General features: G+C 42.7%; 1 protein-coding gene across 1 annotated transcript; it reads right to left on the bottom strand.

The window, feature by feature from the left end:
• Positions 1-7,381: 7,381 nt before the first annotated feature.
• LOC147603319 (Phospholipid/glycerol acyltransferase family protein) lies at positions 7,382-52,127 on the bottom strand. Its single transcript, XM_086796851.1, has 5 exons — positions 51,808-52,127; positions 31,526-31,650; positions 31,189-31,274; positions 30,757-30,894; positions 7,382-7,868 (listed from the first exon to the last, which is right to left on the bottom strand). Exons 1-5 carry the CDS (start codon positions 52,125-52,127, stop codon positions 7,533-7,535), a joined length of 1,005 nt encoding a protein of 334 aa, XP_086652977.1. The 3' UTR covers positions 7,382-7,532.
• Between the last annotated feature and the right edge of the window lie 19,962 nt (positions 52,128-72,089).

A 72,089-nucleotide genomic window follows, 5' to 3' on the forward strand; every position in this document is an offset into this window, starting at 1 on the left:
CATGAGAGCACACTAGAGATGAGGATAACTGGCTATAAACCTTGTATTGGGCACTTGAAATTTTTTGGTTGTGTTGTCTTATGTATATGTGCCTGATGAGAAGAGAAGGAAATTGGATCCAAAGGCAAAAAAGTGTATATTCATTGGATATGCACAAGATAAGAAAGCATACAAGTGTTATAATCTAGTGGCAAAACAAGTCCTCATTATTCGTGATGTGATATTTGATGAAACGGCTAGTTGGTACAAGGAAAGTAAGAGTGTCACGGTAATGTGGATGTGCACTTACCACCATTGGAAGAGTCTACTAGTATGTCTAGGCCACATGAGACATGTAATAGTGATAATGTGAGTCCATGCTCAGGGAGATTAAGACATGATGTCAGCATTAAGAGTAATGTATTATGCAAAGGCAAGAAGAAGGTTGAAGACATTGGCATTAGAAATGCAGGTTATGAATCATCTAGTTTGGAGAGTCTTGATGATGAGTTAGGAATTCCAATGATTAGGACTCTAGGTGTAAAGCATGACAGGTATGTATCATCACATGCTAGAGCTCATGAGGCTCGTGTGACCCATAGCCATTGAGAAGATCACAAAGGGTGAGATATCCAATGCAAAGGTTGACATATAGAGGATATGCTATGCATTATGCATGGCATCTATGGTGAAGTATGTGGAGCTACTTGTTTTGATGAGGCTATTGGCAAAGAATCTTGGGAGAAAGCCATGGATGAAGAGATGGATGCATTGGTACATAATGACACATGGGATTTGGTTGAGTTACTAAATGGCAAGAATGGTATTGGCTACAAATGGGTTTATAAGGTCAAATGTAAGTCAAATGGATCCGTGGAAAGATATAAGGCAAGGTTGGTCGTCAAGGGTTATGCACAAACTCATGGACTTGATTATGATGAGACATTTAGCCTAGTGGCTAAGATGTCTCTACCATAAGATCCATGATTTCATTGGCAACATCTAAAGGTTAGGAATTGCATCAAATGGATGTCAAGAATGCTTTCTCTCTTGAATGAAGAGTTACAAGAAGAGGTGTTTATGGAACAACCACATAGGGTTATGTACACCTAGATTTTGCCACACATATATATAGATTGAAGAAAGCATTATATGAACTGAAGTAAGCACCACATGTATGGAGTGACAAGATTACCAAGTATCTCGTTAGCGTTGAATTTCATGTGGGATATTTAGATTCTTCACTATATGTGAAGATGACATAGAATGGTATGGTGGTGATTGTCATTCATGTGGATGACTTGATAATCACAAGAGTGATTATGGGAATGATATAGCTAATGTAAAGGTATCATTAAGCAACCAATTTGACATGAAAGACTTGGGATAATTGACGCTCTTTCTTAGCTTGAGATCATCATGACATCGCATGTTATATGGTCGATGCAAAGGCAATATGCCTTGGATTGGCAAAGTATGGCATGACTAGATGCAAGCCTATGGCGATACCATTGCAGAAAAACATAAAGCTAAGGGCTGATCTTGGTGATGAGTTGGATGATGCTACTATGTACAGGAAGACGGTCGCAGCTGGATTTATTTGACTATCGCTAGACCGAATCTATGCTATGCAATGGGACTAGTTAGTCAGCATATGATATAGCTAATGTAAAGGTATCATTAAGAAACCAATTTGACATGAAAGACTTGGGAGAATTGAAATTCTTTTTTGGCGTTGAGATTATCAGGATGTCACATGGTATATGGTTGCTGCAAAGCAATATGCCTTGGATTGGCAAAGTATGGCATGACTAGATGCAAGCCTATGGCGACACACCATTGGATCAAAACATAAAGTTAAGGGCTGATCTTGGTGATGAGTTGGATGATGTCACTATGTACAGGATAAGGTCGTAGAGTAGCTGGATTTATTTGACTATTACTAGACCGAATTTATGTTATGCAATGGGACTAGTTAGTTAGCATATGCAGAGTCCCAGGAAGCCACATTTGGGTGTTGTTAAGAGGATCATGAGACATGTGAAGACCACTGCCCATTATGGTTTATTTTATGAGCATGGAAAGGATGTGATGGTGGATGGTTGCACAGATGCAAATTGGGTAGGAAGTGCTAATGAACAGGAGATCTACTAGTGCTAATGAACAGGAGATCTAGTAGTGTGTATGTATTTAGCATGGAAAGTGTTGTAGTGGGTATGTATTTAGCATGGAAAGTGTTGTAGTGAGTTGGAGCAACAAGAAGAACCCCACAGTTGTTTTATCTAGCATAGAGGAATTGGAGTATAGAGGAGAAACTATGGCTACATGTGAAGTGGTATAGCTAAAAAAGTTACTTAGTGATTTGGAACAGCGTCCATGATAGACAAGTTGTCATACATGGTGACAACATGAGCAGCATTCAATTGGCTAGTAATCCGGTCTATCATGCCAGACTAAACACATAGAAATCTATTATCATTTCATCGGGATGGATAGGTTGACTTGACATATGCAAAGATAGAAGAACAAGTTGTAGATATCATTACCAAATTGCTTGGTAAAGAGAAGTATGAGTACTTCAGAGACATACATGGAGTACATGAGATGGACATGGTGAGCTTGAGGGGGAGTGTTGAGAATTCAAGCTCATCAATAGTTAGTGGATAACATTAAATTTGTGACAATAGTCTAGCAATGTGTGGACAATAATATATGTGCCTAACTGGCCAAGTGTGTGCGGAAATCAGTACTAGGTTATGTTATGTGTGAACTTATCACTTATAGAATGTGTTGATTTTGGTGAGAATGAAGCTACCTATGGAACTTCTCTACATTATGTGGAATGGATTAATGAGAGCAATTAGAGTTTGTGTGTGTCTCCTCAGGTCTCATCTATTCTCAAATCCACAAAGGCTATGGAGTTTGTTAAAGAGCTACCAGTTGCCTATGATGGATATAATACTTTTGAGTTGCCACCTCAAATAAAGGTTCTCCAATGTCTAGAATGGAACACAAACATGGTAACGGCCACGTTTGGGTGGATTATGCTACTTGTTCTATGGATTGTTTTGATGGCAAGAATGAGTAGATGGGGTGGTCATCTGACATGTTATAATTTGGAATGCTTATTCCTTGAGCGCTTTGGAAGGGTCAATGAAAGACAGTGGTGGGAAAGGAAAATTAAAGAAGGTATGCTCTCCAAGGCTAGTAACTATGGAGTATGGAAATTTGATGTACCGCCACTATAATGATTTTCCCATGAATATGTTGCCTATTTCCCATCCTTGATTTATTATTGTCTCCCTAGGGATAGAGATACCACAACCAGATGTGCAACTCATCTTAGGTTCCATAATCATCCTTATAAGGCAGGTGTTTCAAGAAGGAAGACAAAGATGATAGAAGACACTATCTCAACACATAGCCATCATTTTACTACTAAGATAATAAAAGTTTCTACTATTCAAGACATAGTTATGGAAATGATTATCCAAAACCAAGAAATTCAAGTTGCGGAATTTGGTGATGGGGAATTGAAAAATCTCCTTGAAAACATTACTCCATTTTCTAATAGAAGAAGGTGAGAGGCTATGATATAACTTCATGCCTTGAATTTGAGTTTATGTGTGATTTTATGTGCCTTGACATTTCTAATTCTTATTTTATCTAGGGTTCAAAAATGTTTCCAAGAGGATAGAAGAGATATATATGGGGGCAAGAAGGGTTTGTATGTTGTCTTGGAGTTAAAGAATAAATGCCGATACCCCTTTTTCCATAGTGTACTCTTCCCTCGACAAATGGATGCCTCCTTGCATCCACATGTATTCAAAATATCTATAATTGGTCTAGTACTTGGGCCATTCAATTGAAACTCTGAATGACTCACCTGCATACACTTCATTGTCTATCTACTTGTAAGATTACTTAAACGCACTTAAAAAATAAAAAAGGACATGGGATGAAGAATGCAGGGACATGTCCTCCTCAAGTTCATTTGACACAACAATCCTCTACAACAGGGAAAGCATCAAATCAAATGAGCTAGTATCTTACATTGCTTCAATTTATCAAATATTCACACTCTAATTTTGATGCTTGTGTCTACGTTCCTCTGACCCTCCATCTCTTCTCATCAATTGCTAACCATCTATAGAACCCCGCTAACCTCAATAATAAAATATTATAACCCTCCTTGTGATTGCCGAGAAAGAAAGTGAGCAAAAATACAAAAGGAAGAGCTCACCAAATGAAAAAGAAATGTAATCACTCGCAAAGGCCTCGACCTCGATTAGGTACTCCCAACAATCACTTACTTCTTCATTTACTAAGCCTTCCTTGTTCCTTTTCAAGGAACAACAACCATTGAGCATTCTCTCAATATCAAGAACAATAGCAAAAAGCTTGTCAATTCTCCTCACCACAACAAAGTCTTCTACTCAATCACAAGAACGTGATCGACATTAGGAAGGGGGAAATATTAACCTATTTTAGAATGAATATCTACCACCACTAAAATTTTGCAACAAACAACACACCAATACGATCAAGCTATGAAGCAATGATGTCCAAATCTACAACTTGGATAGGAGCCCGTAATGCTCCAACGGAATACTTATGGTGGTAACTCCCAGTCCAAGATCATGTGATAGCAAGCTCGGGTGAATCCCCTATTAATGTACTTTATGCATGTATTGTGAGATTAAGCATTGTATAAGAAATAGAGCACTTATGAGCCTTGGACACCTGATAGACCACAATTTAAAGTGTGTATGAGCACTTATCGCCTTGTATATAAGTCAATTTTCTCTCATAATGCAAGGCACTCTCTCATTATGCAATTGAATCTTGCTTTTGCTTCTCTACTCTATCATAATGCTTATGTAGCTACCATAGAGAGAGGAGTGTGGCTATCCATTTTGAACGATAACCGAGCCGTGACAACGCGATCGAGAGCAGTACGATGACGTAGAGCTCTCTGAAACAAGAAAGGCTTGCATCCATTGTGATACATTGGTAAGTTCCCCACTACATGTTGAGTTTTATTCTTGTTTTCTCTAATGAGAAAGAAGATAGTTCTGGAGAGAGTCGTAAATGAGCCATAACAAAGTGAAGGCTACATAGAAACTACATAGCTCATCAATTAAAAAGAACAAGGAGAGGATACAGATGAGTGTAGGAGGGATTCTACAAAGCTACACAATTATAGTTGTAGGGAGGATTAGATACAGAGGAGGGAAGCAAGGATTCTACAGAGCACGACAATTACAAAAAAGCACAAGGGAAGAAAAATGACACAAGAAAAAACCTTAGAATAGTGATGTAGGAGATGCAAACAAGGGAAGGAGAGGCATAGGAGGCAATTGGTGAGAAAGTAGATGTAGAGATAGGGGAGGGACAGTTAGCATAGGAGGGGAGGAGAAGGGCAAGAGGAGGATACAAGAGGGGAGGAGGAGGAGAGTTGTAAAAAAAGATATTGTGATGACTTTTTGGTCATCCTCTTTTGGGCTTTATTTTAACACACATGTTTAAACTTTTATTTTAGAAATTGGATTATTTAATGTGCCAATCCTTTTGTTTAGCATACCTCACCATAGGAATTGAATGGTGTCTAACTTCACTCTACCGTGGCAACCTTCAAGTTTTTGTAACTCTTGTCTTCTCAAAAACTAGAGGCATTCTCTCCCCTTCGATCCATCTCTCTCTCTCTCTTGCTCAAGACTTTTTATTTGTTCCATGCTTGAGAAGTGTAAAAGATTTCATTCATACTTGAATGTCACATGGGAATAAATCTTGAGGATTCAACAACTAATCATCCACATATTCTTAAACTCCAATGAATGAAAAGTAAAAAACTTGGAAGAGTCAAGCTTAACTAAGAATTTTCTTCTTCCAACTTAGGCTCACTACATGCACAAAACTTGAAAATCTCCAAGGAATCTAGCATGCATGTTTACAAAACTACTTACAAAAAGGCTTTTGTAGGAAACTACTTACTGAAGGATTTTGTACAAGACTACAAACACAAGTTTTTCCCCCTCAAGACAGGAAGCATCTAAAGCTCACTCAAAGGGACGGGTCTACCCAAATTATGATTTGCCTTGCAAAAGGTAAACAAGGTGATAAACTATCCTTAATCAATGCATTGATCTCTTCAAAAGCAAGAATCAAGTTTGATCCATGACTGCGTGTCCAATTTGGATCAACCAAAAGCAAAAGGTCAATAAAAATTCATCAAAAAGGCACTTCTTGCTTCTCAAGTATATGATGATATACTCTTCTGTTGACTAGAATCTCATACAAGGTTACAATTCCATTTCTATGCTTGAATCAGCACAATGTCCTGCTAGTGGAGATACGATGTTATGGTGGAGCTGGACAAAGCACAAGGTGATCATCGGGTCTACCTGCCCTTCCCTCTCCTTGCTATCAGCAAGATCCAATTTATGGCTTTATCACTAAAACTTGTGCATTTTGCAAGTTTTGTTGGGTTTTCCTATTTTTGGGTTTATTACACCTCTTTTGAATTGTCTTTAACTGGTGAATATACATCTTTAAGCCTACTGCATGTGTCTTCCTCCTGATGCACCACTCTTTCCATCGGTTGTTCACCATTGACCTTTATATACCAGTGGAAATTCAGGCCATTTCCCCCACTCACCCCATGAAAGTCTACTCACAAAGCTTCAAATCATGGACTCCATCATGCATAAACTACTTGATATGAAATCCACACACAACATCAGCGCCCAAGAGTAGATGCAGATTCATGCATAAAAATGCATCACCTTACTAGATAAATTTGCATAGTTTAACCTTTGGACTGAATTTCTTCTTTAAAGGTAAAGGGCAGACTCAGCCATGACGAAGGCTAACAATAAAGACAGCACGAGTGCACACACACACACACACACACATCAATCTAAAACTTCCAACAAGTCATCACCAAACTCCTTCACGACCTTTCCAATAAGAGATGGTCTCACTACTCAACAAAACTCACAAGCAGACTCCTAAGTCTCAGCTTGAGCTGTAGTACTGAAACCAGAAAGCACTGGACTAGAAGTATGCGAAGGTACTAAAGAAGGCAGGGTCAAGTAAGTTCATCAATAGTAGAAGGCCTGTACTTAGGTGATGAAAGCTTGATGAATCAGGATGGAGAACCACCCATGCACTGAGCCATCCACACACCCCATTTCCATTGGCACAATGTTTCATGAACTTCTATTAACTGCTCAAAAGGGGGGACCAACTGGTGACAGAAACCAGCGTTCAAGTGCCGACCCAAAAATGTGCAGCTAGATAAACAGCAAGTCCCCCTTCAGCACAAAAGCTCATCTTTGTTGGATTTTCAACCCATCACAAATAAACACAAACCCACAGGAATGGTTGATAAGAATCATGGTTAAAGTAAGAGTGTCATAGCACTTTAAGGTGGAGTGTATCAATTTTCCCAAGCGATGTATTAGTGTTGGAAAATTGATTCGATTAATGCATGTAACCAGTTGATTTTTTGTATACCTAGGCCGCAGTATACCTGTCAAAATCTTCCCTTGTCAATTTTTTAACTTCATCTTACTATTAAGGCTTTTGGCCTTGAAAAATATGTCTTGCATAGCTGTCCGAATCTGATCGGACACGTGTGAATAAAGCCACTGTAAGACTTTTTCCTCTGGTAAAGGGTGTTTTGCCACAGGAGCAACACTGTTTGAGAACTCCAAGAGAGGAGAGTCTTCATGCTGGCGATAATAGACCTTCCTGACGGCTTCCTCCGCAGTTTGTCTCAAACTCGTGATGTCGAACAGCATGGGCTCACCAACCACAATGCTTATGTTTTTGAAACACAATGGTAGCAATGGTCTCCTCCCAAACCAGTAGTTCTCTGGCATGACCTTCAAATTTGAATCAACATAAGAATCAGTAAAAGCAGATTATTCAGAACTGACTTGATCTAAAGCCCAATTATGACCAGATAAGACCACACACATGCATAAAAAATTAGATAATTGAACAAGAGATCACGAATAATACACGAACTGTGGCATGTGACACATGATATATAATGCATGCCATGATCAGTTGTCATAAGGATGGCCACAGAACATTTAGAGTGACCCTGGCTTCGGGGTGACCAGCCCCAGAATAGGGGTACTAGAGGGAGGACCTGCAACACTCGGCTCTTCATCGTTCTGTTCTTCAACCACACCATATTAGAGAGTCTCGCAGAAGCTGATCAGACTGTTGTGATGTTGAACAGAGTTGACCAGTCTGATCACACTTAACCAGAGTTGGCCAGTCCAACTAGAAATCACCACAATGTTTTAACTGTCAACAAGTCTCATTTGCAGTAATCCGTGGTGATGAAATATTGTATATGCTCTTCCATAATGGAAGAAGTTTGAGAGAGATCCTACTTAAATGATTTCGGGCACGGCAATAGAAAACCTGCACGAAGGCTCAAGAATGCATTGCTTCTTTAAAAAGATGGGGGTGGGAGATCTTACTACTACACGCACCTATGACCATCTTAGAAGATGAAATGGGCATGTGATGTCTTCCCAAAATCTTCCCTAACATAGCTGCCAAATCATGAGGCAACACACTAGCTCACCTCCCAACCACGACCAACAACCACTGATCTCCCCCGAGCCAAGGCTAGGGCTCCTCCACAATCCCATGGGCCCATGTCTAACTCCGGCATCTCATGCCACCGAAGTCTGCCCACCGAAATCCTTTGACATGCCAACCTTCGTACTCACCATGTGCACGGCATGAGCATGTCTGCTCTCCTGGTCCATGCTAGACCTTCAGTAGTGAATCTGCATAACTTTGTCTCATAATAACCCAAGCTCTCACTTAAATAGTGATAACTATGCCATAAATAGCTAACTTGCTATAAACAGCCATTAAGCCCCTCTTATCAATCCACGAACCCTAGCCAAGTATCTACCTACTAATCCCTAATCCCGAGGCCCCCTAAACCCATTGGAGTAGATCACTAATCCATAGATTAGTGTCAAGGTACATAACATACTTCCCCTCTTCAAGCATTTACAATTAAATGAAATTAGGAAAACCCTTACTCAAACTAGCTGCTGACTCCCAAATTGGGAAAACACTTACTCAAACTAGCTGCTGACTCCCAAATTGAGTCCTCCTCCGCCCTATCTACATAACATACTTCCCCTCTTCAAACATTTACTTCTAAATGAAATTAGGAAAACACTTAGTCAATTGTTGACTCCCAAGTTGAGTCTTCCTCCGCCCTATCTTTCCACTTAATCTTATCTGCAGGGATCAACTTGTTCCTAAGTTGTGCCTTTCCTTGAAATCTATAACCCTCTCGGGTTCATGTGGAACATAGGACAAGTCCTCAACCTCGACAAGTTCCTAAGGGGTAACAAGGTTATCCTTAGCTCCCGTATCTCTTTCAGTTGAACGACGTGAAGGAATTGATAAACTTACACATTCGGAGGCAACTCTACTCTATAAGCAACCTCACCAATCTTTTCCGAGATCTTGTAAGATCCATAGAACCTAGGAGATAACTTCCCAACCTTCCCTATACGTAATGTCTCAAATTTTAAGGCACTCTCAAATAAACTAGCATTCCCTAGGTAAACTCCCTTGGTGAACGTTGTCTATTAGTATAAAGCCGTGCACAATCTTATGCACTGTTGATAGCCTCCCGTGCACTGACTAGCATTTCTTGCTTATCTGCTAAGAAATCTCTAGCCACATCTATATGAATACCATTAGGTCCAACTGTTACTAGAGATCTAGATTGGTATCCGTACATTGGCATAAACAGACTGTAACCAATAGACGCATGCTTAGCACAATAATAGACAAACTCGACCATCAAGATGTAGTTCTCCCAACGTATGCACAAAGCATATCCTTCAAAACCTGATTCACCTTCTCTGTTTGCCCATTAGACCGAGGATGGTCAAAAGGAACTCATATTCAGCATAGTCTCCAATCTCAGAAAAACTAGCTGCCAGAAAACTTGGAGTCCCTATCACTGACTATATCAAAAGGTACTCCATACAACCTGAAAAGTTGCTCAACAAACTACTGCACCAATTCAGCTACCATCACTGTCACATTTTGTAGGTAAAAATCGTGCCATCTTCATTAATTTGTCTACCACCACCAAGATAGCATCATGCCCTCTGCTAGTCCGAGCAAACCTACAATGAAGTCCATGGAAGTACTCTCCCATTTACCTCCTGGTATCTCTAAAGAATGTAACATACCTCCAGCCCTAAGGCGTTCAACCTTATTCACTCAACATTGACGACACTTTACCACATAGTCCTGACATACTCCATCTTAGGCCACTAAAATGTCCATTTTACCAAATCTAAGATTCGCTCTACCCCAGGATGACTTGCTGTAGGAGCATCATGACATTCATACAAGATCCTTTTCCTATTTCAGCGTTATCCGGTACACAAACCTTCTCATTCTGGAAAAGCAATCCATTGCACATAAGGCTTGCCACACTCCCAAATGGCATGACTCCTGAGTCTTGGTGTAAATCTATGGAGCTCCCTGCTTGAGCCTGCTGCCAATGCAGACCAAAATGATTGTCAATCCCTCTCGAAGAGTCATAAAGGTCAGCCCTAATCTCAGTGAAGCTCAAAGAGTTCACCTCCCCAATTTCTACTCAAGGCATCCACCACTCGGTTCAGGCTACCCTTCCTATGACACACCTACAAGTATGCAGGATAGAGCCAAATATCAGATACCAACCGACGAGCAAAGGACACGTGGCACTGCCACCTGGCGATGATGATGTGGCACTGATGATCATGTGGCAGTCAAGTACAGCTGGCCGATAGCTACTACTGGCCGACTAGGAGCATTGGTGCATATGTATATGTGGGTCACCAAATTGTCATAATCATCTGCTTTCCTCGGCACTGTACTTCATAGAGTGTTTCTCTGTAGGCGAAGTGCTAGCTAGGAGTGAACAGCAAGTCACAAGGCTGCGATTTGACATCTTCATTCTCAGCCATCTTATACTTGAATTTTAGTTGTAATATGTATTGCTTCCTTCTTGTACATAATACAAAGCAATAGCATAGGAATCGTGTGTGTTGTATGTGTGATTCAGCTGCACTCTTCTTTCTATATCTAGAAAACCCTAGCACATAGGCGCAAGTGTTCTACAATTGGTATCAGAGCCTATGAAACCTGCAAATTTCTTTTCTTTTCTAGCACTCATGTGCGTTCAGGTTTGCGAAAAGTGAATATTTGGGTACCCTTCATTGTTCCTGGGTTTTTTGGGGTATTTTGTGCTTCCTTGCCCCACCAAACCCTTATTTAAGTTGTATTACTTCCTTCTTGTACATAATACAAAGCAATAGTTTAAGACTCGTAATATGTGTGGTTCCGTCACATTCTGAAAGAAAATGAAGCAAATAGAAAACACAAATGTAGGCCCAAGTACAAGACCTGTAAATGCTGGAAACTGATGTTTATTGCTGAAAACTGAGCACGAGGGAAGCCCGTAGGTGCTGTACAATGATAAGAAGTAGAAGCAGCTGCTAGTGACCTCAAGAGGATGCTGAAAATGAGATGAAATGAGGGGAAAGAGGAGCCACCCATATATACTCCTCGTGAGAGCTTGTAGCACGTTGACAGCTCCATAATAGCATAAAAATGCTAAAAAAGGCATAAAAAATGGAAAAAATGCCTAAATAAATATGCATATGCAGGGCCTCATAAATGGCCAGTACAAGCATGAAAAAATGATGTAGTAGACCCTCTAGTGATGATATATAATTCAACACCTCCTCTTCAGCGCCAGAGGGACAGTCCAATACCAGCACGCTGAAGTAACACCTCCAAAGTAGCTCTCGGAAGTGGTTTGGTGAAGAGATCAGCCACATTGTCCTTGGTAGAACAATAGGCCAACCGAAGAAGTCCCAACTCGATCCACTCGCCTACAAAATGATAATGCACTTCAATATGCTTGGATCATCCCTGTATCACAAGATTATAAGCTATAGCAATAGCACTCTAAGAATCCGAGAAGATAGTAACTGGGAAAGTGTCAGCATAGCACAAATGCTCCAGAATCTACTGAATCCAAAGTGCCTCAGTGGAGGAGAGAAGGTAGGATTTATACTCAGCCTCAGTGGAAGAAGCAGAAACAGTCCTCTGCTTTTGAGACTTCCAAGAAACCAATCCAGTACCAAGCATGAAGCAGTATCCAGATGTAGACCTCCAAGTATCAATGCAGCTTGCCCAATCAGAATCTATGAAGCCAACTAAATCAGCACCATTGGAGTAGGTGATACCATAATCTGAAGTACCTCGAAGATAACGAAGAACTCTCAAAGCTACTTGCCAATGAGACCTTCGGGCAGCCGAGGACACTCATAGCATAGGAGATGTCTGGACGGGTGTTGGCAAGGTAAAGCAATGAGCCAACAATCTACCGGTACTCTGTGGAATCCACCAAGGGTGTATCATCCTCCTTGGATAACTTGGCATTGGGATCCATGGGACAAGAGAGAGGTGTACAATCCAACAACCCATAAAGTAAGAGCAGCTTCTTCACATACTTCTGCTGAGAAATGAAGATACAGTTATCTTTCTGCCAAACCTCCAGCCCAAGAAAATAAAGTAGAAGGTCAAGATCAATCACCTCAAATGTTTCAGAAAGCTTGCATTGAACCTATGTGACCAACCCAGTATCTAAGCCAGAAAGAATGAGGTCATCAACATACAAAACAATGACACAAATATCTCCATCAAAAAGAAGCACATGGAGATTGTTGTCAGCATACGCCCTCTCAAAGCCAAGAGATAACAAGAAGACATCAATCTTTTGATGCCAGACACGGGGTGCCTGTTTGAGACTATAAAGAGCCTTCTACAAAAGATACACATGGGTGTCCTGTCCCTAAATCACAAAACTAGAAGGCTACTCAACATAAACTTCCTCCTCTAAATCTCCATTCAGAAGGGACCATTGGCGGCAGGCCCAGCACGTAGTTTTGGAGACTGGCAGGCCTTCTGCAGTCTCCCAGAGGAGATCCAGGTGGAGAGGCTGAGTCACTTCAGAGGGGGGTTGATTATGAGGGATGACATTCAGGAGGCACTCACAGAGGACTGGTTCACGCCTCTCGAGCCCGTGGCCCCACGGTGGATGGGAGCCTTTACTCAGTTGGAGATCCTGATTGCTGTCAGAGCTTGCACTGAGGATGGCAGATGCCTCTACTATGAGATCCAGGATGAGGGCAGGCTTCAGAGAGTGGAGGTGGAGTCGCCTTTGGTTGCAAAGTGCTTCTTTCAGAGGATACGGGTGGTGGCCGCCGCTTCTCGGAAGTGGCATATTGACCCAGACCCTGCAGATGTGGACTCTCATTGGCGCATATGGGCATATGTAGCGCGCCCCTTGGCCCGGCTCTAGTGGGACTGGGCGAGTACGAGTGGCATGATCCTTATGCATCCCTTGAGGCCATAGAGATCACCTTTTTCCAGTATACTATTCAGTTGGGGCGACATATTTTGACAACGAGGAGGATGGTCTCTCCAGCTGCATCGGGGCACTGGCGGCTACAGGGACTCTCTCAGGAGTTCCTGGAGGATTTTTGGACCAGGATCTGGGCTAGTCGACAGGCACGCAGGATCTCGACTTTCCAGTGGCTGGTCGCCCACAGGGGCTCTGCAGTTGGCAACTGGCTGGTCTACAGCGGTCTTCCGGCGGCCTGCGTCCGATGCGGCCACCCTAGGGAGACACAGAGACATTGCCTATGGGACTGCCCTCAGGCGCAACAGATTTGGCTGCGGATGCTGCGCATTCTGGCCCCCCTTTCTCCAGAGGGTATGTATACGTGGGGTGCCGCTGCTTGGTCAACTTCGTCAGGGCCTGCTATGGGCTATGAGACCGAGCAGGACAGCCAGGCCATTAGATTCATTAGGGGCCAGCCTCGCCTTGTTCCTTCACCGGACTTCTCGTCCGCCGGCTGGACACAGGAGAGGGATCTACGATGGGAGCTCCTTAGCAACCTCACCATATGGTTCACCTGGAGGGCCCGGTGCTTCAGGGCCTTTGAGGGGAGACTGGAGCCACCAGCAGAGACTGTTCGGGGGCTCTGGCAGGAGTTGATCCACACCCTGCGAGGACAGTATGACCGCATCCAGGGCGACTCGGATGAGGCGATCTTGCGGCGCCAGGCCTTTCACACCACTTGGCGCAGCAGCCCCTTCTATACCCTACACGCGGGGTCCCCCCGTTGGCACTACAGGCCACCTGTTTGGCTTTTCCCCCCTCCTATTGTATGATATAGCCTCTCAGTTCTTTGTACTGATACTTGTACTTTTCAGCACCTAGGGAGAGTCTCCCTGGCTGCCTTGCTTTGTTCTCTGCTCTGTTTTCTTATGAGCAGAGAGGATCTTTTGTAGCCCTACGGGCGTTTTTTATATAACTAATGAAAGGATCTTTTCTCGAAAAAAAAAAATCTCCATTCAGAAAAGCGGATTTGACATCCATCTAGAACATGGGCCATCTAAAGTGTGCAGCCAGAGCCAAAACAATCCTGATGGTGGTATACTTGGCTATAGGAGCAAATGCCTCATCAAAGTCTTCACCTGCCTTCTGAGCATATCCTCGAGCAACAAGGCAGGCTTTGTACTTGTCCAACTTTATCTTTGGTGTTGTCTTTGTCAGATGCTTTAGAAGCATCCTAGGCTTTATACTTGGCTTTGGCTGCTCGCGAATCATCACGACAAGCAAAGCAGCAAGTCTTAGTACGACCTGACCTACCACTGTAATCACATTCATTGCTTTTGTCCTTGGATTCCTTAGAATCATGTTTACCCTTGCCTTTGCCTTTGTTTTTGTTGTTGTTGTTGGAGTTCCCTTCTTCGCCTTTACCTTTGCCCTTGTCAGAGGCAACAAAAGCAGACTCTGACTTGCCTTTTCCACAAAGCATGCACTTGTCGTGGAGATAACTCACGACTTCCTCAAAAGGGGAGAGAGGATCACGGAAATAAATATTATCCTGAAAGAATCAAAGGAAGCAAGCAATTTACCAAGAAGTTTATGGATGGGATTGTTGATGGTGCTCCTATACTCCTCAAGCTGCAGGCTGCAGCTTGATACAGGTGAACTCTTCAATCTTCTCAATCAAGTTATCTGACTCATTGATTGTAAGCTTCTCCAGATCTGACTCCAATTTGGCAATCTTCACTGTCAAAACTCTCCCATACCTCCTCTGGAACTCTGTCCACATCTGATGAGCATTACTCCGGGTAGAGACAATGGATGGAGTCATGCAATGGATGATGATAAGACCAGCCCAAGCATCCAATATGCTTCTCAAAGCAGGGTCTGCCAAGTGAGGTGTGGAGATAGCCATCCATACACCGGCTCCTTCCAGCAAAAACTGAGTGTAGAAAGACCAAGTATGATAGTTGGTTGCTATAAGCTTCATGGAGTCACTAACTTGGGGAGGATTGTAGCAAGACCTGGATGAGAGAAACTCAGAGAGGAAAGATTGGGAATAGGAAGCACCTGTGGAGCGGGAGTAGGGGATCCAGGCTGTGATGGTGCTGGAGTATCAACAGGAGAAGGAGCAGCAGTAGAGAAACCTCGTGAAGCCATGTCCTGTGACAAGAAACCTTCTCTTAAGAAAGGGGCTGAAAAAAAAAATCAGCAAAGTCTCCTCTCAGACTGTGCACAGCAGGAAGAAAGGGACGAAGAGTGGGAAACTGAAAGGAGAGGAAGAAGGAAGATCTCTCCAAGCTGTAGATCCCTGTCCTCAGCACCTAGAAGAGGGCTTCAGCAATACAACAGTCCCAAGCGTCAGATGAAGAAATGGTAGCAATCTTGAGGAAGCCTCTGCTCCCGGAAGAAAACGCAGAACCTTCCACGCTGAAATCTGCAGAAAATGCAGCAAACTGTCGAAGCCTCTGCTCCAAAATAGAAAACGCAGCTCTCTTCTATTCATAGGTCAGCGTTTTTGCTATGATACCATGAAAGAAAGTGAAGCAAATATAAAACACAGATGTAGGCCCAGGTACAAGACCTGTAAATGCTGGAAGCTGATGTTTATTGCTGAAAAATAAGTACGAGGGAAGCCTGTAGGTGCTGTACAATGATAAGAAGCAGAAGCAGCTGCTAATGACCTCAAGAAGATGCTGAAAAATGCAATGGAATCATGGGAAAGGGGAGCCACCCTTATATACTCCTCATGAGAGCTGGTCGGCTAGCTGTAGCAAGCCGACAGCTCCATAATAGCATAAAAATGCTATAAAAGGCATTAAAAATGGGAAAAATGCCTAAATAAATATGCATATGCAGGGCCTCATAAATGGCCAGTACAAGCATGAAAAAATGATGCAGTAGACCCTCTGGTGATGATATATAATCCAACACACTCTTCTTTCTATATCTAGAAAACCCTAGCACATAGGCGCAAGCGTTCTACAGTTGGTAGTATCAAAGCTTAGGGAACCTACAAATTTATTTTCTTTGTTGGCACTCGTGTGCATTCGGCTTGGGGAAAAGTGAATATTTGGGTTCTCTTCATTGTACCAAGGTTATTAGGGGTATATTGTGCTTCCCTATCCCACCAAACCCTTATTTCAGTCGTCTTACTTCCTTCTTGTACATAATACAAAGCAGTAGTTTAGGACTCTTCTATGTGTTGTATGTGTGATTCCGTAGCACTCTTCTTTCGATATCTAGAAAACCCTAGCACATAGGTGAAAGTGTTCTACAGTTGGTATCAGACCCTATGGAACCTGTAAATTTTTCTTTTCAGGCACCCGTGTGTTTTCGAGTTTGGGAAAAGTGAATATTCGGGTTCTCTTCATTGCACCTCGGTTATTAGGGATATATTGTGCTTCCCTACCCCACCAAACCCTTATTTCAATCGTCTTACTTCGTTCTTGTACATATTACGAAGCAACAGTTTAGGACTCATGTGTGTGTTGTATGTGTGATTCTGCTGCACTCTTCTTTCTATATCTAGGAAACCCTAGCACATAGGTGCAAGTGTTCTATAGTTGGTATCAGAGCCTAGGGAACCTACAAATTTCTTTTCTTTTCTGGCACCCGTGTGTATTCGAGTTTGGGAAAAGAGAATATTCGGGTTCTCTTCATTGCACCTCTGGGGTATATTGTGCTTCCCTGCCCCACCAAACCCTTATTTCAATTGTCTTACTTCCTTCTTGTACATAATACAAAGCAGTAATTTAGAACTCATGTGTGTTGTATGTGTGATTCCGCCGCACTCTTCTTTCTATATCTAGAAAACCCTAGCACATAGGCGCAAGTGTTCTATAGTTGGTATCAGAGCCTAGGGAACCTGCAAATCTCTTTTCTTTTTTGGCACCTGTGTGCGTTCGGGTTTGAGAAAAGTGAATATTTGCGTTCTCTTGTTTGGGGTATATTGTGCTTCCCTTTCCGAGCCCACCAAACCTTCACCTCATTGAGCAGGGCTGAAATCCCTCACCCGGTCCTTGATCGCTAGATATTTGCTCACAGAGTTTCTTCCGAGCACACATGGAGGCTATTTCTGCCCGTCTCGACAGGATGGAGTCAGCACCTCGAACACCTAGTATTCCAAACTTGGAATCTACAAAGGCTCGTGCTTCAGAGCAAATGTTGGACGATTTCGTGGACGAAGTGGCAAAACTTTTTGGTCATCATTCAACACCTGCGCGTAGTCGGCACGACAGACACCATTCACGTCATCGACGGTCTCATTCGCAGAGTCCCTCTCCACCGAATTCTCTAGATAGCTCCCGTTGACCTTCATCGGCTCTACGTCGGGGGACTACCGGTTCACCGAGTTCTTCCTCCATGCCTCGTGAGGAGCGAGCTCAATTAATGAAGATTCTGAAGCCTCCCAAGTTCAATGGGAAGATGGACGGAGAAGTTGTCACCAACTGGACCCGCGAGATGGCCGCCATGTTCGCAGCAACAAGTGCTTCAGATATTTTTCAGCTCCATTTGGTGCGTACGGCTTTGATGGGTGCCGCTCTATTGAGGTGGGAAGACCACCACTCCATGACTTGCTAGGATGACTACTGCAAGGAAGTATTGAAGTAGTTTATTCTTGTAGATTACGAGCATGAATTGAAGAAACAGTGGGAGTGTTTTATGCAAAAACATGGTGAATCGATAACCAACTATCTTGCTCGTTTTTGGAAGCTTTTGCTAATGCTCCCAAGGACCATCTAGCAGTCGGAGCACGTTGAGCGATTTGGATGGTTTGAAACCGTCTTTGCATGCAGACGTTCATGCACATTCACCCCACGATCTTTCAGATGTAGTTCGTCTTGCTACAACCCTCTAGACGCGGAGGTTATCTTCCTCCAGAGGAGCAAAGGAAGTACCAGTCAGAAAATAGATGTTTTTTCTGTCATATTATAGGGCATGGTAAGAAGGATTGCCACAAATGGCAAGCGGCACAAGCCGCCAAAGCTCCTTCTGCCACAGTTGCCACAGCCTCCCCAGCTCCTCCAGCTCCGCCTACTACCTCAAATGCAGTTCAACTTTTACCTTCCATGCATCCTATGCCATCCATGGTATTTGATGCTAAGCAGGAGGGTGAGAGCGATGCTGCTCAGAAGAGCCTCATCCGAGCTTATGGCTCTACCCAGGGCCAACAGTTTGTAGTCCTTTTCGATATGGGTAGTTCTGAAGACGCCATCTCTCCCCAGTTGGCTAATAAATTGAACTGCACATTAGTCCCATATCATCTAGATGTGGACGGGTTTACACCTGGTCTTCGCACCCACATTTCCCAGAAGACACAACAATTTGCCTTTGAAGTTCAGAAGGCCTCATTTCAACGAGATTTCATCGTCTCACCTTTATTGGGGTGTGACATGATCTTAGAAATTCAGTGGTTCCGTCAGTATGAGCCTATTCCCAATTGGGGGCAGGACACTTTTACTATTTGTAAAGGTTTTCCTGAGCCTGTCATGATTCGGGGGGATAGAAGCATTCTTGGCATCCCATTGATTTCACATCTCCAGGCCAGACGAGCTATCCGCAAGGGAGCAGAAGGAGCACTCCTTTATGTTCGTGCTCAAACAGCCCCTCCCTCATTAGTAGCATCCCTTACATCTTCAGTCCCTCAGTTAGCAAACCTCCTATCCAGACACCAGGACATTATGCTTAGGGACGACCTCCCGCCCAGGCTCCCACCCTCTCGCCTTGAGGACCATCACATTGATTTGGTCCCTGGATCAAATCCTCCTAGCAGGTTTCCCTATCGTCTTTCCAAGACTTTAGAGGGCGAGTTAGAAAAGCAGTTATCTGAGCTTCTCACCTATCCTATTTGTCCAAAAGGACACGTCTGCACGCCTTTGTGTAGACTACACGGCATTAAACAAACTCACTATCAAGAATAAGTTTCCTATGCCCAGGATAGAGTACATTTTGGAGCGTTTAGACGGTGCTAAGTTTTTCACTAAGATCGACCTCAGAGTGGTTACCATCAGGTCCGCATTTTTGAAGCTGACATTCCAAAAACAGCTTTTCGGACAGAGCATGGTCACTACGAGTTCGTAGTCATGCCTTTTGGGCTTACAAATGCACCCGCAACGTTCAATAAGATGATGTCCAGGATTTTCGCAGTCCACATTGGGAAGTGTGTTTTCATATTCCTTGATGACATACTAGTCTTCTCAGCCACTGCGGAGCAGCATGAGAAAGATGTGGAGAAAGTCTTGCAACTTTTGCGAGATAATCAGCTCTCCATAAACGCCAAAAAGTCTGTCTTTGGTGTTAAGGAAGTTCAGTATCTCGGCTACATCATCGGTTCCGATGGGATTAGACTGGACCCATCAAAGGTTCAGGAGATCTTAGATTGGGACATTCCTAAGACCGCCCAAGAAATCCGTTCATTCATAGGTCTTTGTCAGGCCTATAGTACCGATGTCCATCAGTTTTCTAACCTTGCAGCACCTCTTACCAACTTGCTCAAGGGGGTGAAGACTCGCAAGCAGAAAGTCTCAGTTACAGGTAAGGCACTTGATGCATTCCATGCACTCCAGAAAGCTGCCTCAGAAGCACCTGTATTAAAGTTAGCATCATGGGACGAACCTTTCGAGGTAATCACCGATGCTAGCAATGTAGCCATAGGTGCAGTCCTCCAGCAGGACAATAGACCCGTGGCATATTATAGCAGAAAGTTGGATGTCGCCGAAAAGAATTATTCGGTATATGACAAAGAGCTTTTGGGTGTGATTACAGCGCTCAAACATTGGAAGCCTTTTCTTTATGGACAGGCTTTCACAGTGAAAACAGACCACCAAGCACTTAAGTGGCTTCAGACTATGCCAAGTGTCCACTGGAGTGATCGACAAGCCAGGTGGAGTCAAATCTTCCAACAGTTTGGAGGTATGATTGAATACATCCCTGGTAAGCATAACCCAGTAGCAGATGCTCTCAGTCGAAAGTCCAGCATCCAGGCAATCCAAGAAGCTACCATTCTCGAAATCACGGGGAAGGACTTGGACAGTATGAAAGACCAATATGTCGACTCCCCTGAGTTTGGTACTCAGTATAGTTTGGCCCTCACTTCTGAGCCTGGCCACTATTCAGTACAGAACGGTTGGTTGTTCTACAAGAACCGTCTCTGTGTTACTCGGGAAAAGCGTTCTGCTCTTCTCCACGATGCCCATGACTCCTTAGTTGGTATCAACAGTACCCTCGAGAAATTAGAACGGTCCTTTTATTGGCCAAAGATGAGGCGTGATATCTATGCACATGTACAAGCCTGTAAGATTTGTCAAAAAGTCAAGGATCCCCATACAAAGAAGGCAGGTTTACTTCAACCTTTGCCTATCCCCGACGGACCTTTCATCGACATATCTATGGACTTTGTAGGGCCTCTATCAACATCCACTGGACCCCGTAACACTCAGTGTTTTACCATTGTGGATCGCTTTAGTAAATTCTGCATGCTCATCCCATGCAAGCATACAGCCACCCCACAGCCGAGGACGTAGCCCGTCTGTTTCTCAAGCATTGGTATCCAATTTGTGGTTTGCCTAGCACCATAACATCAGATAGAGATTCCAAGTTTACCTCGCATTTCTGGAGGGCATTATTTGAAAACTTCGGAACTAAGTTGCAGTTGTCTAGTGCATTCCATCCCAGACAGATGGCCAGACAGAAATTTATAACCAGTTGGCCTTTGATGTCCTCAAGTCATACTGTCATGACCAGTAGTCCAAATGGGAGCACTATCTTCCATTGGTCCAAGCTATCTTGAACGACACTCATTCATCTAGTGTCGGACGGACTCCATATGAAGCAGCCTTTGGTCGCCGTTTTTCTTCTCTTTTGACGAGAATGGTGTCTCCATCTTTAGAGGCTAATAAAACCACGGAAGCATTTTCCGAGATCATTGAGTCAGTCAAGGACCGCTTGACCAAAGCTCAGGAAGCATATAGCAGACAGGCAAATAAGTCTAGACGAGATGTCCACTTCAAGGAAGGGGATAGGGTCTATTTGCGTATCATGAAGCAGAGATTGAAACAAGTGGGCAAACGTTGTCCCAAGCTTTCATTCCGTAGTTTTGGCCCTTTTCCAATAGTTAAGAAGATAAGTGATGTCTCAATGAAGTTAAAGTTGTCTGCCAGTTGGACAATGCATGATGTTTTCCATGTTTCTTGGCTAAAACCATATGTTGGTCCAGAAGTGTTTGATGTTTCAGATGAACAGCAGCCAGACGTGGTAGACGAGGCAGAAGTTATTGAGCCTGAGCAGATCCTTCTTCATCGATGGAAGCATGGTTCCGGTCGACGGATTCGTCAGTTCTATACGAAATTTCGAGATCGAGGCACCCACGAAGCCGTTTGGCTCGACGAGGAGTTCTTCCAGGAGTACCCCCAGTTATTGGCGGACTACTTGGAAGCCATGAATCTGCCGCTTCAGGAGGGAATGTCACATGCACTCTGCACTCAATGCATGGTGACAAGATGGCTCATCATCAGAAGTGCAACAGTTGTACAGTTTTACAACCCAATAGGATGATATTAGTCGTACGCCGTGACCACCCCATTGTACATCCTCAGTCCAGGATAAGTCAGGCACGAGCTACGTAGGTCATTCCTCAGCCTTAGCGGGTCAGTCAGTCAGTCAAGTCCCTTAACCCACTTGGAGAGAATCATTCATGCATGTAGAGTCAGTAGAAGCCTTAGGGTTTGCATCAGAAAGCACTCTACATCTTGCATAATATGCATTCATATGCCTGTGCATCATTTAGAACATCCCAGAAGCCTTAGGAAATTTACTAGGATTTATCTGGTATTTTTCCCATATTTAATAGTATTTATTTAGCATTATTTGCATTATTGGGCATTTATAAATATAAACTTTATTAAATGAGCAACCTCCAGTTAGTATAAATAGGCTTGCATAGGGCTTAGTTATTCATTCAGTCTTCATTGTGCTAAGAGCTCTTCTCCTCAGCCCCAAGAGTATCATTGCCCTCAGCCCTAGACTAATCCAGCCCTTGGAGCTCATAAGCTTGCTTCTCCAGCCCCTTGAGAACCCCTTGCTTCAGTCAGTCCTAGGCGCCTGTCATCAGCATCCAATCAGCCTGCATTCAGCATCACTTCAGGCCTTGATTCAGCATACAGACCAGCCCCAGTTCAACGCCAGGTTTCAGCCAGCAGACCTGCGTTTCTGTCCAGCCGTACAGCAGCATACCTGCGTTTCTGTCCAGCAGCCTCAGAACACCTGCGTTTCTGTCCAGCAGCCTCAGTACACCTGCGTTTCAGTCCAGCAGCTTCCCTACAAGTCAGCGTTTCTGTCTACAGCAGTTCTCAGCCCTGAATCAGCAGTTTGCATCAGTATCCAGCCTTCTGTGCATCATCCATACATGCAGCAGTCATCTGGTGAAGGTAACACAGCATTCATAAGTGTTTACAGCATTCTAACATAGCGTAGAACAGTCCACCATCTTCTTTTCTCAGCCTCAGGTGTGCAGCCCTTCCTCATGCCCTTGGGAAGAGTGCATAGGCTCGAGATCAGGTCATCGAGGTGTTTCTACAGCCGTGTATAGATCAGCCAATCTCCGATCCTCCGAGATCTTGCGTTTGGCTTATCTACAGTCCACAGTCATTCTCTCTAAAGAAATAAAGCAAATACTATCTCGTTATCGGGATAGGGGGCCCTTCAGTGGGTAATTCGGGATAGGGGGCCCTTCAGCAGTGGGTAATTCGGGACCCAATCTGGTGTACAGTTCTCATCTCTCTCTCTCTCATCTCTTTAAAGTTTGAAGTATTGAAATAGATTGCTAAACTCACGAAACTCAGGATACAGAAGACGGTGTGAGCATTTGTGTGACAGGATCTTCCAATACAAAGACTTCCGCTGCATATCACACTGGGATTGGCAGTGTCGAGATTCGAAGGTGAGAGACCTGAAGGGCTAGCCCGCCACCTTCCTACTCATAAGCCATGACCACCTCCGCCTCAGTGGCCCAAGCGACAATGCCCCATGTAATAGTACGGGGAGAGGCCCTGTCCATAGTGAAGATGCGGAGAATCTGCTGCCAAACCTGCTCAGCCTTCGGGCAATCCCAAAGACAATGTCGCTGCTGAGACGCCTGGGCATGGCTACATCTCGAACATGCTGCTAGTCTACCGCCAATGGCCAACCACATGCCAACCGCCAAACTCCGATGGGCCAGCAACCACAAAAAAGAGGGTGATCTTCCGAGGTTGAAAATTGTGCCAGAGCCTCTTCTAGAAATCTGAGAGAAAGCCCAGTGAGAGGCCCTAAGACTAGGTCCCGTGCTCAAAGCTCCCCAGGATGCATGAGGCCGAGCCCCTAGCACTAGGTAAATGGATCAAGGAGTTCCAAATCAAGTGCTGTCGAAGATGCTGCTTAAAGGCTACCGAAACTGACTGCTGCTGGAGGGCCGGCCTAAGGTGATCCCAAGCTCATAATAGGCTGGCTACAAATCTATCTTCAAAAGTTGGGCTAAAGCCGCGGACCCACATCTCCATGAAGATCCATCTAGTGCTTTGCGGCCAAGGGGCCCCAGGCTCGGTGTACAGGCATATATCTTTGTTAAAATATAGAAACAAGAGCTAGAAACTGAAAACTAGAAGTGAAATAAAACAAGACTGAAAGACAAAGAGTTACCTTGAGATGAGTGTAAACAAGACACAAGCTAGATAGATTGCAATGATGTGACCCATGAATATATGGGCCAAAGTACAAGACATAGAGCAAGAGTGCTTATGGGATAATTGTAGAGGTGCCACATGGCACACACTCAAGACACAAAGACTCAACTGAGACTAGACAAATGTAGGCTAGGGAAATAGTACACCTAGTGTGCACTTATCTCCAACACCCTCCTTAAGTGGACACTAGGAGAAAGACTAGAAGACAGACATAAAGACCGATAGACTGAGAGACAAGACAGAAGACATGACAGACAAAGATCCTGAGACACCCCTCCTCAAGTGATATCCTCGTATGGGTCCACAAGGATAGGGACAAGATGGATCTAAAACAAGACACAGTCAGATTGATAGACAAATAGACAGACAGACAAGACTAGATAGACAGAAGACTGACTGTAGACAAACAGATGGACCTTGAAGACATCCCCTCCTCAAGGGCAATCTTTGCCTCTCGGGTAGGGACAAGAGAGAGGTCCTAAAGCAGAATGAGTAAGACATAGAACCCCTTGACCTACATCATCGGTGGTCAAAGTGGTAAACAAGAAAGATGAAGTAATCAGAAAGCCCACTCCTCATCATTTGAGGAATGTACAGCAAGATTTGCTGATGGAGATGCTGCAGCAATGTAATATGCGGAAGCTTCGGAGAAGGATCGATACTTCAAAACTCAGAAATCAGCATTCTTTTCGCGACGGAATTAACGCACAAACTGAAAGACGATGTGCAGAAAATAGAGAGAGAAGGGAGAGATGGAGAGGACACAATATTGGGTCCCAATTACCCTCTGTAGGGCCCCCACCACGGATGGTGTATTTGCTTTATTAGAATGATGTAAATCTGAAAACAAATACCGAAACTTGACCTTTTCTTGGCTGGAAAACCTGCCCTTGACCTTCAGTCCTTCACCCCTTTGCGTTAGCAACCTCTTGGCTGTCCTGGCCCTTGTTTGCTTGGAGCACTTGGTGAATTATGAGATGCCCTCATTGATTTCTTGGCTGGGCTTTTATACCCCCTTTTGCATCCAGTCGGCCAGCTTCAGGAAGCTCCACGACTAGGTCTTATTTAATAAAATGCTTTCACACTTTAATAAATGCTGGCCACTCTACGCCTACCTGCTGGACAGTTTCCAGGCTGCTGGGCACCATGCGCATGGGTGTGGGACTGCCCCCTACACTTGGCCGACTTGCTAGGTAGGGTTTCTAACCCTGTCGGCTGCCTGTCCAGCAGCCCTAGGGCTGGCCGACAGCCCTTCCAGCCCAAGCCATGGCTGGTGGGCACAGCCTGGGTCCTCCTGGCCCCTTGGGGGTGGTTCTACACCTCCCCCATGCCCACACTAAGAGTGCAAGTGCAAATCTTCGCACTGGGGTAGCCCTATGGGCTGGCCCCATCTCTACATGCAAACCTACATGCCTACAGAGGCCTGGCATCCAGTTGCAAACCAGATACACAGAACATCTGACATCATTCCAGAGGGAGACTCACAGCGCAGACTGGCACTGCTTCATGTGCAGGACAGTGCACACCTGACCTTGGACTTATGTGCAAGACAATGCACACCTGACCTCAGACGACTGAGATGGATTCCTGGCTGACTCGTCCCGGACTGGGCTCACATGGGACCAGTTCACCATCCCAGGTCCTGCACCTTCTGTACAGACATGTCTACGTGGCATCCAAGTGCGGGATGCACGTGACAAGCAACATGGGCTGAGGTAGATGCAGGGGCTGGTGTAGAGGTTTTAGAGTAGCAGTCCTTCTCCCGGTGATTATCACGGCCACAAATAGTGCATGGATGAGCCTTGAAGCAGTCCTTCTCCATATGATTAGTTTTTCCACAATGGGTGCAAGGCTTTCTTACCTTAGAACTTCCTTTCTTTGCTAAAAATGCAGTGTCAGTTACCTGTTGGGGTAAAGGCATTATGCCCACCCTTATAGTGTGTACAAGCCCATAAGTTATAGTACATAGTACACTTAGTACTTTTAATGTACTAAGTGCACTATGTGTACTAGTGCAATATACATGTGTGATAGGGGAGTCACACACACTCATTCCCATGAGTTGACTTATCCCCACAACTCTCTCTCTCTCTCTCTCTCCCTTGCTTCTCTGTGTATGTCTCTAACCCTAATTCTCTCTCCCATTGTTGTTGGGGTAAAGGCATTATGCAATATACATGTGTGATAGGGAGTCACACACTCAATATTATTGAGTTGACTTATCCCCACAACTCTCTCTCTCTCCCTCCTTCTCTGTGTATGTCTCCCACATGAAACCCTAATTAACTCTCCCATTCATTACCTTTTGTTGTTGAGTTCTTTCCTCTTCTTGGAGAGCATTGATGATACCTTCAAGAGTAGGATTATTGTGATACTTGAAGGTAGTGACAAGAGTAGCATAGGTGTCAGGTAAGCTTTTGAGAAGCACAGCAATAGCAATATCTTTGGAGATGGGGGACTTCACTGATACAAGCTGAACCATAAGACTGCGAAAATAATTGACATGAGAGGCTATAGTAGCTCCCTCCTGCATATGTAGATCAAAGAATGAGATCATAAGTGCAATCTTAGAGTTTTTAGAGCGGGGTCCAAAAAGGGTATCCAAAGTGATCCATGCTCGAGATGCAGACTGTATGTCGGAGATGTGATGAATGTAATCATCTCCAAGACCGAGCAAGATGATAGCATAGGCTTTGTCATTCTTGGCAGTGGGAGCATAAGTGATAACTTACTCAATGTCGGAATCTTCGGGAGCAGCATGGTGAACAACGTCCCAAAGACTTTCTTTCATAAGATGGCACTTGATTTTGATTTGCCAAGTATGAAAGTTGGACCCATTGAATTTGTCGATAGACATGAGAGAATGAGTAGAAGAGGCCATGTGGGAAGGTCTTACCTCTTGCTAAAATGCAAGGGCAGTATCTATTCCCTTACAAGATTGCAGAAATGAATGAAAGAAGAGATCCAAACTGTTTTTAGAAGCCGGCTCTCTCACCACTTGTCAAGGCCATAGCATGTGACAGCCCATCGAAGCATGAGGAACTAGCAGTTTGCAGATATGAGGATAAGAAAAGGACTGACCAGCAAACTGAAGGAGACAATGCAGACTCTTCAAGAGGAAGCGATGGCAGAATTGAATGCAGCAAATAACTCGTTAACAGGAGGAAAGTCGATCTGCAGCTGCCTCTTGATGATGCGCACCCTTGAGTCGATGAAGAAGGCAGCCAAAGGAGAGCTGCAACAGTACAGCGGGCTGTAGCAGTTCCAATATGACGGGCAGCAGCAGCTACTGGAAAACAGGCCGGAACAGGGCGGACAGCAAGAAAGTGGGCGGACAGAAAGTTCAGGCCGGTGGGCCTGTTCAGAATGTGAATAGGCTGGTCCTAAAAGCTGAGCGCAGCTAGGGAGATGGTGGCCTGAAGCTATGCTGGGCAACACAGGGCAGGAGCAGCCTGCTCTAATACCATGTTAAAATATAGAAACAAGAGCTTGAAACTGAAAACTAGAAGTGAAATAAAACAAGACTGAAAGACAAAGAGTTACCTTGAGATGAGTGTAGACAAGACACAAGCTAGATAGATTGCAATGATGTGACCCATGAATATATGGGCCAAAGTACAAGACATAGAGCAAGAGTGCTTATGGGATAATTGTAGAGGTGCCACATGGCACACACTCAAGACACAAAGACTCAACTGAGACTAGACAAATGTAGACTAGGGAAATAGTACACCTAGTGTGCACTTATCTCCAACAATCTTGACCAAGAGGAAATCGTTCCATGAATCGCCACCTAGAAGTCGTCCTCAAACAACCAACTTGCCCACCAACAGGGCACGGCTCTGAATGGCGGGGTCAATGATGCCCAAGATCCCTCTATGGCGCGGCTGTATGATCACTCTCCAAGCCACCTTGGCCAGGCGGGCCTCCCATCGTTGCCAACCCATAGAAAATTGTGGATCAACCGCTGAACCTGACCGATGCAGGATCGGGAGAGAAGGCCCAGCAAGCAGTAATATACCACATGGTGGCAAGAAGAACCTGGTTCACCACCACGACTCAGCCGGCTAAGGAAAGCCTTGCTGAACTTCAATATAGACGCTTCTTCCGAATGCTCAAAAGAAGAGGGGCTAACTACTGCTCTGGGGAGATATCGACGTCCACCTAGCATCCAAGATAACGGACTGGAGTGCCCCTCGGGATCCACTAGAAAGCCTCAATTGGACACTAAGTTGAGGCGGTGGAGAGCCAACCCAAAATCCATACAACTTGTGCTAGTTGATCTGTGCTCCTAATGCGCGACAGAAGATCTCTATCGCCTCTGCAAATCTCTGAAGATTCTCCACATCTCTGGATAAGTATGCTGCTGTGTCATCTGCGAACTTTGAGTCTAGCAACTCCTAAGTACGGATGGGGGGAGACAGTCGCTGGAGGCCAATCTCCTAAGCTGAGAGAAAACTGCTCATGGCCTCGGCGACAAATAGGGTGCTAGAGCACAGCCCTGCCGGCCGAGCGAGAAAGAGGAAATCTATCGCCTCTAGCTCCCTGAATGAGAACCTAACTGTGAGAGGCCGAGTAAAGTCCAGAAACACCACGGATCCACTCCTTCAGAAAACGCATCAGGTACATTGTGCCCTACAGAAAACCCCAATTAACTCTATCATAGGCTTTCTCGAAATCTAGGAGGAGCACGATGAGATCTTGCTGCCACATCCTGGCCAAAGCTATCGCCTCCCAAAAAGTGAAGATGTCCCAAATGCTCCAATCCTGAACAAAAATTGTCTGAGTATCATGAATCAAGTCGGGGAGGAAGGGCTGAAGTCTCCTCCGGCTGATGGCCTTGACCAAAATCTTGTAGGCGGCCTTGAGGAGGGTGATAGGTCTCCACTGCCGATTCTCCAATCTGTCACCACCCTCCTTAGGAATCAAGTGAATCAGACCCTCTGAAAGCCTCTCTGGCATGGCACCTGTGGTCATAATCTTGTTGAAGGCTGCTCAAAGGCTGCTTTCCATGAGATCTCAGTGACGAAGAAAAAAGAAGACTAGAAGCCCATCCGCTCCCGGGCATTTGTCCCTAAGAAGAGCCGTCAAGGCCTCTGCTAGCTCCTCAATTGTGAAGGGAGTGAATAGGAAAGTCAGGAGAGCGGGGGAAACCACCTCTCTCATGGGCCGCCAGATCCACTCTCGCGCATCCACCACCTGTGAGGATAATGGGATAATGGGGCACCCGTGAGAAGGTTCTGTGGCTATGGCTCTCACATGGGGGAGGGTCAGAAACGATAGATCCATCCTGGCCTCACAACCTGCGGATACCATCTCTCCACCTGTGGGGGCCTGCAATCTCAAAGAAATCCCCAATGACTCTCTTTCCAGCCTAGGTCCAGAAGGAAGCTCTGGAATGGTATCTGTACTCCACCCTCCGCTCCTCTATGGACCTGAGCACTGTACTGGCAGCAGCCAGCTGACCCTCAATCCACAGGCTATCTGGGGAGCTCTCTTGAAATCGCTGAAGAGAAGCAAGTCCCCAGCTAATGCCCCTCTCCTGCTCACGGAATCCAGCCAGTCTGCTCTGTGCTGCCTCCTGCAGTAAACTACTAATCTCGCCAAGGCCTGCATCCAAGGTGCCTGCGGCCGGCAGAACCTGAGAGAAAATCCAGCCCCTCCCATATCTGCTCTATCCTGCTGCATATCTTGGAGTCCTGTATGAGGCCAGCTCTACAGGAAATCTTGGTGGCCCCAACTGCTGATGGCTATGGTGTAGCAAGGAAGCTTCAAGCAATGCAACAGGCCTGATGGTTGATTTAGACCTTGGCTGTTAAGGTCCAACCATTAGGTGGAGACCTTAGAGGATGTCAAGAGACTTTAGAGGATACAACAGGCCCAATGATTGCTTTTAACCTTGACCATAAAGGTCCAAGCATTAGGTGGAGACCTTGGAGGATGTGAGGCCTTAGAGGATGCAACAGGCCCAATGGTTGCTTTAGACCTTGGCTGTTAAGATCCAACCATTAGGTGGAGAACTTAGAGGATGTGAAGAGACATTTTGATATGAGCCAACAATAATGAGCTCACTGGAAGATCAACAGTGAATATAACGGACAATTCCAAATTTACCAGCTTGAAGTCAGTCCAATAATAATTATGATACTCCCAATCACAATAGCAGCTAAAATTACGCTATTTCTAACTCAATAGAGGGGCCACACTGTATCCTCAGATGTATTTTTTCTTTACTCATGGAAGGATCTTGTCTTATGATTAGAAAATAAAGGCTTGGCAAGGAGACAGCCCATTGCCAATCAAAGTTCACAAATTCAACCTAAACTAAACTTAGCAAGGTGACTGCTTGATGACAATCAATGCATAGGATTAGGTCAATTCTTAGCCACTACAAAGACACTGGTTAAAAATAATAATAAAGAGATTTCAAACATTTCAATGACAAACCATTCTCATAAGCCTTGTTTGTAAACCTCATCAAAAAGAACTACTAATTTGAAATGGTAAAATAGTTAAGAGATTATGAATATAAAATCAAAAGTGTCAAAGCCTCTTCTCAAGAACCAGAAGAAGAAATAATTCTTATTCCCTTACTTTCTCAAAACCACTGTGACATATGGGCAAAACTATGGGAGAAACCGTCGCCCTAGCTATCAAGCTTGCAGTTCCCCACTTAAGTCGGCGGATAGGACCATTTTCTTGGGATATTTTGCCTTCAGGAAAAGTGTGCAGCTGAAAGCAAAAAAACAAATCAACCATCAGCGTGATTACTTTTTACTCCATGTCTCATCAATTATCAGCCAATCTGCCAAAGGGCACAAAGCCTTGTTTAGTTAGCACATGTCCACGAATGTCAACACAAGCAACCAGGAGCCAGTAAAGAAAGAGTGTCTACGTTTACATGCTATGGGATGGTTCATGTCTAGCATTCCTTTCCTAGCAAACCAAGAGGTCAAACTATGCAAGCCGTCAGGTTGACATACATATGGCATGCAAAGATAAGTCAAACAATGCGAATATACTTACCCACTCACCCTCATTAAGTCTATCAAGAGCTTCATACATGTGGGGTTGATAGATTCCAGCGCCCCGTATAATGGGGATGCACTTGCCTGCATGCCCAAAGCACAGCAACATGTTAGATGGCTTGGTTGCTTAGGACTGGCATTTAATGGTTGGGTGAATTCTTTTTAATTAATCAATTAAAAAAACGAATAAGGTATGCACACGTTTGGAGGGGTGATCAGAGCTAGCATAGCAAAAAGTCCGTACAAATGTGCACGCACACGTGCGTAGGCACACACCCACACACACAAAGGAAGAGAGATGTATGGGATGATGTTGATACTTTAGAAGTCCTGACCCAGTCGGAAGAAGTACGAAAAGATTGGGTTAGTGAAGCAGATGTCATCTGCAGCTAGAGTCCAACGAGCCAGCTTTGAGTCACTTGTAAAACCTTTTATTCCCCACATCAAAGGATCATCAAGCCTGCAAGAAAAGAAACATTGCATCAACAATGAAGCAACTACAGCTATGATGATACACAAAATAATCGAGGTCAGTAATGGAGTCATCACGCCTGCAAGCAAGGAGGCAAAAACCACAAGGAACAGAGAATATGAAGACAAAGGGATAATACAAAACAAAAATAAACCTTTCATTCAAAAACTGTCAATCAAGGGATTTTGGAGTCCACAAACAAGGAAAAGATGCCAACAAGACATCAAAAATCAAGAAGACAACAAGACGCATGATGATAAGCTATATATACATTGATAAGATTGTAATACATCCTTGCATTTATTTAACAACAAAGAAACACAAACAAGGAAAACAGTAGAAAAAGTTTTGCAAAGAATGCAAGGACATCAAGAAATTTTGATAGAATAACTACTAAAACAAGACACTAAACTAGTCTATAAAAATAGGAGAGCGAAAGAGCCTTCGTAAGCCAAGCCATACTTGTGATCTCATCTCGGTCAGTATCATATCTAATCTAAAGAGGTGATTTGTCACGTGCATCCCGCACTTGTATGCCTAGGACATGACTCTAAAGGATAAGTGCAAGCCATGTGGCTAGTCAACTGGTCCCTTGTGAGCCCTTGTCCAATACATGTCAGCCAGTGTGCCACCACAAGAATGTCAAGATCATGTGTGCACGTCCAACACAGGTCAAGTCATGCTTGTTCTACACACTAATGTAACCCTCTTGAATGATGTATGGATGTTCCAAGCACTAATTAGGCTTGTAGCCAGGTGTACGGGCATCATTCATAGTCAAATGGGTCAGGCATCATTGACACTGGTCGGGCTCAATGGGTTACCATCATGATTGGCAAGGATTGTGTGTGCTTTCTAAACGTATATGCTCCAAATGCCGATGCACGCAAAGCCACCTTCTGGAGTATAGTTCGCCAGTCCCTTCCACAGGCCGACTTTTGGCGTATGGGTGGGGACTTTAACATGATACAGTAGACTCAGAGGAGGCATGGCTACAGTTTCTGGCTCAGAGTACTCTACATGGGCGGAGTTGATCCTGGCTCTTAGTTGGTGGTAGCTTGTGTAACATGCAGCGGAAGTATTCGTAATTAAGGATCCTGTCACACAAGTCTCACACCGCCTACTATATCCTGAGTTTCGCGAGTTTAGCAATCCACTTTTATGACTTCAAGCTTTTAAGAGATTTAGAGAGAGAGAGAGAGAGAGATAGAAACTATACACCAAATTGGGTCCCAAATTACCCACCACTTAAGGGCCCCCTACCCCGTTACCGGAATAGTATTTGCTTTATTACTTTGAAGAGAATGACTTTGGACTGACGACAAGCCAAACGCAAGATCTCGGAGAACCAAGAGTTGGGCTGAACTGTACACGGCTGTAGAAGCACCAATAATGACCGATCTCGAGCCTATGTATTCTTCCCAATGGAATGAGGGAAGGCTCCAAATCAAAGGCTGAGGTATGGACTATTTGGGACTGTTCTAAGCTATGTATGAATGCTGAAAATGAATGAATGTATGTTGGTTACCTTCACCGAAGTGTGAGAGCAAAACGATGATGATATGAATGCTGAAAACTGGTTCTATGCAGAAAACCCAGGTCTTCTGATGGGCTGAATGCTGGGAACTGATGCGTTTTGTTGATGGAGGCTGAGTGCACATGCGTAGATGCTCTCTACAAACACATTTACATGCACGTGCACATACACACCCCCTTCTAAGCACGCGTGCTCACACATAATGCACATGCACACTCCCTAAAAAATATAGCACTTACATGTTCACCCACACTTGCACACATGTTGTACAAATGCCATCACCTACACATGCGTGTACCCACACGCCCTCCACACTTTCACGCATGTGTACACGCTTGCTAAAATGGCAACAAGAATGTTAGAACTTGATTGTAGGAGAAAGGGCAAATGAGGAATGCCTAATACTGACCAAGGAATATTGGAACTTGAGTTCAATAAGAGAACTAACTTGGGAACTATTAGAACACTAAAATGAGCTTGTTCAGTAAAATAAAGTAGCATAATTAAAAAGATCAAAAAAGCGAGGTGTGAGACTGTAAATTAGATTTCACATGAAACACTTTGTTGCCTCCCAAAACATTCTCCTTGACACATCATTTGATTTTTTTACACAAAATTTCTAGATTCCTTTCCATCTCTTTGCCTTTGTGTCACCTTTTCAACGACGACCCAAAGTACTACATAGAAACATAGAAAAAGGAGCTAATATTTGGAGAAGTCATAATGACACTATTGATATTTTTACATATCTCACTTATTGTGATGGTATTTGGTAAGGAAATGCAAATTATAGTAAACTAGTGGATGGAAAAAGAACCATTGCAAAATGTTATATGTTATGAAAATTACTTATTGATGTGGTAATTGGATGTTTGTGCATGGAGCACCATACCAATTGGATGTTTGTGCATGGAACACCATAACAATGAAACTATACCAATCAGACTATATTATAAATTGTAAAAAATGCCAGATTAAAACTATCATCAAAATCAAAGTCACTTGAAAATAAAACACACCTAGTTTTGTGGAATGTGGATTAAGTAGTGTGATGAAACACTGGCTGAAAACGCTGATGGCTGAAGTGCTCTATATGCTGAATGGTCAATCGTTGATGCCCCTTAGGCTGAAGGCTCCAACGCTTGATGCTTGATTGCTGAATTATGTGATGATGGATGGAATGGTGCAAAAGCAAGGCTATTTATACTAACTATGCGCTGGTCGGTTGGCATTTAATGCTGGCAAACTGTAGCATAAAGTGCTACACAACCTATTCATGATAGATAATTGTATTAAATGCTGAAAATATGGGAAAAATGCCAGTCCTAAAAATACCAGAAGCTACTTAAAGGCTTCTGCAATGGTCTATGTGCAATGGATGAATAATATGCAATATGCAGAGTGCTTTCTAATGCAAACCCTAAGATTTCTACTGACTCTACATGCATGAATGATTCTCTCCAAGTGGGTTAAGGGACTTGACTGACTGACTAACTCACTATGGCTAAGGAATGACCTATGTAACTCGTGCCTAACATACCTTGGACTAAGGATTACAATGGGGTCACGGCGTACAACAAATATCATCCTAAAGGATACTAATACTGTACAATGTTGCATTGATGATGATCAGCCATCTTGTCACCATGCACTACAGTGCAGACTGTATGTGACATTCCCTCCTGCTTAGCTTGGCGACAGGTACATGGATTCCAAGTAGTTCGTCAACAACTGGGATACTCTTGAAAGAACTCCTCGTCTAGCGAAACGGCTTCGTGGGTACCTCGATCTCGGAACTTCGGGTAGAACTGAAGAATTCTTCGACCAGAACCATGCTTCCAACGATGAAGAAGGATTTGCTCAGGCTCAATGACTTCTGCTTCGTCTACCACGTCTGGCTGCTGTTCATCTGAAACATCAAACACTTCTGGTCCAACATATGGTTTTAGCCAAGAAACATGGAAAACATCATGCATTGTCCAACTGTTAGGCAACTTTAACTTCATGGAGACATCACTTATCTTTTTAACTATCGGAAAAGGTTCAAAACTACGGGAAGAAAGCTTGGGACAGCATGTGCCCACTTGTTTCAATCTCTATTTCATGATGCGCAAATAGACCCTGTCTCCTTCCTTGAAGTGGATATCTCGTAACGACTTATTTGCCTGTCTATGAATTGAATAATGGCCAGGCTCAAAATTGAGGGCCAAACTGGGTTGAGTACCAAACTCTGCAGAATCGACATGCAGATTGGTCATGCTATCCAAGTCTTTTCCAGAGATTTTGAGAATGGTAGACTCCTGAATGGTCTGGATGCTAGTCTTTCTACTAAGAACATTTGCTATGGAGTTATGCTGACCAAGGATGTACTTGATCATTCCTCCAAACTAGTGGAAGAGCTGACCCTGTCTAGTGTGTTGATCACTCCACTGGGCACTTGGCATCGTCAGGAGCCACTTAACTGCTTGGTGGTCTGTTGGTGACTGTGAAAATGCGTCCATAAGGAACAGGTTTCAAATGTTTTGAGTACTGACTGCTGTTCTAGCTTGCCCTTGAAAGTCTTGGAAAGACGATAGGAAAACTTGCTAGAAGGTTTTGCCTCAAGGACCAAATCGATATGATGATCCTCAAGACAAGAGGGTGGGAAACTCGGAGGGAGATCATCCTTAAAAATGTCTGAATGAGAAAGGAGATCTGCCAACAACTGAGGGACTGAAGAAGAAGATGAGACAGCGGTTATCGATGAGACAGAAGCTGTCTAAGCATAAATCAATGCTCCTTCCGCTCCCTTGCGGATACCTCGTCAGGCCAGGAGGTGAGAAATCATAGGAATGCCAAGAATGCTCCTATCCCCACGAATCATGATAGGCTCAAGAAAACCTTTAGAGATAATAAAGGTGTCCTGCCCCCAATTGGGAATATGTTCATACTGACAAAACCACTGGATTCCTAAGATCATGTCACACCCCACAAGAGGAGAGACGATGAAATCTCGCTTGAATGAGATCTTTTGAACCTAAAAAGAAAACTGTTGTGCCCATTGAGATATGTGGGTGCGGAGACCAGGTGTAAACCAGTCCACCTCCAAATGATAGGGCACTAAGGTACAACTCATGTTGCTAGCCAACTAGGGAGAGATGGCATCCTCTCAACTGCCCATGTCAAAAAGGATTATGAACTCGCGGCCCTTGGCAGAGCCATAAGCTCGGATCAAGCTTTTCTATGTGGTTGTAGCCTCACCCTCCTGCTTAGCATCAAGCACCACGGATGGCACGAGATGCATAGAAGGTAAGTTCTTAACCGCATTGGTGGTAGCAGGTGAGTCTGGAGGAGCGGGGGATACTACGGCAACTGTGGTAGAAGGCTCTTTGGAGGCTTGCTCCACTTGCCATTTTGGACAATCCTTCTTACCATGCCCAATGGTATGACAGAAAAAACATCTGTTGTCTGACTGATACTTCCTTTGCTCCTCTGGAGGAAGATAACCTCCAGTGATGCCTATTGTAGCCTTTTCCTCACGGGTTTTCTTAGGCTTGGGTTCCTTACCCCCTGAACTCCATTATGCATAGTATGGACTAGATACTACGACATCCCCACTAACGTCATCAGTGCCCAATAGTGGGTGTAGAACTCTGTATCAAGATATGCTCTCTCTCTCTCTCTCTCACACACACACACACACACACTCACACATCAGAGCATATATTCACACAAAGCCCTTCGTACTGAGTTTCTATCAAACCTCCGAAGATGCAGGGCAGACTCAGCCATAATGAAGCCTAGCACTAAGGAAAGTAGCAAATAGAAAGAATTAGTACAGCAAATAAGTAGTTGATAGGGTTTTTAAATGCACCACTAAAGATAGAAAGAATAAGCACAATATCAACTGGCCGCAACTCGGACGAAAACTTCACAATGTGAAATTTGCATGTCTGCTAATACGACTGAATTATATACCTAGATGAATCCAAGAGCTTGCCCAAATTCACCTTTTAGGAACGTGCATGTTATATACTCATGGTAGTCAACCCACAAGACTACATAACTATCAACTCCATTATGCATAGTACGGACAAGATACTACGACATCCCCACTAACGTCATCAGTGCCCAATAGTGGGTGTAGAACTCTGTATCAAGATATGCTCTCACACACACACACATCAGAGCATATATTCACACAAAGCCCTTCGTACTGAGTTTCTATCAAACCTCTGGAGATGCAGGGCAGACTCAGCCATAATGAAGCCTAGCACTAAGGGAAGTAGCAAATAGAAAGAATTAGTACAGCAAATAAGTAGTTCATAGGGTAAATGCACCACTAATGATAGAAAGAATAAGCACAATAGACATTCTGTCATAGGCACTGTCATGACCCTGTGTTTTTCTCTGGACAGTATGCAGGTGTGCACGGGGACATGGTGGACAGTGTGAATGGCATCAGTTTGGAGTTGAAAAGGAAACCCATGTGTGGACAACCCCAAGTGTGAAGGGGACAGATTTTAATTTAAAAGGTTTTATAACCTTTGGTGGCCCAAGGGCCAAAAGCTAATTTGGGAGACACGCCTCTTCCTATCTCATGCTTTTTGGTAGGCGCCTGCTGAATCTGAAGTGTGTGCGCGTTTTTCTCTTGGAGGGGCTGACGGACTGAAGCTGCGGCACATGTTCTGTCTCTCCCTTTTTCACTTGGCACACGGATGACTGGACTGCTTGTTGAGGGGGGCACACACGCTTATGGAGGGGCTGGCGGCCGTAGAGAGAGACTTCTCTCTTGATAAAAAGCAAGGCGGGCAGGGCCCCAAAGCCGGCTGCAGTACACGCACAGCCTGCAGGAGCTTTTGCTTTTTGGAAGGCTGGTCGGAGCTCTCTCTCTCTCTTTCGTGGAAAAGCTGGGGGCTGGACTGCATTCGCTCTTCCTTTCTCTCTCGCCCTCTCTTGGAAGGAGGCACAGGGCTGTAGGCGGCTGCAGGAAGTGCACAGCCGTGTGGGTTTCTCTCTTTCCCCTACATACTTGTGGGGCATCAACTTGGTGTTTGGTGGTTCCGAACACATGAACACAGACATCATGTCGATGGCGTTCAACGGATGGAACTTTCAGCTTCTCTTTGCTTTGGTTCAGGACTGTTTTGGAAAGGGTTTATGGACTGTTTCGTGGCAGTGCATGTGGCTACGAACATGAGCAATTCAGAGGCTGTTTTCAGACTGTTTATGGGCTGTTTTTGGTTGGCTGCAAATTCAGCTATGTGCTTGGGTTTCCGGCTGCAAGTACAGGTCACTTGAATGTGTTTCTTGGCATGGGAGTGATGCAAGCTCGCATGGCTGCATGCTCAAGGAGCAGATTGTTTTCTTCCTGCTGGAAAGGAGCAGGGGCCTACAGTTATGGGCATCTCTAAGTTTCCAAATGTTTTATGAGGGAACAGGTACCTAGATGTATGCCATTGTTGGCACTGTCGTTGAATGGTGCTGTGAATGGTTCTGTATGGAAACAGGACAAAGGTTTCAAAGGGAAACATGCCTAAAGGTTTCACGAGAAACAGGTCGTAGGTTTCTCAAGGAAACATGTTTATGGTTCTCCAGGAGATAGGTCACATGCAGGCAGAAGGTACAGGAATGGACATATGTTTGGTACAACCTTGCTACTGATTGGACAAGGGACAGGGAATCCATGACAAAGATGGATAGTACCCTTGGAAGGTAGAGAGGGTTGGTACAGGTGTGTCGACTATATGGTATGCTGTGCTGTGATGCGAGTTCTCTTTTGGGAGTCTGTGTTGTGATGCAGAAGCACTGGATGTGTCAGGGTGTGATGTTGTTCATAGGGTGAGAGGCTATGGATGGTTGTGGCAGCCCTGATCATGGGAGACAGCTTCTGTATGCAGGACTCAATGTGAGAGAGTCTATCGATGTGAACAATGGTGGCTGGACTTGTTTGTGTATGCCGAGTGGACAAGAAGCCATGATGCAGGGTCTTTGCAAGCTTCAGGGGTTCTACTATGATGGCTGAGTTTCCAACCTTACTGTAATCAAAGCTTTCTTATAATCAATTAAAGAAATACCGCAAGGGGCGCCACTGCATTTTGGGGCCAATCCATGTCCGTGTACTATTTGCAAGAGCACTCTAGCTCCCCCTGTTTGTTTTCCTTTTCTTGGTCCTCAAAGGTGTTGAAGTGTTTTGTGTGTTTGTTTTTGCACCGCCCTTTGGTTTCGTCTAAAGACCGATGCCGGTTTACAGGCGGTATCTGCTCAATACTAGATGTAATGACGCGAACAGAATTTCCATCAAAGTCAAGCCCAAAAAAGCAACTCTCCTAAATTTTAGGAGTGTGGTCCTTTGCATTCCAGGATAATCCCCCATTCCCAAAGCTTGTACTTTCCAAATATTTAAACATCATGGAGTCCACCAGACCCCTTTCATACTGGGAAATGTCCAGGCTGGTGATGGAAAGGAAGCTGAGTGTGTGATGATTTATGTCCGCCCACGACAGATAGCGGCATCCGCAACTCCATTAGAACCCCAGATGACCGGCCTCCTCCAACAGTTTCAGGACATCATGTTGAGGAATGATCTTCCACCAAGACCCCCACCCTCTCGTCCTGAAGACCATCGTATCAAATTGGTACCTGGAGCTAAGCCACCCAGCGTCTTTGCAAGGCATTGGAAGCTAAGTTGGAGACGCAACTAGCACAGTTGCTGAGGTTTTGCTTCTTCCTCTCCATTTGCTGCACTGATTCTCTTTGTGCAGAAGAAAGATAAGACCGCACGTCTCTGTGTGGATTACCGAGCCTTGAACAAGTTGACAATCAAGAATAAGTTCCCAATGCCAAGGATAGAGTACATTCTTGGAGACGCAAGTAGCACAGTTGCTGAGGTCTTGCTTCTTCCTCTCCATTTGCTGCACTGATTCTCTTTGTGCAGAAGAAAGATAAGACCGCACGTCTCTGTGTGGATTACTGAGCCTTGAACAAGTTGACAATCAAGAATAAGTTCCCAATGCCAAGGATAGAGTACATTCTTGAAAGGCTCAACGGTGCTCAGTACTTCACAAAGATCCACCTCAAAAGTGGCTATCATCAAGTCCGGATTTTCAAGGCCGATATCCCAAAGACTGCCTTTCGAATAGAACAAAGGCATTATGAGTTTGTGGTCATGCCTTTTGGTTTGACCAAACCACCAGCGACATTCAACAAGATGATGTCACAAGTCTTCATCGTACTCATCGGTATACGTCTTTTTATTTTTTTGGATGACATTCTTATTTTTTCTGCTGCTGCAGAGCAGCACGTGAAAGATGTACAGAAGGTCTTGCGGCTTTTACGAGACAACGAACTCTACATTAATGCAAAGAAGAGCATATTTGGAGCTCAAGAAGTCCACTACCTGGGCTATGTGATCGGTTCCGATGGCATTCACCTTGATCCTGAAAAGATAAAGGCAATCCTCGATTGGGACGTTCCAAAGACAGCCCAAGAGATATGTTCCTTCGTGGGCTTGTGCCAAGCATATAGCTCGCATATGGATCGGTTTTCTAACCTTGCAACACCATTGACAGATTTGCTCAAGGGCGTGAAGACTAGAAGACAGAAAGTTTCAGTCATCACCGGTAAGGCTTTAGAGGCTCTCTTTGCTTTGCAAAAGACAGCTTCTTAAACTCGCATCATGGGATGACCCTTTTGAGGTAATCACCGATGCCAGTAATCTCGCCGTAGGAGCAGTTTTGCAACAAGAAGGCAGACCAGTGGCGTATTACAGCAGAAAGTTGAATGATGCAGAAGAAAATTATTCTATATATGACAGAGTTGCTAGGGGTTATCACAACCTTGAAGCAGTGGAAACCTTTTCTTTATGGAAGGGTATTTACTGTGAAGATAGATCACCAGGCCTTGAAGTGGTTACAAACTATGCCAAGTGCCCAATGGAGCGATAGACAGCATCGGTGGAGTTGATTGTTCCAACAATTTGGAGGAATGATTTGAGTATGTACCGGGTAAGCACAACCCTGTAGCGGACGCTCTAAGTCGCCAAGGTAGTATTCAGACAGTACAGGAGTTCACTCTGTTGGAGATGCAAGGCAAAGATTTAGATAGTATGAAGACACAGTATATAGATTATCCAGAATTTGGAACTCCTTACAGTATGGCCCTTTATTCGGAACCAGGTCATTACACCATTCAGGACGGTTTGCTCTTTTACAAGGGTCGATACTATGTGTTCTCAGGGAGAAAAGACCAGCACTCCTCCATGATGCCCATGATTCACTTGTTGGTGGTCATCGCGCGATCAACAGTACCTTGGAGAAGTTAGAAAGATCGTTTTAATGGCCGAAGATACGCAGGGATGTGAACAACTATGTTTCTCAATGTTCCATATGTCAAAAAGTGAAAGTCCCTCATACCAAACAAGCAGGGTTGCTTCAACCATTGCCCATTCTCGAGGGTCCGTTTCACGACATTTCAATGGATTTTGTTGGACCCCTTCCCGCATCTACTGGATCTCGGAATACTCAGTGTATGACGATAGTTGACAGATTCGGTAAATTTTGTATGCTTATACCATGTAAGCAGATGGCCACAGCAAAAGATATAGCCCGGCTCTTTCTCCGACATTGGTATCCAGTTTGTGGTTTGCCACGGACCATTACTTCGAATCGGGACCCAAAGTTTACATCTCACTTCTGGCGAGCTTTGTTCAACGACTTTGGTACCAAATTGCAATTGTCCAATGCATTTCATCCCCAGACCGATGGCCAAACCGAGATTTACAATCAGTTGGCTTTCAATGTGCTTAAAGCGTACTGCCATGATCAGCAGAGTCAAAGTGGGAGCTTCATCTCCCGTTGGTATAGGCAATTCTCAATGACACTCACTCATCCATGGTTGACAGAACTCCATACAAGGCAGTCTTTGGTCGAAGATTTTCATCCCTTCTCATGCGGATGATCTCTTCTTCCTTGGAAGCCAACAAGACAACAAAAACTTTTTCAGCCATCATTGAGTCCGTCAAAGAGTATCTTACCAAAGCTCAGGAGGCTTACACCAGACAGGCAAACAAGTCACGAAGAGACGTCAATTTCAAAGAAGATGAATGGGTATATTTAAGGATCATGAAGCAAAGACTCAAGCAAGTGGGCAAGCGCTGTCCAAAGTTGTCATTCAGAAGTTTTGGTCCTTTTTCCATCATAAAGAAGATAAGCGACGTCGCCATGCAACTCAGATTGCCAGACAGTTGTACGATGCACGTCGTCTTCCACGTCTCTTGGTTAAAGCCTTATATCGGACCTTCATTGCAGAGTGTTCCACAAGAGCAGCAACAAAAAATGGTTGATGAAGCAGAGCTAATAGAGCCTGAGAAAATGTTAGAAAAAGTGATCTATGTCATATCATAGACAAGGTCAAAGGGATGTGGATGAATGTGGTGAAGGCTAGGAGTTATCCCACATGCAAAGGCAAAGCCCATATGGTACTTGGACCTATATAAAGGGTCATTTCAATGTAATGTAACACAACAATTCATTCTCAAGTACACAATCTCTTGGTCAAGTAAGTGCATCTTGTGTTGCTTTGTATTGTTTTTGTCATTTGTTTATAATCATGTTTAGCATTATGTTTGAGCCTCCATAGGCTAGCCTAATCCTAGATCCATGATTTCCAACTAAGCTAAGCCATAGCCTGCCAGGCTCTGATACCATGTTTATGTATGTTCACCTCTGACCACCGATGATGTAGGTCATGTGATGTGATGTATGCTCACAGTTCTCCTACGTTGGCCATGTAGCCCACAAGGGGGGATTGATGGGAGTTGGGTCTCCATGCTCAACACATGATGGTGCACATGAGGCACAATGTTCATGGATATGATGATGATGATGCTATGATGATGATGGGGTATGGGAGAGGAATGTTTTCATGTAGGAATGTTTTTCATGTCATTTCTTTTCAATATGGTGCCCGCAAAAGGAAGTGCCATTGAGAAGAAGGAATAACAAAATTATTGCATTAGTCTTTGCACCATTAGGGATCTGGTAGGTTCAGCTCTCCAATAGCTTAGATCCTTTCTCTCTTAGCATTGATTTAGGTTTTCATTAGAAAAAGATTTAAGGTTTTTTAAGTCTTAGGAGTTTCTCCATCCTCCTTAGCATCCACAATTAGGGATCACAAGTAGTGCTTGAATCCTTTGCAAACATAGTCACTTGAGAAGCAGCCATTTGCAAAGCAAATCCTCAGTCCTTCGAAGAGCACTAACTCCACCATCTTCACACAAAGCAATAGCAAGGAGTGTTGTATACTTTTGAAAGAAAGCTATGTGTGGGAGAAGCTGAAGACTGAAGTGTTGAAGCTGAGAGGACAGTAAAGGGAGAGAAGAGGAGGCTCCACTGTGGCAGAGGGTGCTGCGACAGAGCCTGTAAGTGGAGTAGCTGATCTTGTTGAATAAATGATGGCGCAAGCTAGGGCTGCAGTTGAAGAAGTAATCTAGTAAGCAGAACAAACGTAGCAGAGATCGTCTCATCATCATCAGCAGAAGCAGCGCGACGCATCAAAGTAGCAACAGCTACTCAGATTGCTTTGTGATGAGCAAGGGGCCCTTCAAACAGCAAGCCTGCCCACTGTAACCCACTTCAGCTCCTTAGCCACCACTGCGTCTACAGAAAGGCCGTCCACGAACTTTCAGCAAAGAGCAAAGCAAGAAGCTGACGGCAGCGAAGTAAGTGATGATCAGCACCCAGCAACGAATGCGCCAGAAGACAGATACAATCAGCCGGAAGAGAGAGTGCTTGAAGCGAAGCAAGCAAAGCGCAGCTGACCAGATCCGAAATCAGCGTGGAGCTCCTGACAGATTCGAAATCAACGCAGCAATAAACGCGCAGCGCCGGTGGAATAAAAGCTGGCCGTTTTTGCATTTGAAATAAGAGATTCTCTTCTATTTAATGAGACTAAGGTTTAAAAACCTTAAAGTAATTTAAGAGGTTGTTCCTATGGCACTTAAGGAAGAATGTTCTTTTACTCTTTTTTGGAAAATTCTATGCATTATGCCGATGCCTCAAGGATGGGAATGCACACAATCTATGAGCAATGTCAAGACAAAGAAGATGCTATGCAAAAATAAAGATGCAGACCAAGACGCAAAAATGAATGAAGACAAAGACGAAGATGTCAATGAAGATGAACAAGATGCTGTCTATGTTGATTATTATGTCATGGCTCACATGTCATAATGACGAATGAATTATGCCCTCTCTTACCCAAATGTTTATGTATGTTCACCTCTGACCACCGATGATGTAGGTCATGTGATGTGATGTATGCTCACAGTTCTCCTACGTTGGCCATGTAGCCCACAAGGGGGGATTGATGGGAGTTGGGTCTCCATGCTCAACACATGATGGTGCACATGAGGCACAATGTTCATGGATATGGAGTATTGGAGAGACACATGATGGTGCACATGAGGCACAATGTTCATGGATATGATGATGATGATGCTATGATGATGATGGGGTATGGGAGAGGAATGTTTTCATGTAGGAATGTTTTTCATGTCATTTTCTTTTCGCAATGTAGGAGCTATACTCCTTATGAGTTAAGCTTTTCCTTTCATGTAATGTTAGAAGCAAGGAAGGGCATTATGATATGCCATGATCAAGGAAGGGTGTTAGAAAAAGTGATCTATGTCATAGGTGGTCAGAGGTGAACATACATAAACATGGTATCAGAGCCTGGCAGGCTATGGCTTAGCTTAGTTGGAAATCATGGATCTAGGATTAGGCTAGCCTATGGAGGCTCAAACATAATGCTAAACATGATTATAAACAAATGACAAAAACAATACAAAGCAACACAAGATGCACTTACTTGACCAAGAGATTGTGTACTTGAGAATGAATTGTTGTGTTACATTACATTGAAATGACCCTTTATATAGGTCCAAGTACCATATGGGCTTTGCCTTTGCATGTGGGATAACTCCTAGCCTTCACCACATTCATCCACATCCCTTTGACCTTGTCTATGATATGACATAGATCACTTTTTCTAACACCCTTCCTTGATCATGGCATATCATAATGCCCTTCCTTGCTTCTAACATTACATGAAAGGGTCATTTCAATGTAATGTAACACAACAATTCATTCTCAAGTACACAATCTCTTGGTCAAGTAAGTGCATCTTGTGTTGCTTTGTATTGTTTTTGTCATTTGTTTATAATCATGTTTAGCATTATGTTTGAGCTTCCATAGGCTAGCCTAATCCTAGATCCATGATTTCCAACTAAGCTAAGCCATAGCCTGCCAGGCTCTGATACCATGTTTATGTATGTTCACCTCTGACCACCGATGATGTAGGTCATGTGATGTGATGTATGCTCACAGTTCTCCTACGTTGGCCATGTAGCCCACAAGGGGGGATTGATGGGAGTTGGGTCTCCATGCTCAACACATGATGGTGCACATGAGGCACAATGTTCATGGATATGGAGTATTGGAGAGACACATGATGGTGCACATGAGGCACAATGTTCATGGATATGATGATGATGATGCTATGATGATGATGGGGTATGGGAGAGGAATGTTTTCATGTAGGAATGTTTTTCATGTCATTTCTTTTCAATATGGTGCCCGCAAAAGGAAGTGCCATTGAGAAGAAGGAATAACAAAATTATTGCATTAGTCTTTGCACCATTAGGGATCTGGTAGGTTCAGCTCTCCAATAGCTTAGATCCTTTCTCTCTTAGCATTGATTTAGGTTTTCATTAGAAAAAGATTTAAGGTTTTTTAAGTCTTAGGAGTTTCTCCATCCTCCTTAGCATCCACAATTAGGGATCACAAGTAGTGCTTGAATCCTTTGCAAACATAGTCACTTGAGAAGCAGCCATTTGCAAAGCAAATCCTCAGTCCTTCGAAGAGCACTAACTCCACCATCTTCACACAAAGCAATAGCAAGGAGTGTTGTATACTTTTGAAAGAAAGCTATGTGTGGGAGAAGCTGAAGACTGAAGTGTTGAAGCTGAGAGGACAGTAAAGGGAGAGAAGAGGAGGCTCCACTGTGGCAGAGGGTGCTGCGACAGAGCCTGTAAGTGGAGTAGCTGATCTTGTTGAATAAATGATGGCGCAAGCTAGGGCTGCAGTTGAAGAAGTAATCTAGTAAGCAGAACAAACGTAGCAGAGATCGTCTCATCATCATCAGCAGAAGCAGCGCGACGCATCAAAGTAGCAACAGCTACTCAGATTGCTTTGTGATGAGCAAGGGGCCCTTCAAACAGCAAGCCTGCCCACTGTAACCCACTTCAGCTCCTTAGCCACCACTGCGTCTACAGAAAGGCCGTCCACGAACTTTCAGCAAAGAGCAAAGCAAGAAGCTGACGGCAGCGAAGTAAGTGATGATCAGCACCCAGCAACGAATGCGCCAGAAGACAGATACAATCAGCCGGAAGAGAGAGTGCTTGAAGCGAAGCAAGCAAAGCGCAGCTGACCAGATCCGAAATCAGCGTGGAGCTCCTGACAGATTCGAAATCAACGCAGCAATAAACGCGCAGCGCCGGTGGAATAAAAGCTGGCCGTTTTTGCATTTGAAATAAGAGATTCTCTTCTATTTAATGAGACTAAGGTTTAAAAACCTTAAAGTAATTTAAGAGGTTGTTCCTATGGCACTTAAGGAAGAATGTTCTTTTACTCTTTTTTGGAAAATTCTATGCATTATGCCGATGCCTCAAGGATGGGAATGCACACAATCTATGAGCAATGTCAAGACAAAGAAGATGCTATGCAAAAATAAAGATGCAGACCAAGACGCAAAAATGAATGAAGACAAAGACGAAGATGTCAATGAAGATGAACAAGATGCTGTCTATGTTGATTATTATGTCATGGCTCACATGTCATAATGACGAATGAATTATGCCCTCTCTTACCCAAATGTTTATGTATGTTCACCTCTGACCACCGATGATGTAGGTCATGTGATGTGATGTATGCTCACAGTTCTCCTACGTTGGCCATGTAGCCCACAAGGGGGGATTGATGGGAGTTGGGTCTCCATGCTCAACACATGATGGTGCACATGAGGCACAATGTTCATGGATATGGAGTATTGGAGAGACACATGATGGTGCACATGAGGCACAATGTTCATGGATATGATGATGATGATGCTATGATGATGATGGGGTATGGGAGAGGAATGTTTTCATGTAGGAATGTTTTTCATGTCATTTTCTTTTCGCAATGTAGGAGCTATACTCCTTATGAGTTAAGCTTTTCCTTTCATGTAATGTTAGAAGCAAGGAAGGGCATTATGATATGCCATGATCAAGGAAGGGTGTTAGAAAAAGTGATCACTGTGGTACACGGTGACAAACTGGCTCATCCACAGTGCAAGAATCATGTACAGAAGTAGAGTCCCTTTTAGGATTTATTTGTCGTATGCCGTGACCCCTTTGTGAGCCCAGTTCGGGACATGTCAGGCACGAGCTATGTAGGTCAGTCTCCCAGCCTTAGAGTGTCAAGTCAGACCTCTTAACCCACTGTAACATGCGGAAGCTTCAGGGAAGATCGGTAACTTCAATACTCAAAAATCAGCACACTTTTCGCCACGGAATTAATGCACAAAACTGAATGAAGATGTGCAGAAAATAGAGAGAGAGAGAGAGAGGGGGAGAGGAGAGGACACAGTATTGGGTCCCGAATACCCTCTGTAGGGCCCCCAGCACCAATGGTGTATTTGCTTTATTAGAATGATGCAAATCTGAAAGAAAATACAGAAAATTTGAGCTTTCTTGGCTGAGATAACTCTGCCCTTGACCAGCAATCCTTCACCCTCTTTGCGTTAGCAAATCCTTGATTGTACTGCCCCTTTGATTAGCCTAGCTCTTGGTGAATTATGAGATAACACAATGGATTGTGGGCTCGAGTATTTATACTACCCAATCAAGGCAGTCGGCCAGCTCTAATCTATTAGCTATTTTTCTGCCGTTGCGCCCGTCGTTTATATAGCCATTGCAGTCACGTTTCCAGCCGTTTCCAGCTGCCACTTGCTTGGGCCTTGGCCCTTGAGCCTTTGAGGCTTGGCCCTCTCTCTCTCTCTCTTGCCCTTGAGGCTTGCCTCTCTCACTTGCCTATCTTTATAAGAACAAGCCTCTACAAGGCTACAAGCACACACAACTTTCAAGCTTTCAAGCTTCTTTTAGCTTCCAACTTCCAAGTTCCAAGCCTCTCACACAAGGCCCGCGGGCCGCTGCCCTACTATCTAGACTCTCTCTCTCTCTCTCTCTCTCTCTCTCTCAAGCCTCTTGAGTCTTGAGTCTTCCAACTTCCAAGCCTCTAAGCTCTAGCCTCTAGGCCTCTCTCTCTCTCTCTCTCTCTCTCTCTCTCTCTCTCTCTCTCTCTCATTCCTCAAGGCTCAAGAGTCAAGCCATCTTGAGTCATGACTCATTTTGTTATTAATATGACTCAAAAGCTTACCATTTTAGTGTAAATTTGTGCTCATTTTGATGTACTTCCAAAGTAGAATAAGTGTAGAGTAGAAAAATTTTTAAAAAAAAAGTATTTTTTGAGTGCCGTTCCCTCCCCCGTCCCTGTTCCCTACTTATGGCCGTCCCCCGTCCCTTGTGACTATGACTTGGGGTAGCCCTATGGGCTGGCCCCTTTCCTATATGCAAACCCTAACTATCTACACAATGATCTGGCATCCAGTACCATACCAGATACACAGAATCACTGACATCATTCCAGAGGGAGACTCAGCGCGGACTGGCACTATTTCATGTGCAGGACGATGCACACCTAACCTTGGACCCATGTGCAGGACAATGCACACCTGACCTCGGACAACTGGGATGGAACCCTGGCTGACTCGTCCCGGACTGGGCTCACATGGGACCAGTTTACCACCCCAGGTCCTGCACCTTCTGTACAGATATGTCTACGTGGCATCCAAGTGCGGGATGCACGTGACACCCACTGTGGAGAATTCAGCAAGTGTTCATCATTCAAGAGCATGTAGATGTCAGCCATAGCAGCAGTTGCATTTTAGGCATTTAATTGCATAGCATGTAGATGGGGCCAGCCCTAAGGCCAGCCCCACGGCAGCCCCCAAAGTGTGGGCTAGCCTTGCAAGGGGTAGACCACCCCTAGCCCTACATACAGGCTCAGCCGACTAGCCTTTGAGAGGCTATGGAGCATGTCGGCCAAACCCCTTGTGGTCTTGAGTCCAATCGGCTAGGACTGGTAGCCACCCGACCAAACACAAGCAGCCGACTAGCATAAAATGCTATTTGTGAACAAGTTGCTACAGCTGATTGGCATTTAATGCCAATCGTGGACATTTTCAGCCAGCCAACACGCTTATGGACAACCGACTGGGCACCCTGAAGCATATAAAAGGCAAGTGCTATTCATTCCATAAAATCATCAGTCATAAATCAGCGATCATCATCAGAACTCAAGCATGTATGCTTAGGCTCTTGCTTGCCTGTGCATACTTATAGCCCTACTTGTGCTGTCAGCCCAAGGCAAAGAAGCTCAATCTCTTCAAGAGTACTCAACACACCTTCCCTCAATTTCAGTGTATTTCTCTCGAAGATAGCTTCCAAAGCTTATGCGCAATTCTGCCCAACATTTGGTCGCTTTGTCCTAACTCCTTGCGTCTGGCAGTCAATGAGTCAGTTTGTCCGCTCAATTTTGTTGACACAGTTCAGCTTGTATACAGTTCTCCAGAAGAAGAAATAAAGCAAATACTCCTGCTTGTAGGGGGGGCCTTCAATGGGTAATTCGTGACCCCATCTGGTGTCGTCTCTACTGCATCTATTTTCAGATTCATATATGCTGTTTTAAAGGATTGCTAAAGACTCACTAAACTCGGGTTTAGAGAAAGGCTTTGTTGTTTCACACGGTCCTAGCTTGGCGCATGCTACACATGACACCTCATCAACGAGGACTTTACTGCCAGGACAGGCACTATCACCTTGGTTGATTCTTCTTCTGTGCCAATTCATGGACGTGGCACCATTCCCATCATAGTCAGCAGAGACGTTTCGAGTTTTGAAGGTTTTTTTTCGAAAGGTTTCGTCCGTCACCTACAAAACCGCAAGTTTTGGAAATATATATATATATATATATATATATATATATATATATGAAATTTTAATTATATATACATAGTAGAGGAAAGAGAGAGGAAAGAGAAGATCAAGGTAAGGAGGGCAAAGAGGGGGAGGAGGAGGGGGAGGAGGAGGTACACAGTAGAGGGAAGAGAGAGGAAAGAGAAGATCAGGATAAGGAGGGCAAAGAGGGGGAGGAGGAGAAGAGGGGGCAACAGTGGCAAGTAGGAGAAAAGGGGGCAGCAATGGCAAGTGCTCATTGCTTAGAGGGCACAGGGGGCATCAGGCAGCAAGGGACACAGGGCGCAGATGTGGGGCGTTGGGGTCTCCAGCGTGGGCAGATGTGGGGCCTGGGCACAACAGCATGGAGACTTACAGCAGACTCGCGCATAGGTGAGGCAATGACAGAAGCGCGCAACGGGCAAATCGGGGGCAGTCGATAGTCGCACACGTTTTTTGGGGGAAAAAATGACTTTTTAAAAGTGAACAAAACGTTTTGTCAAAGGTTTTGTAGAAACGTTGTGTCACAAAACGTTTCGCAAGTTTTGCCGGACCAAAACGATGATTCCCATATTCAAATTCGGCTCCTCCAACGACAAGGGGTACTTCTATGACGTTCTTTACATTCGAGATAATCCGGGAGATTTTACAACAAAGATATATCCCCACACGAGTAGTGAATATCGAAAGCCTCTTTGAGCACCTCATTCATCCATGTTGGACATTCTTGATGGATGATGATTATGTTTCTATACTATTATTTGTACCCACGAGCCCATGATATATTTGCTCTCTCTTATTGTACCCACATGATCCCATGATGTATCTCTATCTTGTATTCACATGTTATCAAGGCATAGATAGCTAGTTTATTTTTATTTTCTTTTGAGTTTTTCATGATTTAATATTCTCATGGAATCTGTCATGATGAGGGGAGAGGATAATGACCAACCACTCCACACACCTTGTATGCACAGCAGCACCAAGCCAAGAGCTGAATCTGCGACATGAGGTACCTGCTTAAAGTGTGCACAATAAGATCCATACCAAGATAATCCTCGCATAGGGATCGTGAACATGTTCCATGTACAAATGGAGATCATTTCCCTCAAAGAATGAGATTTTGAGCCACTCATGTAACCCCATTTCCATAAGAGAGAGTAAGTTTGCAGTTCTTGGAGATGCACACACATGGCCAGAGCCCACTCGTTTCATTGGACTGGTTCAAATCCCATCCCCACACTTAGGTGCAGTCATATGGATCATATATGGTCCACTTCTGCTATGAAGTCAAAACCTAATTTGGCATCCTCTCTCTCTCTCTCTCTCTCTCTCTCTCTCTCTCTCTCTCACACACACACACACACACACACACACGATCTTAGTTGCTAAGAGCCTGTTTTTCTGCATAAACAAGAACTAATCCTGGCAATTACACACAGGAACTTTATTTCAGGCTAAAGAAGATGAAGAAGAACAAGAAATGTGAGCATTGAGGGAACGACGGGATACTAACGTGGTCATGTGGTTGCTGACGGTGAGGAGAGGCGTCCCTTGGGGGCGGGATCGGACGAGGTGTGTGAGAGTGTCGAAATTGTGGACGTGGGCGGTGTTGAGGAAGGAGGTTACGAGCTTGGAGATAGCGCCCACGCCCAAGAACACCAGGCGGCGGGGGATACCCCGGAGGTGCGAGCTGCGGGCAGCCCATGGCAATCTCATTGGCCCACCGCGCCGTTGCTGCACTTCCTCATTCATCCCTCCCTTTCCTGTACCTACACGTGCACTGCCCAGCTCTCGATTGGGAGCAGGATTTGAAAGCTCAAGGCATGGTTTCATATATATATATATATATATATATATATATATATACACTAGTATTGGACCCCAGCATTGCTATGGCCACCAAGGTTTTAGAAAAGAACCGGTTTCTTTCTACAGCCATGATGAACCCACCTGGGTTCAAGTCTCTCCGTCGATTGGGTGTACAACCCTTTAAGTCGACGTTAAGCAACTCCGTCTCCGTCTCACATGTACATGATGTTGGAGCTATATATATCACACCCTAACTTAACATAGATCTCACTTATATATACAAACTCATAATCAATATGAACTAGTCTTTTGGAAGCATATATAGTGTAACTCTCTTCCTCCTTCTCTCTCTCTCTGAGTTACTCTGTCCCTATCTCTTCGTGTGCGTGTATTTCCAACATGGTATCAAATCATCGTCGATCTTGCTATCATGAAAAGAAGAGAAAGGATGTATCAATTGTGTCAATTCCATTCATGTGCATGTTCTACATTTCATTCAATCTCTTATTCATATTTGTAGAATTCCAATGATGGTCGATCTGGACCACCCTATCTTATCCTAATTGGAATTGTATTATAGAAACGCAATTGGTACCATTTTGGGTGTGTGCACGACGTCGCAAGCTTTCTATAAAGTCAATTGGTTTGTCAATCTGATATTCCTATCAAAAGTTATGTCATTTCAAATAAACAACACTTAAAACATGAAAACAGGCAACGTGCAGCTCATGCGGTAAATTATGAGTATTTGCTCGGCTTCATCGGAGTTCGAAGTTGAAAGATATGGTGTTTTTTGTGCAACAGACTTTTGCTCATTTTTCGTGTGCTTCACACTTTTCATGTTTTAATCCAAAAATAGCTAATTTTTGGGCTCGTCCACATCTCAAAATAGCAGTGCTCCAACTATTTTTTGAGCTACTCTCTTATTGCATATCACGTTTCGTCTATTTTCGGGTACTACTTTTCATCGCCACTTGCTTTTCGTAACTTGTAAATCACGTTCTATATTTGACGAGTTTATTGCCACTCGCTTTTCGTACATGTATCTCATATAACTTTCAGGGTCCTCCTTGTTTATGTTCTTATTTCATGGTCTGCAAATTCTGTGATCTCGTTCTATTTATATTCTCACAATCTGAGATGGTAGCTTCTATTCTTCCGTCTCAACGTGTTGATGCAGAACAAGATGATGCTCTTATTGCTGTTGGTCCTATTTTTGAGCAATGGCAAACTGATTACTCAAATTGGATCCGTCATGATAAAGCTGCTTGTCAATATATCTTATCTACTCTTCATGATTCTCTTATGCTGGATGTATTCAATCTTCCTACTTCTCATGATATATGGCAATATTTTCTTACTACTTTTGATAAGAAATATGTTGCATAAATTCTTTATCTTCATAATCTCCTAAACAATTTACAATACAAAATCGGTACTCCTATGACTTCGCATATTGAATCCTTCAAAGACATCGTCAATCAACTTGCTGCTACTGGTGCTCCTATTGCACGAAATCAATTGGTTACACATCTTCTTCATACGGTCAAGGATCCTTTATATGATAATATTGTCACTATTCTATCTAACAAGGATGGCATTGATTTTGACACTGCTTGTCTTTCTCTCGTTGAATATTCTCAATGACATAAACATCGTGCAGAGAATTCTGACACTGTTTTGAATCACAAGAAGTTGCAGATTCCGAAACGGCTTGTATTGCTCGTAAGCGTTCCTTTTCACGTTTTACTCGTGGTAGTCGCTCTTATCAAGGTGGCAATTCTTTTGGACTTTCCTATCCCAATAAACATTGTTCCTATTGTGATAAGAATGGTCATACTGTCTCTGATTATTGGGCACGTCAATATGATGAGGAACATGGCATCAACCTCATTCAAATTCCTCCAAAAATCGTACTCCTTATGACTATTGTGGTCGTAGTCTCATCGTTGTTTCAAAAGGCGATATGATCAAGATCGCAATTGCGCACATGCTGCTCAACATACAAGTAGTGATGAACATAATCATCAGGAGGTAAACTATGTTCATCATCATGATATTTCTCCTGGAAGAGTACTTCTTGTTCGGGATGGTTCTCTGTTTATTGTTGATTATGGTGCTACTGGTAATATAACTTACCAATCTCAATGGCTTCATAATTATCATGCTCTTCCAATTAAGAAATTGGTGTATCTTGCTGATGACACTACTTGTTAAGTCATGGGTGTTGGTGATCTATATCTTGGCACCCTTTCCTCCACCAGAATATTGCGAGGAGTTTTCCATGTTCCAGATCTTCAAAGGAATCTTCTTTCTATTGCCCGGCTTGTTGATCTTGGTCTTTTTGTTGGTTTTGATCATACAAAAGGTCAAATTGAGAAGGATGGGCATACTATCGCATAGCTCCTCGATGTGGTAATCTGTTTGAGCTCTCTTTGAATGATGATGTTGCAAATGTTATTACTGCTCTGGCCAGGAGATCTTGATTGCAAGTTATGGCATCATCGATTTGTCCAAATGGATTTTGAAAAGCTTCTTGATATTCAACGTCATGATCTCGTCAGAGGTATGGATCTTAAAGCTCGTCCTCATATGGGCATCTGTGAGTATTATACTCTTGGCAAGCATCATCGTCGACAACCTTTTCATATCTCTACCTCTACACATTCACATGCCCTTTTAGATCTCATTCATATGGATATTTGTGGACCTTTTTCTCCCTCCAAATCTCACTGTCATTATTTCATTACCTTCATTTTGATGATTTCTCTCGTTTCACATATGTTTTTCTCTTGAGGCATAAGTCTGAAGCCTTATCCATATTCAAGCAATATCAGAAACCAATTGAACTTCATACTGGTCACTCTATCAAGACTCCGTAGTGACAACGATGGAGAATATATTTCAAATCTCTTCGATGACTATTGTATTGAACAAGGAATTCATCTCATGAGTTCACTGTTCCATATTCTCCTCAACAAAATGGCATTGCAGAGCATAAGAATCGAACCATTCTTAATGCTATGAGCTGTATGCTTATTCATTCTGGATTATCTAGGAGCTTTTAGGCTGAAGTAGTTCATACAATAGTCTTTGTTCAAAATCATCTTCCCACTACTGCACCTACTGGTAAGATTCCCATTACAAATTGGACAGGGAAAACTCCTTCTGCATCACATTTTCGTTCCTTTGGATGCATTGCTTATATTCACGTGCCAAAAGAAACGCGACTGTTGCATGACAAATGAAGATCAATACAAGGATGCAACAAAAAAGACACTTAGGGCTCTTGAAAAGAGTTCCAAGTTGTAGATGAATGTGGGAGAGGGCTTGACAATAATCCCACATGGGAACTTTTGGGAGTTCTAGAGTTTTTGTATAAAAGGTGGCCCATTTGAGAGCTAGGGGGACTCTTTGGTCATTTGGTTGAGAGGCTCATAGAGAGAGCTTGCTCCATAGCTCCTTCTCATGTGCTCTCCCAAGACTCTCCATCTCCATTCATGCTTCAATCTTGTACTCTCTATTCTCTACATTTTCAATGATATGAGGTTATGGTCTACACACTTGCTAATCTAGATTTCTTAATGATGTTTTGATGCTAAAATCTGATTTGTAGAGTGCATGTGATGAAGCTTGTGCATGAAATGATGTGTAGTTGAGGCTTGTGTGATAGCTCTTTGCATGTTAGGTTCTTTGCATAAGTTGCATTTTTGTGCTTAAGTGTAGCCTAATCTTGATGCTTTGATTATGTAAGATTGATTGCTTGAGTGATGAAGAAGGATTGAGTAGGACTAGAAGTCATTAGTGTGTGGTTAACTCATCTTCTCCCATTCGGGATAGCCTCTATGCGCTAACCGGGTTGCATTCACGGATTGACAAAGTGTGTGGGTTGGAGTGTAGCCTCCGCTATGCTATGATGTCCCAAACAATGGCGCCGCTGCCGGGGAACGCACACCTAAGTTAGTGAAGGGTGTTAACCATTACTTCTTACTAAGTGCTCCATTGATTGCAAAATCGTGGATTAGGGTAGATTAGAGTAGAGTTGCAAGGGCATTGAGTGTGTGATCTCAAGGGCGCCTTGTGTGTTTTCGGTTTTTTGATTAGAAGCAAAAAAACAAAATTAATTAAAACCCCATTGCGGTAGAGAAATCCCGCCCATTAATCAGATTTGAGTACTTTCTGTTTTTGCATCTTTGACGAGATTGGCGAGAGATAGGTAGGAAGTGATTGGAGGCGGCCTTTTTTTTTGTTTTGTTGTTTTGTTATTGTGTGGGGAGGCGTTTCCATCAAGCATAGCAAAGAAAAATAGATATATATATATATATATATCTATTACATGCATCTGTAAGACGGCGTGTAGAAGCAGTGTGAAGGCGGCCAAACACCAGATATATATATATATATATATATATATATATATATATATATATATATATATATGTATGTATGTATTCGATTGAAGCGCAGCAGAAGTTGGAGGCGGCCAGCTGAAAGCCTGCAGTGAAGGCGGCTTTTAAAAAATATATATATATATAAATATATATTTTTATAATGAAGTGGCAGCAGCCTGCGTTGGCTGCATCGAAACCTCATCGAAACGCTGGTAGAAGCGCTGGCATTGGCTGCAGAAGCGCTGGTAGGAGGAGCAGAGGTCGGCTTACACGAAGCAGCTAATATATATATATATATATATATATATATATATATATATATTTTACGTTGACATTCTAAGCTTGCAGAAGCGCTGTGGAAGGGCCTGCGTTGAGCGCTGCATCGAGAAGGGCGTCGTCTGCATTGGGCTCTTCGTGGAGGGGGCCGTCGGCATCGAGCGCTGCTAGTACAGAAGGCTGGTAGAAGGGCCGACAATGTTGCAGAACATGCAACTGTGGGCGGCCGACTGAAAGTGGAGGCTGAGGGGTCGGCAGAGCTGAAAGGAGTAGAAGGAAGGCGTGTAGAAGGCGAAGGGCCGCCTAAGGCAGTTGAGTTGAAGGCGAGGCAGCGTGGAAAGAGCTGAAGTTGTGGTAGACTGGCCGTGTGTGGAAGTGAAGGAGGCGACTGGCCGAGGAGAAGGTGCCTGGCTGTGAAGAAGCGTGTGAAGGAGGCGTTGAAGGCGAGGCAGTCGTGCAGGCGTTGAAGGCGACCCACGTGGATGCAACAAAGAATTCGGGAGGCGACGAGCGGTGGAGGATAAGGTTAGTAATTTCTTATTTTTTTTATTTTTTTTATTTTAGTTATTTTTCATGTTTTTGCATTTTTTAAATAAAAATAATAATAATAAATATAAAAAAACAACCAAAAAAATATTTTTTTTTAAAAAGAGATAGAAAAAAAAGAAAGAAAAAAAGAAGAAAAAAGAAAAAGAAAAAAAAGGAAAAAAACCATTAAATTTTTTAAAAAAAGAAAAAGAGAGAAAAAAAAGAAAGAAAGAAAAACGAAGAAAAAAGAAAAAGGAAAAAAAAGGAAAAAAAACAATTAAATTTATTAAAAAGAGGAAAAAAAGAAGAAAAACAATTTTTATTTTTGTAGTTTGAATCCATTTTTTAAAATTTCTGCAAAATTTTGCATAAGTAAAGTAGCGTGCATTTTTTATTTTTATTTTCGTGCATAATTAGTAGATTCATATTTTTTGTAATTGGCACGAAATTTATTAGTTAAAAAAAACACAACAAAAGGAGAAAAAAAAACAAAAGAAAACAAAAGAAAATTAAAAAAAAAATCTATAAATTAAGTGTTTTTTAGGAGTCTACTTTTTTGCATAATTTGTAATTCTTCATTTTTATAATTTTTTGCATAATTAGTGTAACTTGCATTTTTTTTAGTTTTTGTAACTTTGTGCATAATTAGTATCTTTTTTAGTGTGATTCATAATTTTTGTGTAATTTTTTTTAAAAAAAAGTAAAAACATAAAATCATTAAAAAAATCATTTAAAAAAATAATAATAAAAAAATAGGATAGATAGTTACGTCACACATACTCATTTTAGTTACATTTAGTGATTAGGTAGGTTAAAATATATATATATATATATATATATATATATACATATATATATATATATATATATATTAATAAAAAAATAAAACAAAACAAAAACACATAAAAAAACCAAAAAAATTTTGACCTTATGCACTTGCGGTCGGGACGTCTTATAGATTATGCCATAGGGCCTAGGGCACCTTCTAGAGTACCTACGCAGGAAAGTGGGACCCAATCGGTAGGCAATTTGACAGATATTGCTGAAACCCTTTCTGAATCCCAATCCGATACCCTTTCCTCCAGAACAACTAGTTCATTGTCCATGGACAATTTTGGGCCGTCAAATAGTCAGTCCGTAGCCCCAAATAGAACACCCACAAGATCTTTTAATCCATTTGAAGCCGACACCATGGGGTTAACACTCAATGTGAGACTCCAATATGTCTACACAAATGCTCAAGGAGCTGAGATCTTTAGGGATCCACAACAACGGTATCTTGTTAAGATCGCAGACATTTTCTCAGAACTTAATAGAGCACCTCTAGTCAATGACCAGGGTAACATGTACATGGGTGGAGATGGTGTTCGCTACGAAGTCACCTACCATCCAGAAAATGTAGACAAATTAGGGGAGCTCTCTAAAACCGAGTTCTTAGACTTATCAAAACTCTCCAGAGCAAGGGAGTCTAGAGATGACTGGCTCATTGAGCCGGACATGCCTGGACCCTCCAATGCCCAGTCCTCGAAGCCATCCATAGATGATTTACTTCTTGTAGATCTAAATTTGGAAAGGGATAGGAAAGGCAAGAGCAAAATGGATCAGGGGGCTGAGAACCAATGGGAGTTTGTACGACAAATTCCAGTGACAGGTCTTACAAGATGACCCACTTCAAGAGGTCTATAAGGAATCGTTAGAGGGATATTATGCCACAACTAAATTGCCAGAGCTGGATCTTCCTCTAGCTCATGTGGTGGTAGTTGAGAAGCTTGCAGGACACATGAACAGAATAATTGATAAATGGGCCAATGAATACCGAACCTTAGATTGGAAAGAGATTCGGGAACTCACGTGGAAAGGACAACCATTATTCATGGAAGTGTTCTCAACAAATACAGCCAAAACGGGGGAGACAGCCTTTCTTGGAGAAACTGTTGCTCCTCCCCTACGAGAGTTCACTAGAGAGGGACCTTCAACATCCAAGTGGACCACTGCTAGTAGCCCAACTCTAGCACCAAGATATCATCCTACACCAAATGTGCGACCACCGGTCACACCACAACATCTTTCTCACTATGACAATCGGAGGAGAGGGGAGCCAACTCGGCCTCCCATTAATGCACCTCCTGAAATGCGGGTGACAAGATCTTTGGAGGGGTTTGGTGAGGCTGGTAATAGGGGACCCACACCAATTTTGGAAACATGTGGACCATCTTTCCAAAGAGAGGAACAATTCCCACTGAGAGTGAGAGGCCGTAGGCCCTATGATGAGTATTCAAGACAAGTAAGGCCATCAACTCTTTAGAAACTGGTAAAGAAGTATGAAGGGTTGGGAGATCCATACGACCATGTAGCAGCATTTAGGCAAGCAGTTCGAGCTGAGCAAGTGGCTGATAAGCATACTCAAATTGAAGGATTTGGACTCACTCTTGAGGGAAAAGCCCTGGCTTGGTTTCAGGCATTAGAGGCTTCAGACAAATCTTCTTTACGAGTTTTGGAAGAGAGATTCATTGCTGCATTTTCCTTGATGGGAATTCAACATGACACAGTAGCACACATCTACTCTTTCAAGCAAGGCGAGAATGAGAGTGTTAGAGACTGTGTAAATAGAATGAAGCAGTAAATTAATCGTTGCCCAGAGGATGAGAAGCCCGCCCAAAGTCGATTAATTTCTCTCTTCCTAAAAGGACTCAAAAATTCAACACTGCATACACATCTCTATGCGAAGAAGCATACAAATTTCAATGAGTGTTGCCATGATGCTATGGATTTCACCGATAACTTCAAATTCCAAGATGGTTCTGGCCCAGAGGTGAAACCTAGAGATCAGTGGGGTGATGACCAAAGTTCAGGGTCTAGCGCGCTAGTAAATCCAGACCAGATAGCTAACCTAGTACTACGGAGATTGGGACAGACCTATCATCCACCCATGTAGCCACAACAACAGCAGCAGCAGAGAATGAGGAGTGTACTTCCTACAGGTCCTCATCTTTGTGAAGCATGTGGCGGTAACCATAAAACAGAGGAATGTAATACCTTTTCTCCTCTAGTCACAAACCAACCCACAAAAAAGTGGTGCCAAGCCTGTGCTTGGAACTTTACCCACACCACACAGGAATGTACTCGCATTGCGAGAATGAGACAGGAACGTGAGCAGCCAAGGGGTGGAGTGGCTCCACAAATGTATCAACAGTATACTAATTTTGAACGTAAGCCACCGATGGCACAAGAGCAAGCACAACCTGTTCTTGGTGCTCAACCTCCTGCTCCTGGGACTGCTCCTGTGAGGGTTGTTGACTACGACAATTCAAATATGTGTAGAGACTTGGTAAACCCAGGCTATGTGGAAGAGGAATACGCATCATATTCATCCAAAGAAAATCTCTTTGAAAGTCCCGCATACCCAAACCCAGCACTGGCAGGGGAACAAAACTCTTTAATGTTGCTAGGCGGCTACCAACCTAGGACTCCAGGCCCCTCAGGTCAATGGTAGCCAAGGAAAGTAGAGGCCAAACCAATGGGCCCCTGTTATGAGTGCGGAGAACCCCATTGGGCTCGTGATTGTCCACATCGCTCAAGGCAAGCATCTCGATCCAATACAACAGTACAACAGTTTCCACCAATTGAAAGATATTGTCTAGGGTGTTGTGTAGAACACTTCCCAAAAGATTGTCTGCTGAAACCACATGAGGAGGGCACCTCTCAACCAAAGGTCTCACTCAACCTTGTAGGGGCAGTTCCATCACCACCTTCATCTGAGAATGAGAATGTCGTGCCACTTAGAGTCATGACTAGATCACAGACACGAAATGCCGAAATACAGACTGATGAGACACCTCGAACTAGGGATGCAAAGACAAATCTAGTGGACAAGACCCTACAGTCCAATAGAAAAAAGACCACTTGGAGGAAGAAGAACCGAAACAAGCGAACTAAAAGTGCATCCCCTAGTTCTCAAGAGACCTCTAAACAAAACATGAGGGATAAAACTTTTACATCCCAAGAAGTGCATGAGGAACATCAACCTCTAGTGCTAAACAAGATGAGGCTAGTACGACTGAGGATAGTTCTGGGGGTTCTGTTTTTGTGGATAAAGTGAATGAGACTCTAGAGGCCATCATTGATGCTCATAGAAGTCGCATTGCAGCTTTATCTGAGCTACCCAAGAAGCTTCAAGAATACCCAAACCCTCGTGAGGAGAAGATCAATCTAGCTGTACATCAGCAACTCATTAGGGAAGCTCAGTCAATACTTGAGAGACCACCACCACCTATTCCTCGGGGCCCAACCTCTCTTAAGCCAACATTAGAACCCCAGGTCCTACCAAGCATTCCACATGGCTGTAGACACGTCATGTCTCAATTTACTTTGTATATATTTTTTTAGGGTATAATTTTTATAAATTTTTATTACTCCTAGCACCTAGCTCATATCTAAGAGGTAGCTACCACTAGAGATAACTAATATACCTTGAAAGCATAAGAACTTGGCATATTCCATTGGTATATATCCTACACTGTCTTTAGATAGAAATATCTTTTACTAAGTCTTCTAAGAGTCTAGAGTTTACTCACCATATTTTAACAACTAATAAAAAACTTAAACCAGCCAACATTGTGTGAACATGCAAACCATATATTCAAAAGATAAAAGCACATAAAGAAATAAAGATTAAGATTTGAATACACCTGTTGTAGTGCCCTGTTGATGTTGTTCGTTTGCATTGATGCATTGCTGATTTTGTGCAGATTGCTCCTCCTTGATCTTTGTAGGCGTAGCATGTCTCCCCCCTTCCTAATTTGTGTGTATAGTAGGTGGACTATTGGGGCGTGTTTGATGCTCTTTTTTTAGCGGAGATCTCTGCAAAATTTTTATTAACAAAAAAGAAAAGAAAAGAATAAAATTTGCCATTGGTGCCAATCACCGAATATAGCCGAGGGGAAAAACCCAATGGGAGAAAAGTGCCCTGGCTTGTCGATCTTATTGTGGAGTCGCTGAGCTTACCCTTGCCCTGGTAGTGGAGATCATCTCAAAAAGAACATAATCCTCTAAAGGCATAAAGAACCACTCTATTCAAACATTGATCTACCAAAGAGCTTCAATTGTAGTGCTAATGCCTTATCTTTGGGTTTGGCTATGTTCTTCTTAGGATGTGGAAATTTCAGCAATTGTCGAGGAATTTGAGCAAGATAAGCGGATTTAGGCATTGATGTGCTAGAATCTCTGCTCAAATGAGACTCATGTGAAGTTGGATGTGTCTTAGGTACACCAGTTGAGGGTGGAATTGTGTAACAAGGAGAATTTGGGACAACTGGTGATTCATTACTTTTTTTGGGAAGATCAACACAAGTAGATTTGTAGGTGCTATCACAGCCACCTATCCTATCTTGAAGAGTTTGTGTTGATTTCTTTTGCACCCACTGATATGGAAAATCAAGGGTGGCTTTTGGAATTTTTCTGAAACACTCTTTTACTCCTAGCAAACCATGGCATTTTGGAAGCCAAATTGCTGTTGCACCCTCATAATAGCCTTGTGCTTTAAGAACATGTTTTGGAACCCATCAATCCGAGGTTTAGGCTTGGAAATGATGTGCTTTTTAGAAGGCTTAGCAACTGGACTAGATGGTACAAGTTTGTACTCATCTTTGGGTAGCCACATTGATAATTCCTTCTTGCCTGGCCTTCTTTGAGCAGCAACTAGAGTAGTTGGAACATGCCAGCCATGGCCCTCACTTGAGTACTCATCAATTATCCACATCATTTGTGTTGGAGTTTCAAGAGCAGATTTTCTTAGTACCTTGGGGCCGATGCCTTGGTTTCCATGGGGTGAACACTGATGTCTAAAAGCTTCAGAAAAAGACCTTTGAGGAATCTATCGCCTTGATAGATGTTGGTAGGACTCTGGGGTACACTATGGGCCCTCGAGACCGATGCCCTCATCTTCAAGGGGTACTCCTTATGTCATAAAAGAAAGAAAAAGGGTCTGTCGCCCTTGAGATACTTAGCGGTCTTTAGATTCTCTTGGCGGAGGTCTCTTGGCCATTGCTTGGGTCTCTTTGGGATGGAACCTTAATCTTTATCACCTTCTACACACACATCAAAAAAAAAAAGAAGAAAAAAAAAAAGAGAGTTCCAATCACCTTTGCTCATATTTAGGAGTAGGTTTGCCACTTAGGAATAACTTACATACTTGTAGGACATTGAGACTGCGGTCATAACCGGCGGTGTACAAAGCACACTTGCCTTTGCATAGCACTATCTACCACTTAAGTCTCACTTTGACTAGTCTTTACTCACCTATTTTAGTACTCATTAAAACTTTAATCAGCCTTGCACTTGTATGCTCACGTGTGAAATTATCATTGCTGGTTTTTCTTTTCTTTTCTTTTCTTTTTTTCAATAAAAGACTTTACTTGTATCCATTGTTTTTTTGTTGCAGCTCTTGCTACTACCGCGCTCGAGGACGTGCGCAAAATAGGAAGGGGGGAGTGTTGCATGACAAATGAAGATCAATACAAGGATGCAACAAAAAAGACACTTAGGGCTCTTGAAAAGAGTTCCAAGTTGTAGATGAATGTGGGAGAGGGCTTGACAATAATCCCACATGGGAACTTTTGGGAGTTCTAGAGTTTTTGTATAAAAGATGGCCCATTTGAGAGCTAGGGGGGACTCTTTGGTCATTTGGTTGAGAGGCTCATAGAGAGAGCTTGCTCCATAGCTCCTTCTCATGTGCTCTCCCAAGACTCTCCATCTCCATTCATGCTTCAATCTTGTACTCTCTATTCTCTACATTTTCAATGATATGAGGTTATGGTCTACACACTTGCTAATCTAGATTTCTTAATGATGTTTTGATGCTAAAATCTGATTTGTAGAGTGCATGTGATGAAGCTTGTGCATGAAATGATGTGTAGTTGAGGCTTGTGTGATAGCTCTTTGCATGTTAGGTTCTTTGCATAAGTTGCATTTTTGTGCTTAAGTGTAGCCTAATCTTGATGCTTTGATTATGTAAGATTGATTGCTTGAGTGATGAAGAAGGATTGAGTAGGACTAGAAGTCATTAGTGTGTGGTTAACTCATCTTCTCCCATTCGGGATAGCCTCTATGTGCTAACCGGGTTGCATTCACGGATTGACAAAGTGTGTGGGTTGGAGTGTAGCCTCCGTTATGCTATGATGTCCCAAACAGCGACAAAAGTTGGATCCTCTTGGTTTAAAAGTTATATTTATTGGATATTCTAATAATTCTAAAGAATACAAATTTTATGATCCTACTTCTCAGAAAGTCATCATCAATGTAATGCTCTATTCGATGAACATTCGATGGGAGATACATGGTCTTACTCACTGCTTTTCCTTTTCTGTTTGATTATCATTGTATATCTCAAGATGTTGTGCATCCTTCTTCTCCTATGAAGGATTCTGAAGACCATACCAAGGATTCTAATGATAATCTTGATATATACATTGATCTTCCCATTGATATTGAACATGGTTCAAATCATGTCTATGATGACAGTTTTGATGATGCTATGAATGTTCATGAAGATCCAGCAACTTATAGAGAGGCTATCTCTTCTCCACAAAGGATCACTGTGGCAAGAGGCTATGCAAGCCGAATATGGTTCTTTGATTTCCAAAGGTACATGGGTTCTTATTACTGATTTGCGTGGGTATATAAAACAAAGACAAAGGCTGATGGATCTTTTGATAAGTTCAAAGCTCATTTGGTTTGCAAAAGGATACTCACAAGTTACAAGTGTTGATTATCATAATACATTTTTCCCTTTTGTTCGCATGACTAGGTATGTGTCCTTTTGGCATTTGCTACTCATTTTGATTTGGAGATTCATCAGATGGATGTGAAAACTGCTTTTCTTAATGGTGATCTCAAAGAAGAGATTTATATGGAACAACCAAAAGGATTTTCAATTCATGGCACATCTTGTGTGTCGTCATCGCGCTCTTTATGGTTTAAAGCAGGCATCACGTTCTTGGTATATCAAAATTGATCTCTTCCTCACATCGAAAGGGTTCGCAAAGGTATTCTATTTATTATTCTTGCTCTATACGTCAATGATACCATACTTGTTTCCAATAATCTTGACTTTATGCAACTCATAAAGAAGATTTTGTCATAGGCTTTTGAGATGGTAAATCTTTGTGAGATTCACTCTTGTCTTGGTATTCAAGTTCAGCACTATCGCTAGAAAGGTATCTTGTTTCTTCGTCAATCAAAATTCATTAACGATATTATTGAAAACTTTGGTCTTTTCAATGCTCATTCTGCAAATACTCCATGTCTTGTAAGCTCCACCAAGTATACAGTTTTTTTTTTAAAATATTTGAAATTCATAGAACTCATCAAAAGATACCCAAGTTTATAGTCGTTTTTACCATATTTGGGCCTTTTGAGTCCATTTATGATGTTAAAAGTTTGAAATTCAGCACTTGAAAAAATATTATTTTAAAAAAAAAGTTTGGGAAGTCCTTAGAAGCTAGCGCATGCACTTGCTTTTGAGGGTTGGGAAGTCCTTAGAAGCTAGCGCACTTGTTTTTGAGGGTTGCCCCTACTATTTTTTTTCCCAATATTTTGAAGGGGATTTTTTGCATGAAAAGAGAGATGAGATGAACTTGAATGTGTATGAGCATCTGAGACTGATAGAGAGAGATGGAGTAGGAATGGCTATTCATGTAACAAGAAGAGAGAGCATCCATGAGAGTGTTCTATTATAGGTGGAAGAAAGACCAGTAGAAAGAAGAGTGACAAGAGCTAATCCATTTAATGAGCTGCCTACTATCTAGTGTAATGGGAGCTCCTAATCCTAGTGTTAACAATGATCCCGCGCTGCAAGAGCTAATCAGTTTAATGAGCTGCATACTAATCCAGTGTGATGGGAGCTGCTAATCCCATTGTTAACGATGATCCCATTGACGAGCTGCCTACTAATCTAGCATTGATAGGTGCTGATAATTCCACTAATGAGCTACTAATCTTGACTATGAGCGTTTAATCTCACTAATGAGCATTAATCCTCCTTTGCTAATCCATTTGATGAGTTACTAATTGCTAATTAAAGCATTAATGAGTGCTGTTAGATCTCAAATGTGAGCTCGTAAGTGTGCCAGTGCTAAAAATAAAAGTCCCACATGCTGATCGGTTGGCACATCGTGATCATCCCAATGCCATGTTATCATCACGATAGTCTAGTCATCATCGTGATAGTCCTGTCTCACCATCACGATACTCCATGTCAGCAAGAGGGCTCAAGCCATCACAAGGGATAGTCCCATTACAAGCGTATCCAGTCAGCATCGCAATAGCCAAGTCAGCATCGCGATATAGCCAAGCCAGCATAGCGATAGCCACATCGGCATCGTTAGCCACGTTAGCATGTCAGATCAGTCAACACAGATCGTTTTGCAGAGTGCACCCGGAGATTGTTTTAGAGTTGGATCATGCGATCGCATTATGATCAAAACATACAATTCAGACTCTAAAGTCAAATCGCCTAAAACTCAACAAATCATGCGATCGCACCTATAGGTCGGATTGTCCGCCGAAAGTTGGATCGCCAACTCAAATCGGCACAATCAGACTCAAAAGTCAGATTGTCTCAAAAGTTGGATCGTCTGAAGATTGGATCGTAAGGTTGAATCTCCCAAAAGATGAATCATCTGATAGTAGTCGAATCGCACGATCCAACTGGGAGCATGTCGACTCTCGAGGGAGCTTGAAAATGTGAAACCCTTAGTAAAGGGATAGATACAAATGCTTTGAAACTCTCAAAAATATAAAAAACATATAAACACTCACAAAAGATCAAAACATTTAAAACTTAGAAAATCCCCCAAAAATATAAAGTACATTAAAAAAAAAGCAAAATTCTTAAAAAACATTAAAATTCACCAAAAGAGACCATTATTTTTGTTTTAAAAAATTGAGGTGGCAACTCAAAAGTAATGTATCCATAATAGATAACTCAATAAACTCCACAACCTTTGTAGATGTAAAGAGCTATGCAATGGTAAGTTACTTACCATCAACAAAATGCTCTTAGTATTAGTATCTCTTTTCTCTCTTATCCCATTAGGATTTTTTTGGTCCACCATCTATAAGGATTGGTGAACTTGCACTAACAACATTAGATGTTAGTATAGGCACCACTCTAAAGTTCAAACACTGACATCCATCCAATGAATAACCATCACTACCGTCAGAAAAGGTAATCAATCTCTACATTGCAAAACAAGATTCTTCACTCTATCGTAGAACAAGGCCACATCCTTCCAAACGAAAATGTTCCTTAAGGTCTGTCAAGGATACTTCACAAAGATTGCAAAACAAGATTCTCCAATCTATTTAGAACAATGCCACATCCTTCCAACTAAAAATGTTCCTTGAGGTCTGTCAAGGATAATTCACAAAGCTTAGTGTCATATCTTATCACTAATTTGATGTTTAATTCCAAATAAGAAATTGTTAGTTGCATCCCTATATGTGACAGAAGCAACATGACAAAGGAGAGAAGCTTTAAAGCACAGAGTAGATAGAATAAATATAGTTGGCTAACATCTCCTTGTTTTTGAGTTAATTAGCTGTGTAAATAAGAATCTCTATCCCTCAATTCAAATTGCCGAAAAGGTGACATTAATGATAACACTCATTGTTGTCAAATTAAGATAACGGAATCTTCATACGTAATTATTGATAATCTTCATCCTTGATCTCATTAAAGATGACATTAATTGTGAAATTAAGATAGCATCATCTTATATTTAATTATTGGTAGTTTATGTTTTCTTTTCATATAAACAAATATATTTTTTAAAGTTAATAATGAAACCAATGCGTAGTAGTTCTAATTTAATTATTTTTAATCATTTTTTTGGATAAAGTTTTAGTTGAAATTCATGAGCTGAATTTATTTTTCATGTAGAGTTATTTTAAACATAAAATATTATTTATTACCACATGATTTTAATAAATGTTGTATTGTATGAATTAATTTCAAGATCATATTTAATTGCTTAAGAAGATAGCATTGTGTTCAGGTGCTTGAGAAAATTAGATTTGTATTTAATGAATGAAAAGATCACATGATTTAATGACAGTGAAAATAATGAGCATTGAATGAAAGATACCAATGAGTTATCAAATTGTCCATTTTGGGGGTCATTTATGAAGGGTGTGTCATGATTCCGACTTATTTTTTTGGGAAAATTTCCATCTCCCCAATTTAAAATTCAAAAAATATTCCTTCCAAACAAGGAAATTTGAATTTTCCTCTAGACTTCCAAAAATTAAAATAAAAAAAATCCGTGAACCACCCAGTTCACACCGTGAATCATACCTATTGTTTCACGTGTTAAGGTCTTTCACGCCTTAAGGTCTCACACCCAAAAAAATTAAAATCGGACGTTTCATACGTTAAGGTTTCACAAAAAAAAAACAAATTTAATAAAATCCGTGAAGTTCACTTTACGTCATGATTGCACCCTGTTGGTTCACGTTGTGAAAGGAGGTCCATTGGCAAAAAAAAAAGAAGTCTAGAAAACAACCCTGCTTATGGCTTCCCTCTATGGTTAGGGTTTGCAATATACATTAGGGTTTGCTCCTGTGTGTGTGTCTCCTCCCCCTCTACCGTTCTTTCAACATGAAGAACTTGGAAAACTAGGTCATGCGGAGACGAGAGATGACACAGCTCATCCTATTCCTCATATTGGGAATGTGCCATTGGCTATGCAAAATGGCAAGGTGAAGTACTTATCTTATGTACTTCATGTGCCCAACATCACAACAAACCTAGTTTCTATTGGAAAGAAGATGATTGAGCAGGGTTTGTAGGTACGCTTCAATCTTTTGATGGCATGTCTGTAGAGGACTTCAAAATAAATTTTGTTTGGTTAAGGACAAGAGAGTGGGTAGAATGTTTAATTTGGATGTAAATGAACAATGATTAAAATCCATGCAGAATTTTGAAATTGTTATAGGTTTGCCAAAGTTTAAGGTGGATGAAATGCATAAGGTTTGTGAAGAATGTTAATTTGGGAAGCAAACAAAGAATGTATTTCCACATGACAAAAATGTAAGCAAGAGGACACTTGATGTGGTACACTCAAATGTATGGGAGACAACAAAGACGGCATCAATGCGAGGATGTTGTTATTATGTATCTTTCATTGATGACCACACAAGGAAGGTGTGGGTGTACTTCATGAGAAGAGAAAAGTGAAGTGTTGACTCACTTTCACAATTTTAGAATGTTGGTTGAAAAACAAACAAGTTTGTAGATTAAGTACCTAAGGTCAAATGGAGGGGGAGAATATTTCTCCAATGACTTCAATGCATATCTAAAATAGCATGGAATTTAGAGACAATTTACATGCAGGTACACTCCACAACAAAATGGTACCTTTGCCTAAGGGTAAAAAGGCCATTAGATATAAGTGGGTGTAAAAGAACCCAATGTTTCATGTGCAAACCAAACACATAGAAGTCCACTATCACTTCATCTCATAAAGAGAAGGTTTTGGTAGGAGATATTGATCTCGTGTATGTCAACACAGAGAAGTAAATTGCTTTTGGCATTTTCACCAAGGCCTTGGGAGCTGAGAAGCTTCACAGATTCTGCAACATGCTTGGAATCTTGGAGATGGAGTTGAGCTTGAGGAGAAGTGTTGAGATATTAAGCTCAACCAAAGTTGACACTCACGACGTGCCTAGATGATCGTTCCACATTTACATCACTGGCGCGTTTGGTAGCCGACACGATGAATCTTCGCCAATGATTCTATAGCTAAAGTACACCTACATAATCCACCCACCGAGTTATGGCATACTTATCTTGCCATCTCACCTACTTTAGCGTGTTCACATTATGGACCGCTTATACACAGTACTCTAGTACTTATGTTAGTTTTCACCTATCTTTTGTGGCCTTCTTTTGAGAGAGAAGAAGAAGAATATTTCAGCCTTCCATCTTTGTGTGTGTTATTGATTATTGTGTGAGTGCATGTGTGCTTGCAAGAGCTCAAGCTCTCTCCTTCACCAAATCTTTTTAGGTAAGTCATTCCATCATATACTCCTAAAGATAAAATCTAAACTTACACACTCGGTCAAGTTTTCATCTAGAGAGAATTGAATCACGTCTGCCACCTACCTCATGGCACGTGAAAAGAAATTTTTCATTAATGAATTTTACTTTTGTATCGGTTTACCTTACCTCTAGGCAATTACTAATTTATGCAAGCATCGAGGCGACATGAATGAATGAGTGCTTCATGAATTAACCAAAAGCTTAAAATTGTTACCTCAGCAATTTGTTGGGATCTGGATTATCAAAAACTATTAATTTTGACCCCGAAGCTCAATGGCAGCATGAATCCTATCTCTCTCTTCTTGTTCTAAGCCAACAAATTGTAATGGCTTTAGATGCATTTGATTAGGTTGGAAATTATCTTCTCTGATTTTCCCAATTCTAAGGTCGGGGTCCTGCACTGAGGCTGAAGACATCTCTGGTATTATGATCTTGGTACATTTGAGCAAGAAAAGTGATAACCACATGAGAGTTTGGGTAATCACTCATCATATGTCCCAGCTATCTGCCATCTATTGCATTTACGTTATCTCTTGAGTTGGTTTTGGAATTTTTATGACAAATAGGAATGTTATTTTCAAGGTCCTGTGGTTGAGTCTTGACTCTGATCTTGTACCTAACTCCACTTTGTCTTGGGTAAACCGGAATCGTATGTCAAGGTCTAAGTTCTCTTTAGGGGGAGGAGGCAAGGATTTCAACTAATTTCTCTCCTTAGAAAAGGCCTTAGGGAAATCCTGAGCCATCTTCACCACTTTTGATATAGATGAGGGTTTAACATTTTTCAACAACCTATCCCAGGGGGATCTAACTTTTTAATGAATCGATGAGGAATTGTTACACCATTGCTAGGGCATAATGAACAAGAGTGGCATAGGATTGATGGAATTCTTCAATAGAATTCCCTTCCTGAGATAGCTCCAAGAATTCGTTCAACTTGTCTTCTTGGAATCTTGTGTCTGTGGGAGGGGGGGATATGGGAAAAACCTCTCATGAGGTATTGCTTTTATGTCTTTCCCACCTAAGCTAATCTTGATTCACATGATTTTATTCAACATGGTTTCTCTAACTATTTCAAGAAACTCCCGATTATCTTGAGATGAGAAAGGGCCATCTTGCTACGATCATTTTACTCTGCTATATTGAAATTTGGAATACTCATCCATAGAGTTGGTCTAATTCAAAACCTCCTCACCAAGGTTATTCCCTTCTCCTTGGAATAGACATGTCAAAGCATGGTATTATATCTTGGTTAGAGTCTAAGGATTGTGAATCTTTATTTGATGTGCCTTGCATGACTTGTGAATCTCATTGAAGTAATAATATCTTGGTTAGAATCTAAGACTTGTGAATCTCATTGAAGTAATAATATCTTAGTTAGAATCTAAGTATTGTGAATCTTTGTTTGATGTACATTGCATGCCGTGTGAATCTTAGTTTGATATGCCTTGCATGTTGTGTTATAAGCATCCCTTTGCACCATCTATTATAAACGATCCACGGGCTTAACCATAATGATAAGTTGCAATACTCTTACTAGTACCAGTAAGTGTTACGTGAGGTCTTCATATTGAAATCCCTGCTACTTGGTCCCTTGAGAGATGCATAGAGCTTGTCCTTCTTGGTCATCTTGTCCCTGTGGTACCTATCTAGCACCATGGGCAAATTCTATCAGAGTATCCCATGGTAGTGATG

The sequence above is a fragment of the Cibotium barometz genome, chromosome 64 (genome assembly GCF_041138505.1).
Source record: "Cibotium barometz isolate CiBa-2024 chromosome 64, ASM4113850v1, whole genome shotgun sequence".
In the NCBI taxonomy this organism is placed as follows: domain Eukaryota; kingdom Viridiplantae; phylum Streptophyta; class Polypodiopsida; order Cyatheales; family Cibotiaceae; genus Cibotium; species Cibotium barometz.

What these genes read in the sequence shown, in the direction of transcription:
- LOC147603319 (XM_086796851.1), bottom strand. Translation starts at nt 52,127, where the DNA reads ATGAAACCATGCCTTGAGCTTTCAAATCCTGCTCCCAATCGAGAGCTG. An exon ending in TTCGTACTTCTTCCGACTGG is followed by an intron (nt 31,275 to 31,525) that starts GTCAGGACTTCT and finishes TTGGGCATGCAG; the next exon opens with GCAAGTGCATCCCCATTATA. An exon ending in GTCACAGTGGTTTTGAGAAA is followed by an intron (nt 7,869 to 30,756) that starts GTAAGGGAATAA and finishes TCAAATTTGAAG; the next exon opens with GTCATGCCAGAGAACTACTG.